This window comes from Vombatus ursinus, unplaced genomic scaffold, assembly GCF_900497805.2.
Source record: "Vombatus ursinus unplaced genomic scaffold, bare-nosed wombat genome assembly UNPS02014941.1, whole genome shotgun sequence".
Classification (NCBI taxonomy): Eukaryota; Metazoa; Chordata; class Mammalia; order Diprotodontia; family Vombatidae; genus Vombatus; species Vombatus ursinus.
This window is the reverse complement of record NW_020954719.1, coordinates 5923817-5995905: the sequence shown is the minus strand read 5'-3', so window position 1 is coordinate 5995905 and position 72089 is coordinate 5923817. Positions and strand designations below refer to the sequence as shown.

The following is a 72089-nucleotide window of genomic DNA, read 5'->3' as shown; positions in this document are numbered from 1 at the left end:
CACCCTGAGAAGGGCCTTTTAAGCATGCCCAGTTAGCCTAATGTGGGATCCTCCGGCATCACCTACTATATTGGTGGGAGTAACCTCCTCTGACTGACTGCCTGAATCTTTAAAAGCAATGGAGTTCTCCAAATGGGAATGAGGTAACTCAGGTCAACCAAGAAAGAGAGTCTCTGATCTCACCCAAGGGAAAGTTCCCCGAAGTCCCTAGTGTAGTGAATTGGAGTTAGGGACATGAAGAGAATGCCAGATCCTCTCATGTTGGCCTCTTTCCAGATTCTTTTCCTCCAGCAACCTGAAGTGGGGTTGGCCTTGTCCATCTTCTCTCTCAAAGCCGAAAACCAGAAGTGCCTGAAGCAACTTCAGAGTCCAAAGAGACTGAGGAAGACTGAAGAATGCTCAAAATATGTGAAGTGCCTTCATTCCACCTCGAGTCAACTCCCAACCTGCTGCACCCAGAAGGCACTGGGCATTGATCTCCAACAATAATGAGAGAGTCCTATACCATCCTTAAGTTCCTTTAAAACTAAAATTTAAGGATGCACATGAACAGGACATGCAATAGGCATGCAATATGTCACTATACAGATCACCATTTGGGAGGATATTACTGTGACAACATACCTATATGACCAACATACCTTGTATGTACTACATACAAGACATAACACGCATATTTCAAAAGTGCATGTATATCTGTAGTACACAGTAATCAATCAAAAGCAATAAGTATGGCTAAGAAAGGAAAGCTAGCTAAATAGCTTCCACAATAACACCATCAATAGGTCTATATAAAAATACAACTTAACTATAAGCAGTACCATATAGATATAGCTCTAACACAAAACATAGTCAAAAGAACATAACAGCAAAGTAAAAAAAAGTAGTAATTCACATGTAGAACAGCAAACATGCAGTTACATATAAAGCACATTTTACATGGGCAATCTTTAATATTATCCCATAGAGACATGTGTAACTTCATCATCATAACTTAGTTAGTGACTGGTCTAATAGGCCTAGTTCACCTGCCCCTTTTTGATCTCTCAACTCCTACACCAGAGACAGTAGCTGATATCAGGATCGTTATAGATGTTTGTCCACACCTGTGTTGGCAGCCACATCAGGTTGGCTATTAGTAAAAGAGAAGTTGAGGTCATCTGCTGGGAAAGAGAAGTGAGGATTGAGTTGGGGGGCTTGACAAGAGAGAATATTTGGAACAACTCCTGGGAGGAGTATGTTAGGGAATCAGAGATAAATAAAAGGATTGCTGTATAATGGTGAAGGCCCACTTGATGTTGGATGACAAACTTGTAGTAAACTCTGCTATAGAGGAATAAATGAATGAAAAAGCATTTATAAAGAATTTATTATTCACCAGGTAATATGCTAGGCAAGTACCAGTATAAGTAAGTATAGTATATAAGTAAAAGTATGCAAGACAGTCCTTGCCCTCAGAAAACATGTTCTAACAGGGGAAAACAATATATATAGGGAAATAGTGGCTAGGGAGCATTGTTTTGGACTAGAAAGTTAGAGCAAATGGTGACTAGAGTCAAAAGGCAATTGAGTTACATTCTTCCTTTGCCTCCTTCCTTCCTTCTTTTATTCCTGTCTCATGCAGGCTAGAAATGCATCAGTGTCACTAATGAGCTCAATCCCAATACTGATCAGCACAGAAGCTTTAACGTGTTCTATTTTTCTTACCTGGGCTGGTTCCTCCCTTAGGCAGCCTGGTGGCAGACTTAATTTGTGCCAGACTTAATTCAGACATCTAGTTGGCTTTAGCCCTCCTACAACTTAGAGTTCAAGCAATTCATTGGCCTAAGCTTCCTCCAGGAGTAGGGATTACAGGCATGCTTCACCATGAAAGTCATTGTGACTTCCTTAAGTAGTATCCACTGGATTGGCAGTAAAAGCAGAAAAAGCAGATCAATACAGTAGAGACATTGTCCTTCAATACTGAAGGGAGAGGCATGCAAACTGGGGAAAAACAGTTTGACACTTTAACAGCCCCAAAGGTAAAATTACATTTTTGGGGATCCTTAAATTTAGGGTAGCACTAAGTCTGAAGGACTACATAGGTCCCTAGGTGAGATGGGATGTCCTGGAGGGAATGGGGTTTACTCTCCCAACTGTTTTCCCCTATTAGAGGAACCTCAACCACAACCTGGAGGACTGGAGTTCTCTGTCAAACAACAAATATTTATCATACACCTACTATCTGGCAGGCATTGTGCTAGGGGTTGATGATACAAAGACAAAAGTAAAGTAGTTTCTGCCCTCAAAGGACTCACGGTCTAGCTAGGGGAGACAACATGTACATATGTAACAGTGGATAGAGGGCAGGGAGTTGAAGAGGGGTGTGTAGCTGAAGAGGAGAACTAGCTATCCCTTTATCTGACTTTGACCCATTTGTGGATGGAGTCACTCTTACCCAACTTTTGTTCTAGTTACCAGCCTCAGTCTGGGTGTGGGGAATGGTGAGAGAGAGAGCTAGGAAGAATTTCCTAGAGCTTGCTGTATAAATGAAACAATAGGAAAGGAAAGTTTCCCAAGTCTACTTCCTCAGAGGAGCTTTGGGAGAAAACTTCTTAGCAAACTCCCTCCTTCCTAACACAGTTAACTCATTTGTGCCAGGAGACTCTATAACAGACTAGATTCATGTGGCTTAATCTTTTCCCTGCTTTGAAGTTAGGATAATATTTATCAATTAAGTCTCTTTGGTTCATTTAGAGCCCGCAGCAGGACACTCCTGAGTAATTTGAAAAGATAATTTTCTTCTTTCTCACTGTAGAGTCAAATACATTCCTCCTCTTAATTGCTCTTGAGCAAATGAAATCCATACTGACCAATAATATATTGGACTAACTGCAATTTTATCTTCTAAAATTTTTTATTTATTTTTAACATTCATTTTTTAAAAATTTTGAGTTTCAAACTCTTTGTCTCTCCAACCCCTCCCCCACCTAATGAGAAGGCAAGCAATACGATATCAATTAATTATACATGTGAAGTCATGCAAAACATATTTCCATATTAGCCATGTTGGGAAAAAAAGGAAGAAAAATAAAGAAAGTAAAAAAAAAAAGCTTCAATTTGCACACAGAGTTCATCAGTTCTCTCTCCAGAGGTGGATAGCATTTTTCATCATGAGTTCTTTGGAATCATCTTGAATCCTTGTATTGATTAGAGTAGCTAAGTCTTTCACAATATTGCTATTACTTTGTACAATATTCTCCTGGTTCTGCTCATTTCATTTTGCATCAGTTTTTATAAGTCTTCCGAGACTTTCAGAACCCATCCTCCTTGTCATTTTTATATAGCACAATAAATACACTACAACTTGTTGATCCATTCCCCAAATGATGAGCATCCCCTCAATTTCCAATTCTTGGCCACCAGAAAAAGAGCTGCTATAAATGTTTTTGTACAAATAGGTCAGTTTTCTTTCTCTTTGATCTCCTTGGGATACAAACCTAGTAGCAGTACTTCTAGGTCAAAGAGTATGCACAGTATGATAATTCTATGGGCATAGTTCCAAATTGTTCTCTAGAATGGTTGGATCAGTTCACAACTCCACCAACAATGCATTAATGTCCCAATTTTCCCACATCCCCTTCAGCATTTGTTATTTTCCTTTTCTGTCATGTTAGCCAATCTGGATGGATTATGAGGTGGTACCTCAGAGTTTTAATTTGCATTTCTCTAATCAATAGTAATTTAGAATATTTTTTTCATGACTATTGACAGCCTTGATTTCTTCTGAAAGCTTGTTATCCTTTAACCACTTATCAAGTGGGAATGGTTCTTATTTTTATAAATTTGGCTCAGTTCCCTATATATTTGAGAAATTATGCCTTTATCAGAGAAACTTGCTGTCAAATTTATTCCCCAGTTTCCTATTTTGTTCTAATTTTAGCTGCATGGGTTCTGCTTTTGCAAAACCTTTTAAATTTAATATAACCAAAATTATTCATTTTATTTTCCATGATCCTCTCTATCTCTTGTTTGATAATAAACTTTTCCTTTATCCATAGATCTGACAGGTAATTTTTTTTAGACTTTCCCTGATTCGCTTATGATATCACCCTTTATGTCTAAATCATGTTCCCATTTTGACCTTATCTTGGTGTGCAGTGTGAAATGCTGGTCTATGCATAGTTTCTGTCAATCTGCTTTCCAGTTTTCGCAGCAACTTTTGTCAAATAGTGAGTTTTTGCTCCCGACATTTGGATCTTTGGGTTTATCAAGCACTAGATTACTATGGTCATTTATTATTTTACTATTTACATGGATATTGTGTACCTAATTTGTTCTTTCGATCTACCACTCTACTTTTTAGTCATACCAGATTAAACAATCTTAATTAAAAATTAAATCAAAACTGATGATTACCATTTTGTAATATAATTTGAAATCTGGTATTGCTAGCCTACCTTTTTTCACATTTTCTTCATTTGTTTCCCTTGTTTTTCCAGATGAATTTTGTTATTATCTTTCTAGTTCTATAAAATAATTCATTGGTAGTTTGATTGGTATGACACTGAATAAATTAATTTAGGTAGAACTGTCATTTTTATTATATTGGCTTGGCTTGCAATTTTATCTTAATACCAGCTTTTAGATACTAGGTGAACAGCCAAAAATATAAACTTTAAAAAAAGAGGTAAACTTTGAGATGGACACATACTCTCCCCAGAAGGGAGAAGGGAGAAGGGAGAAAGGAGAAAAAAGTTTCAACATTTGAAGCTCTAGGCAGATGAGATCAAAGTTTTTTGTATGTTAGTTCCAGGTGATCTCCCATCTCAACCTTTTGTTGGTTGTGGTAATGGCAGCAGCAGCAACAACAGCAGTAATAACGCTGCTTCCATGTCTTTCTAGGTTCCAGCTCATAGAAGTTGATGATCACTTAGTCATGGATTGCTCCCATGATTACTCAGTCAATAGGCATTTATTGTTTATTTACGATGTGCCAGTTACTGTACTAAGCACTGGAGAAAATAAGAAAGGCAAAATAAATCATATCTTCAAGAAGTTTACATCCTAACCACAGAGATAACAAGTAAATAACTAGGTATATAAGATATATAAAGAGCAGACAGAAGATAATCTGAGAGGAAAGGCATAGGTAGGTGGAGAGGATACTAAAAGGCTTATGAAGAAGGTAGTCTTCCAGGTGAACCTTGAAGGATATTAGTAAAACCAAATACCAGAGGTGTTCAGGGATAGGAAAAGGATTCCAGGCATGGGGAACAGTCAATGCAAAGGCACATAGAAGGGAGATGGAATGTTCTGTTCCAGGAACTGCAAGTAGAAAAGTGTTGCTGAATGTAGAATACATGGAAGGGAGCAAAGTGTAAGAAAATTGAAAAGGTAGGAAGGGGTCAGATTATGAAGAGATTCAAATGCTAAGCCTCTTGAGCTACATTAAGGAAGTGGTGGTAGTGGTATTGGTGGAGTAGTGGCAGCTGCTGTACCTTCATATAACATTCCAACTGAATAATTTCTCTCCTTTGTGGTAGTAGAATTTGTTCTTAGGACCTTGACTACCCCCTTAGGACCCATAAAGCACTTCTTGTCTTTCAAGAGATTTCAGCTTCCCCACCTTTCACCTTCCCTAAGCCACCCTAATATAGAAGAGTAAAAAAGGATAGTCTTTTTTAAAAAAAATTTTTTTTAGCAGACCTACAACCCACAGGCTTTTAGAGATAGGCAAAAGGGATTTTTATATCTGCCAGCTGTGATCTCTAAGGCTCAATTAGATTTCTCTCTAGGGTCGGAAATTTTTCAATCCTTTGCAAAATCACTTATAATATACTTGATATCTGGAATTCTACATCACAGCAAGAAAATGCATAGAACTATAGACTTAGAGCTGGAAACAAAGACACTAGAGCTTATCAAGTATAATTCTCTCATTTTATAGATGAAGAAACTGAGGTGTAGAGAGGTTAAGTGAGTGACCCAAGGTTTCACAACTATTAAGTATCTGAGGTGGGATTAGAAGCCTGACTCTAGGTCCAGTCCCTTATCTATTATATTACATTGCATCTACCCTTTTGGACATCTCAAAGGGAATGTCTTGCAGGCATCTCAAACTGAGCATGTCCAAAACAGAGCTCATTATCTTTCCCCAAGAAACTTCTCTTCTTCCAAACTTTTCTGTTATTGCTTCATGCACCATCATCTTCCTAATGACGCAAGCCAAAAGCTTCAGTATCATCCTTGACTCCTCACATTTATGCTATATATTTAATTTCTTATCAGATCTTGTCATTTCTACCTTCATAGCATCTCTTGTATATGCTGCCTTCTCTCCACTAATACAACCATTATCCTAACTGACTTCTAAGTGGTCTCTCCACCTGCTCTCTACCCAATCCGTTCCAATCTCTACTTAATTTCTGAGGGTATTTTTCAAAAGCTTAGTTATGACCTCTACCAATAAATGCTAGGGGTTCCCTATTACCTCCATTATTAAATATAAAATCCTCTGTTTGGTATTTAAAGCCCTTCACAATCTGGTCTCTTCCTACCTTTGTTTTTTATTTTAATTTTTTTTCCCTTTCCTACCTTTTTGTTCTTTCTTTTTTCCTTGTGATGCATCATTTCCTTTACTTGTAAAAAATAGAGATTGATGATTCCCTAGCTGAGAAAAACTATTGTTTAGGATTTGAACAAGTCCTTCTGTCCTAAGTCATCTATTTTAATGGTCTGGGACTAGCAGTAAGGGCCTTTGCACTGGCAACTTTGGGTTTGGTTTCCTTAGGGTCAGTAGTGTTGGCAGGCTTGGGGTCTTTGAGTATGGTAGATTTGGGGTCAGAAAACTTCGCAGATTTGGATTTAGTGATCTTGGTGACTTTTGCTTTTGATCTCAGAGTGTCGTTCACATAACCATAAATGGACATAAATAATACTGCAATAGATATAATATGGTGCAAAGCATCACTTGAATGGCTACTTCAGTGACTATGCATCTAAATTAGATGTAGAATATATTACATTCATACGTCATAGCAATACATGCATTTCCAAAGAACATAAATGTACAAAGCAGCAAAGCTAAAGTAAAGAAACAGGATCAGTAGGCCTACAGAACAGCAAACTATGCAAAAATGGCCATGCATATATGAATAACAACAAAACTATATACAGTTAACAGATTAACACAGCTACAATACTAACAGAGAGCAAATAAATATATCATCATCAGCCACCTCTGCCTGACACCAGTCATCTACAGACTGCTGAAGTGGGGGCTTGCTGGGTGTTACATATAAACTATATTCCTTCTTTAGGTCACCAATAGCTTCAGTGTTATGTGGCCTTCAGGACAGGGGATCTATAACCATATTAGCCTTCCTTGGTTGGTAAAAGTTGGCTAGCCTTGCTACTAGTCTCTGGTAAGCAGCATCTCATTGGGCATTGGTTATTTGGCATTGGCATGTATTAGTGGATTGTTGTCAGTCCACATTTGCAACTCTGCTCTATACATCTTATCTTTGAACTTCTCTGTGACAGTCTGCTTCCAATCCAAGAACTCAAGCTTATGTGTCAGATAGCAAGTTTTGCTGTTTCTCAAGGTGTGTTGACAAGTGTCACTGGTTTCTAGCCTATTGGTACAGAACTTCTTCCAAACCCCCTAAGTACAGGACAAAAGGTTTGTTTAGAACTATATAATTTATCTAACACTTTCATCAGTTTCTCCTCAGGTGCTTCTATGGTCTTCCCAAAGAAGGTCATTAGGCTGATGAAGGATTAAAAGAAATGATACACAACTTTGATAGACTTGGCTCTTTGAAACAATACAATGATCTAAGACAATTTCAAAAGACTCATGACAGAAAATGCTATCCACATCCAGAGAAAGAACTGTGTAGTCTGAATGAAGACCAAAGCATATTATTTTCACTTTGTTTTCCTTCCTCTTGGTTTTTCCCTTTTGTTCATGTGCAAATATGTTTAATATGATTGTACATGTATAGCCTATATCAGATTGCTTGCCGTCTTGGGGAGGGGAGGAAGAAGAGAGGTAGAAAAAAATTTGAAACTCTAATTTTATAAAAGTGAATGTTGAAAACTAAAATAAATAAATAAATAAAAATTTAAAATGATAAGAGGCTTAAAAATAGTACCCTTTACACATAACACTCATATTTTAAAAATATTCCTCCATAGTAACAATATTTGACAATACAAAAATGAACTGGCTGTACAGTTTTCTATCTCAAGTGATACTACAAAGCAGTGCTCTAGGGAATTCATAGGAGCATAGATTTACACCTCATAGAGACCTTAGAAGCCATTTCATCTAACTCCCTCATTTTACAAATGAGGAGCTGGGGTTAAATGCCTATAGTCACACAGCTAGTAAATGTCTGAGGCAGATCAGTATTCTATCCACTACACCAAGTTGCTTCTCAATTGAGATGTAGTATGTAATAGAAGAACAAATATGAAGATAATCAGGAATGACATTAATTGTGTTCCATTTGCAAGTTGACATGCAACTACATAACACTAAATGTTGCAGTTAGGGCCATTAAATAGCAGACTTACATTGTATATACAACATATAGAAGAATAGCACAGAGGGTACAAAGAGAATTAGAAAAACTAAACAAAAATAGTAGCAAAACAAAAGAAAACTAAACATAGAAATAGGGTTCAAAACAAAGATCAAACTAAAAACTTCAGTGGGACAGAAAATAAAATATCACAAAAAAGAAGAGTGTACAAGAGGAACAGAATTGCACGTCAAAATTATAAACTATAACGACTTCCCCCATACCAGCTAAACCAGTGAGTTAAATTAAACTCTATTTCAAAGCATCAAATGAAAAATGAAATGAGCATGTGAACAATAAAAATTATCAAAAATAAAATGTTCAGTAACAATAATGCCAGAGAATTCTGCTTAAAAGAAGCAAGTGGAAAGAACTAATAAAATATTTAAACACCCAAACAAAGAAAAAAAATTAAAAGTTAAAAATAGAGTTAAAATAATACTTTAAAAAAAATCTCTTTGGTTTTGTTCCAAGACCCCATCAAATAAACCTCTAACAACTTAGTTTCCTTTTCTTATTCTATGTAGTTAGCTGACATTACTTCACTCTTAACTGTCCTGAGCAAATGAAATTCATTCAGACCATTAATGTGTTGTGTTAACTTTGGTTTTATATTAATGTTAGGCTTTAGAGACTAGGTGAACAGAAATTTAAAATATAAACTTAAAGAAAAGAGATGAGTTTGGGGATTAATATACACTCTCCTCCCCAGGAGATAAAAGGGAGAGGAGGAATCCCACCATTTGGGTAGTTTCATATTTCACCCCTGCTTATAGCAGCAGCAGCAGCAATATCATCCCTAGCCCTAGGAGCAGCTCCCATCTCTCTTGCTCAATCTGTGGGAAAAAACAAAGATGAAAACAAAAACTAACTACAATAGTCTTGGGTTGCCCCAGTGGAGGGGGTGGAGTTGGAAAAGGGGGGTGCAATGGCAGCCCTCTTGCCTTCACATACTGTTATAGCTGAATCAGGCTACCCCCTGAAAAACTTCTTTCCTCTCTAGGGATTCTGGCTCCTTATTCTCTCTAGGATGGATGGAGGGAAAAAACTGTCTTTTCAGTTACAGTCACAGCCCCATGGCTCCCAGGGTTCATACAGATAGGTACTGGGGACTTCACATCTACCACTATCAACTGATTTCCAATGCTTCCTTATAGACATAGGTATATACATATTAGCTACAAGTTAATTGGGTTGGTGGGAGGGATACTGAACAGTTTTACGTTGTAATGCGCTGTTACAATGATAACCTCATTTAAAGCCCAGGAAGCAATATAATGGCCCTTCAGGTCTACTACATCTTTAGAGGAAAATCTATGAATTCAGTTATTATCCTTCTATTGATGTTTAGGGGAATCCCAAAATTCAAGGGCAGAAGACACAGGTCTTGCCTCGAATAAATTTGACTCAAGCCTTCTTTCAGTCAGAAACAAGATTTATTAGAACACTGACTGAGATGGGCAAGATTTTAAGAATCTGTGCTATTGGCCAGATTTTAAGAATCTGAGCCTTTGAAATGACAACACAAGTGGGCCAGACTCTAAAGGAATCTGAGTAATTCAGTAGATGAGACTGACCTTTTTAATAGCTTGGAGTGACTGGGAAGTAACAGAAGAGGACCAGGAAGGGCTGGGTGCCCCAGGCAAACTACAGGGACCTGGGCCATAAGGAAGGGATCTAGATGGAATCAAGGAGTGGTGGTCTGGGGTGGGGCCAGGTGCAGATCATGAGGCCTGGGATAGTTTAGAGGTTAACAGAGAATTGGAGATTGGGGCAGGGTCAAAGCCACAATGCAAGCACAGTTGAAAGAATTATACTGAGATGAGCCTCAGATGAATGCCAGGGACCTGGGCCACATGGGAAAGTCCAGGGCCTTTTGGGGGTCCATCATTAGTGCCCCATCACTTCTGAGGCCCCAGTTAGGAAAATTCCCAACATTTAGGCAGAGGTTGGGAGCTCTGGGTTATATTTATATCTATCTCTAGTTAACTCCTGACCTCTTTGTGGTTGAGGCAAAATGCAGCATACTGGAAACTTTTGGGTAATGAAACAGATTGTTACATGGATAGAAAAGCGTTGGGGAGGGATGTTGTGGAAAGAAGAGATTTTTTCTTGTGACCTCCCACAGCCTGAATATTCTGCTCTCCTCCTACCTTTGCTCATGAGAAGCCACATGATCCACTTTCTAGAATTTTTCTCTGTTCTCAACTCATTTGATAATTTATAGACAATCCCTGAGGCATCACCATTTCTCCCAGCCTATTGGAAGAGAGTTTCTTTTTGGCATTATTACACTTCATTCAATGGCTTTCAATAATTTTTCACATTTAGTTGAAGTGATTTGAATGATTGATATGTATTCTCACCTAGTTAAGGCATCAGAGCTAAAATGGGGTAAGGTAATTTCAACCCCACTCTTACAATGTAAAAGGTGAAGCTTGAGTTAAGCCTTGAAGGAAATTAGGGATTTTAAGACTTGGGGGTGATGAGGGAGTTCATTCCCAGTATGGGAGATAGCTCCACAGTGATGGAGTGCTGGACCAGTAAGGAACAATAAGAAGGGCAATTTAGCTTGCTTACAGTGTGCATGACGGGCAGCAATGGAAAGGTACATAGGGGCATGTTGTGGAAGACTTTCTACATGGCAAATGAAGAAGTCTAGTCTGTGGATCCATGTTGTTATCAATGGGAGCACTCCTCCCATCATGCAGATTGCAGCCTTTCCATGTTCTTTCATCCTGTGCTGATCTTGTCCATATTTTCCCATAAATCTTTCATGGGGATCTAATGTGCCCTCCTCTTGCCCTTTTTAATATACTATGGGTACCTTGGAAGCATTCGGACTGTCCAACTGTTAGAGTAGCCCACCTCCTTGTCTGTTCATTCATTTTCTTCATGGTGTCTTATTCCCATCATATGTCTCTCCATTGCCCTCTGCATGACCCACAACTTTTACTTTTTGGAGGTTGTGATGTTTCACGATTTTTAGCTGAATTTATACAGCACTTAAAGGTTTTTTTTGGGGGGGGGGGGATGCTTTAATTATATTTGTTTGATCTTCACAAATAGCCAGTGCAGGATTGTAGCCAGTTTAGAGGTTTAGAGAAAGAACTGAGGAGTGGAGAGATTAGAGGGATGGAGGTCATAGTGAGGATGAAGAACAGGGTTATGAGCTGAGGGCAGAGGGAAGTTAGAATGACAGACTGTAATCAGATAAGTGAATTTCAGAACTCATGAACACAGAAACTGAACACCTGATAGCAGGATCAAGGGTATGACCATTTCTGTGTGTATGTGAAGTGGGATGATTAGGTCATTGGAAATGAATAAATTGAGGAATTTCAAGGTTAGGGTGCTTTAAGGGAATATCAAATTGTTTGAAATTCATTAGTATGAGGCAGAAGCTGAGGAAGAAAAGGCTTGGCGCCTGCAAAGAAGAGGAATGTCATGGAGGTCAGAAGACAGCAGCCACCAGAATCTTGATTGGGTCATAATAGATTGAATAAACCTCAAAAGAGAGGTTACTGAGTGGCAGTGGTAGAAGGAGAGTCTGGAAGTGTGGAAAAGGAGAGTGAATATTTCAATTCTCCTGAAAAGGGTAGCCTCAGTCCATGAGGACATTGCTTCTTTCACTGATGCCTATAAAATGAAGGGAATAACGGCACCTCCTGTCACAGGATTATTGTGAGAACCAAATGAGATAACAAATTGTGGTGTAGAAATGCTAGCTATTATTATTGCTATTATTAATATAGTTTGCATTCTTTATCCACATGCTTTTTTTCCTGTGTGGCTTCCCTAGCCTATCTTTTTTGAGTGCCCATGGCCTTTACTGAGGGCCTGCAGCGTTTGCTCTGAGACCTACAGAGTAGTAAAATAGAATGCACCAAAAAAACCCAAAACAAAACAAAAAACAAACCAAACCTCCCAAACTGAGCATTAGAGTGGACAGGGATCATTCCTGTGTGGGGAAACCTCCTTTTGTGTGACTTATACAGTCTTAGTTGCCTGGAGGGCTGAGAGTTTGGGCAACTTGCCCTGGCTCCCATGCAAATATGTCAGGAGTGGGACTTGTGCCCTGGTCTTCCGGGTTTTAAGGCCAGCTCTCGATCCAGTACACGAGGCTGCCTGTCCTGGAGTCACGGTGGGTGGATGATCTTGCCAACAAACATCATTCAGTCAACTTTTATTAAGGCTCACGTGGCGCCAAGGGGAAGTTATAATCTACCACCTCCCTTTTGGGAAAATCCAAACGGAACTCACTGCTGCAGCCCGGAACCTAGTTAATAGCCGGCGCGGCCAAGACCATTAAAAGACCGCGAACCTTTGATCTTCTCTGCTCTCTCACCTCCCATCAGCTCTAACTGCAGAAAAATGATCCATTCCGGCCACCCCACCCCCACTCCGTTCCAGGGCAACACCCTCCCAGGTTTGATGGACGTGAGCATTCCGCCAATGGTGTGGGCGCATCCTCCAGCCAAGGATCCAATCGGTAGCTAGGGGGCGGGGTGAGCAGAGCTAGAGGTAGGTGGGAAGGCGCTTGAGAACTAGCTGCAAGGCCGTTGAGGTAAGATGGCGGCGCCAACCTGTTCGGTCCTCTGGTAGCCTGGCGGCTCCTTTGTCTTTCCACTTCGGCTCCACCGGGGGTCGGGGCTTGAGCCTAAGTGGCGGCGGCCTTTGACGGGGCTTTAAAATTTCTTTTCCTCCCATACTTGCCCCATCTCCCTTCGAAAAGGATTCTCTGGACGCCCTGATCCCTGGGCCAAAATGGCGCTCGCTGGAGTCTCCCAGGCCCGCTGGGCTCCGGGTTGGGGGAGGGTCGGACTTAGCTATTGGGGCGGGACAAAGCCACAGGGAGGGAGCCCGAGGGCGCGGTGCAGAGGAAGGCCTCGCGAGGCTGGGAGAGGGGGAAGCGGGGGCGGGGAGGTCCTTGAGAGCTTCCTTGGTTTTTTCCTATGAAAAGGACCTGGGGAGAGTGAGGGCAGGGGAGCCGAGCCGACGCGCATGCGTGGCCCTGGAGGCCCCTGGAGAAAGGGAAGCCGCGGGAGAAACCGAGCTCTCGGTTAGTTCATGTGAGACTCCGGGGGCAGGAGGAACCATTCCTAGGGCCCTTAGTAGGCCGACTTAGGGTAGGTGAGACTTTTTAAAATTTTTTTTCTTTTTCTTTTTTTTTTTTGTTCAAAAGAAACGGTTCTTCTTGGGGCGTCTGAATGTGGGGACTTGGCTGGGTTTGGCGGCGAATGGGGGAAGGGCTGTGGAGGAGCCTTGGGCACCCCGACCTCTCAGTGTGTAGTCTCTCCCCCTCCCCCGCAGGTGTTGGTATGAACAGAATTCGGATCCACGTCCTGCCATCGAATCGGGGGCGCGTCAACCCAGTGCCCAGGTCTCAGGAGCCCCTGTCTTGTTCCTTCACACACCGTCCATGCACCCAGCCCCGTCTCGAAGGGCAAGAGTTTTGCATTAAGCATATCCTTGAAGACAGGAATGCACCTTTCAAGCAATGTAGCTACATATCCACCAAGAATGGAAAGAGATGCCCAAACGCTGGCCCTAAGCCTGAGAAGAAAGATGGGTATGTGGGTTTTGGTCTTTTTTTTTGTTTGATTGGGTTTCCCTTTGGGTTAGGACGGTGCTTTGACGAGGGAACGGTGTGGTGGTATTTTCATTGTGGTGCATTGGAATATAGAGACTGGGAGCTGAAGGTGGTGCATGCTGGCTATTATTAACTACAGTGAATTTGTTTTTTTCTAAAAGCGACAATTGAGCTGTTGAATATTTTATTAGGTAATGCACAATGTTTTGTAAAGGCAGAATGGGCTGAGTGTTTGCTATGTCTCAAACTTTAGCACCGTTAATAACGAACCGATATGACTAACATTCATCTTTGTATATGTCTTAACACTAATGTAACATTCATTTCTTAGCCTCATAAAAAATGGTGTGAGGAAATGTTTTGAACTCTCCCCCCCTCTCCCCCACAAGGTGTTATGTAAATATTAGTGAGCCAGGAACAGCATATAGTGAAGAACTTGTAGTTAGTATAGTGTGCTGAATTTACCTTATTTTTCTGTCCAGGTTTTGTAGTCCACTTGTTACGTTTTTACTCAGTGTCTGTCATACTAAGAAGTAGCATATAAGGGTAGCAAACTGGTTAAAAGAAACAATGCCCGTAATCTTGAGACAATTTTAGTTTTTTTTCTTAAAGATTGAACCAAATAATCCTCAGGTTGGTACTGAGACAGTGTGTCTTTTTTATGAATGAGATAAGTGATTGCAGTAAAATTAAGTGTTATGCTCAAAATGTTTATATATACACATATATATATATAGAGAGAGAGAGAGATGGATAGTACCTTATTTGTATATGTTGCTAATGCTAATTATCTTTATCAAGATTATGTCTTTTTTCAGATAATTTTCTTCATCTATATCAAGACAAATATGTCTTTTTTCTAAGTCTTAATTGATTTGCATAGATTCAGCAACACAGTTCATCCAGTTTCCCTTTTGATTAGTTATTTGCATTGGCCATTGCATAGGTCTTCACTATCATTCTGGCTAAGTGATCTTTATGAAAATTGACCTTTTGATTTTGTTTTCGTTATTGCCATATATTTTTTGTTATTGTCCAGACTTGCACTTATATTAATCCTTGAAAATTACTTTACCAGCCACTCTCACCCATAGCATAATTTTATTGAGATAATACTGCTTTTCTAATTTCAAAGGCTTTACTTTGCTCCCCTCCCTTTCTCAGAAATGCTACTTTTTAATTCCTAATTAGCATGGGGGTGGGGTGTTGTCTGAGATTGTAATTAATAAGGGCAAGAAGCAAGTATTTTACAGGTATGATCAAAGCAGGAAATCATTAAGGTGATTTTTTTTTTTAATCACGGAATGGAGAAGAAGGGGGGGTGGAGAAAGTGGAAAAGTATTTGTGGCATAAAAATTACAAGAATGCATTAATGTAAACTAATGTAATGTTCTGTGTAAACACCAAGTTAGATGAAACAACACTGTGGGGCAGTTAGTTACATGGAAATGATGTTATAAATGGGACACTGGATGACTCAAAAAGTTTCAAAAATTTTAGTGGGGTTTATTTGTGACAAATCAACTAAAGTCACTTTGCAATGATGTTTTCAGGGCAATGTTGAACATAAGTCAATCAAGAAACATTATTAAGTGTTTTCTATGTGCCAAGGCCTGTGCTGAATATTGTGGATGGAAAGAAAGGCAAAATTAGTCTCTGCCCTTCAGAAGTGTACATTTTAGTGGAAAAGACAACATCTAAATGACTAGGCACTTAGGAGATGTTTACTGTACAAAGTAGATGGAAAGTTATCCCAAAGGGAAGGTACCCGTAGCTGAAGCATCTGAGAAAGGCCACCTAAAGAAAGTGGGACTTGAACTATGTCTTAAAGGAAGCCAAGGAAACTAAGAGGCTAAGGTGAGGGGACAGAGTATTCCCAGCATGGGGAACAGTGAGTGCAAAGGCACAGAGGTAGGAGATGGAGCATTACCATGGAAAAACAGTAAGTACATCAGACTATTGAAAGAAACCTGGAAAGATAGGAAGGAGTCTGGTTATGAATAGATGCTTTATATGCCAACAGAGAAGTTTATATCTGATTCCAGAGGTAAATAGGGATCCACCAGAGCCCATGGTGCAGGCAAGGGCGAAATGATATGGTCAGACCAGACTTAGTGCTTTAAAAGAAATCACCTGGGCAGCTTAATGAAGAATGGATTGGAATGGGAAGGGTCTTGAGATAGGGAGATTGCAAAAGGAACCTATTGTAGTAGTCCAGACAAAAGGTGATTGAAGGCCCCAGCTGGGGTCTCACATATCTGAGTGGATAGGAAGTGTAAGGGAATCCTGCAGGACTGAGGACCTTTATGGTATTTTTGTCTGTTTCATGGATCACTGGCCGTGGTCTGTTGTTTTGTAACTTGAAAGGCATGTTGGCCTATGAAAGGCATATTTTGGAAAAATCAGACCCATTTTGGTACCACAATGAAACATTATTATTAAGAGTTGTTATTATTAATATATATTCTTGGTTCTCATCTCGTTCTTTCATAGTGTAATTTAACATCATTTCCTCTCATCTTTTTAGTAAACTCAATTCTCCCCCTGTAATTAGTTAACAGTTAATTAGAATTTGAGTATCTACTGTGTGAAGAATGACACACAGTTTGGGCAGGATATGAAGGGATTAGAAGTGCTATTTTCTGCTCTCTAAGAGTTTATAATCGTATTGTGGCAAATCAAAAGTACATAATTTGAGAGTAATTACCAAGTAACATGTCAGCAAGTACAAAATGACAAGACAAATGCAGAAATACAAGTGGAGTAGAGCCAATCTAGGAAGGCTTCTTACAAGATTACGTTTTGAGTGGGCTTTTCTCATTCATTTAATGGATATAAGCCATTGTACTAACTGCTACAGGGGATGCAAAGATGAATTACACAGTTCTTGTCCCCAAAGAGCTAATAGTTTAGTTCAGAAGAGATTGTGCACATGCACACACGCAAGCACATGCTAGGGGCCTCTTTTCTCAGTCCTCATCCTTCATAGCTTTGCAGCACTGATACTGCAGAAGGACACTGCGACGCTGACATTACTCTCTAGGTCTCCATAGCATTGCCCTTGCTCTTGGATTTCCTCCTGCCTTCTCTAGCTGGTATCTCTGCCTTACTCCTAAACTGTGAGCGTGACCCAAGGCTCTGTCCTGCTTCCTCATTTCTTCTTTCTATACACTTTCAGTGATCTCATCAGCTCCTTAGGGATCAGTTATTTCTCTGCAGATGATTCTCATATCTGTTTCTCTCTTCTGAGGTTAGTAACTGGACATTTCTAAATGGCTGAGAGGCATATCAGATTCACGTCCAAAACAACTCATTTTCCTAAAACCTAGCTCTCTTCTTAACTTCTCTATTTCTGTCAAGGGCACTGCTATTCTTCTGCTTACCCAAGTTTGCCATCTCCTCTCATTACCATGCCTGAAACATTATCAGACCCTTGTTAAGTACTGTTGATTAATTGACTGGCTAGCAACTCTTCACTGCCCTTCAACATTCCCCCAGTCCTCAGTTGCCAAGTCTTGTTGATTCTACCATTACAACATTTCTTGCATCCATTCCCTTCTCCACTTAGATGGCCACTAACCTCATGCTAGGTGGAAAAGTGGACAGAGTGCCAGGCCTGGAGTCAGACACTTGCTATGTGATTCTGGGCAATTGTTTACCTTAGCCTTATCAGTAAAATGAGTTGGAGAAGGAAATGGCAAATCACTCCAGCGTCTTTGCCGAGAAAACTCTTTAAGATCTAGACATGACTGACTGAAAAACCCCAGGGGTAGGGATGAGGGCAGGGTTTCACAGTGTCCAGCTGGTTAGGCCATACTTAAAAACAAGAAAAAAGCTATTATTAATTATTCATTTCTAAAACTTGTCACTGCCAACCCACACAACCAGCTTTGTCCCATGTTCTCTACCCTCATTTGCTTTTTCTTGGTTAATAAGTAATATTCTTTTAGTTATATACTCTTAAAAATTATTTTTTCCTTCTGTCTTCATTTTGTCTATTCCTCTGAAGGCCTAATTGCATCACTCAGTGATGATAGAATATCATCATTATTTTTCTTAGCCTATGGTGATTACATTAGGATGGTGATTGAAATACTGTTCCAAGCTCAGCTTTCTATCCATTGAGCTATCTAGCTGTCTCCTTATTTTAATAGTACCTTAAAGAAGAAACAGGAGGGACCTCAGTATGCTTCCATTTAAGTATATACAAATAGGTATAAATTTGCAAATGAACACCAGGTATTTGGGGAGGGCCCTGTAGCAAATGGAGTGGGGATCAGATAAGGCTTCTTGTAGGAAGTAATGTTTGCACTGTGTCTTGAAGGAATTGGGAGAAAAGGGGAATGTGTTCCAAGAAAGGAGGATGGTCAGTGCAGAGGCACAAAGATGAGAGAAATGCTGTGTGTGAGCAACAGAGAAAGAACTAGTTTGACCGAATTGGAGAGTGAGTAAGGTACAATGAGTCTGGAAAGATAGATTGTGGCTAGATTTTGAAAGGCTTAAAAAACTAAATGGACAAGTTTGATTTCATCCTAGCGGGCTAGGGAGCCAGTGGAGTTTATTTAGTATAGGAGAGACATAGTTAGATGCGTGCTTAGGGAAAAGCACTTTGGCAGCAGGGGGAGGATAGACTAGAGTGGGGAAAAGGTAGAGGCAGAGAAATGTTAGGAAGGTTTTGCAATAGTCCAGGTGAGAGATAATGAGGGTTTGAAATAAAGTGGTTGTTGCTTGAGTAGGGAAAGGGATCAGATTTGAGAGCTGTTGTGGAGGTAAAAATGGCAAGATTGGACAACCAATTGGATATGTAAGGAAAAGTAAAGTTACGGATATCACTGAGGTTATGAACCTGAAAGATTGGAAGAATGGTGGTGCTGTAATGGGGATGTTTTGGAGGAGGGGTTGGTTTAGAGTTTCAGACAGGTAGGAGGAGAACCAGGAGAGAAGAGTATTATGGCCAAAATCCAGAGTAGAGAGAGTATTCAGGGGATACAGAATCTCCACTGTTGTTAGCAGTATCAAATGTTGCAGAGAAACATGAAGAAGAATGAAATTTGAGAAAAGACAGATTTGACATTTTTAGATTTTTTCTCCTTGACCTGTTTTCCAGGTCAATTTTTAATAGGAAATACCTTACATTTCCTGATATTTTTCCAGTCTTTGGATTTTCAAGGAATCTATTACTTGAGTAAGTAATAGTAATACTTGTAAGTATTACTTCTGTATTGTTATTTATTATAAATATTATTATTATTTATATTATATAATTATATTATTACTAATTACTAATAATTATTACTAATTACTAATAATTACTAAAAAGATGAGAGGAAATGATGTTAAATTACACTATGAAAGAATGAGATGAGAATCAAGAATAGATATTAATAATAACAACTCTTAATAATAATGTTTCATTGTGGTACCAAAATGGGTCTGATTTTTCCAAATTATTATTATTATATATAATTATTATTAGTATTAGTATTATTATTATCCTGAAATAAAACCTCTGAAGTAAAGAATTGGAAAGAGAAATAAATAGCTTAAATTAGAAAATGCTAAACCTTACCCAATTAATGAATTTCCTGAAAATCAGAATAGACTAAATAGAAATAATATAATAATAATATTATTATATTATATATAAATATTAATATTATAAATATTATTATAAATAAGTAATACTTCTGTATTGTTATTTATTCTCCTTTCCCTTTCTTTCCTTCATTTCATTATATGTTGTTTTATGAAACTCTTGCTTCATTCTTCTAGGAATTCCTGTAGAATGTATGGCAAAGCTGATTTTCTTTGAGGCTTTGCTTGTAGATGATAATGGAGTTAGTCTTTTCTTCTGGACTCATGCTCTTGAACAAATTTGGCTCTGTGGTATTTATCATTTGTCTAGGATTTTTCCTAATTATGGCCTTCCCAGTTCCATCTCTGTAGGTTCCTGAGTGGGGGTGTCAGAGTCATAGCTGCAGGCCGCCTTGGTTAGATCCTGGTTTGTTAGGGGCAGAAAGAGCAGAGGGTATACTCCAGTGCTCAGATTAGGAGGGTCCTAGTGCATGGGGGCTCTGAGGTTCCTAACACTCTGTTTTGGACCTCCAGCATGAGACTTTAAGATCTAATATCAAAGATCAGCACAAATATAAAAGGTTAGCACAGGAACCCAGGTGATACAGGTTAAGGGCCAACCCCCCCCCCCCCCCCAAAAAAAGAGTAATTCAGTAATTGCATACAGAGATTCAAAGGAAAAATGGATTCTCCACAAGGACTACATGTATACCTGGAAGAAGTGAAGCAGGAGAGGGAAAAAAAAATCCTGAAATAAAACCTCTGAAGTAAAGAATTGGAAAGAAAAATAAATAGCTTAAATTAGAAAATGCTAAACCTTACCCAATTAATGGATTTCCTGAAAATCAGAATAGACTAAATAGAAATCAGTGACTTTTATGAGTAAGATATATTAGAATCAAATCAGAAGACTAGAAAGAAATATCTTTTTCTATCAGAAACAGCTAACTTGGAAAAATAGGTTAAGTAGAGAATTATTGGACTCTTACAAAAATAAACAAACAGTAAAAGCTTAGACACTGTTTCAAGCAATAATAAGTGAAAATCATCTAAATCTAATAAAACCAGAGGGCACAGCGAAGATAGAAATAACACATTGTTCACCTCCTGAAAGAAACCCCAAAAGTAAAAGTCCCAGGAATGTCATAGCCAAAATGAAGAGAACTTCCCTGTCAAAGAAAATATAAGCAGCAAGAAGCAGTTCCGATACCAAGGAACTATAATAGTTAGGACCCTGCAGCACTTGGCAGCTTCTCCCATAAACAAAAGATCTTGGAATTCTATATTCCAAAAGACAAAAGGAACAGACTTATAACCAAGAATAACTACAGAGCCGAGTATAATCCTATGGGGGGGATTTAAAATTTAATAGAAGATTGTTATGAGTTGCTGATAAAAAGATTGGATCTCTGTGTGTGTGCATGTGCTCCTCCATTATGTGTATGTATATGTGCACGCATTCACGCGTACCTTTAGTGGTTTCATAATAAGAGTTCTGGAAGAGGTCAGGAATAGTTAGACCTGTTTAGTAAGGGAGAAATTGGTGAACGTCTTAGTTTTTTGGCAAATTTTCTTCTGAAATACATCTGTAGAGCTAAAATGGATATAGCCTACAGAGAATAGCGTTACATGTAGAAGGCCATTTATAATAATAATCAGAATTTAAAACTTTATATTAAAATAGTAACTAAGTAGTTTAGTGTTTTTTCAAGAACTATAATATTTTTTACTTTAATAATATTTTCTTTTTTCAATTACATATGAAAACAATTTTTAGCATTTGCTTTTTAAGAATGTTTAGTTCCAGATTCTCTCTCTCCTTCCTTCCTCCCTCGCCCCAAGGTAAGCAATTTAATATAGGTTATATATGCACAATTATGCAAAACATATTTACATATTAATCCTGTTGAGAAAGAAGACAAAAAAAACCCCCAGAAAAAAAGAAAGTGAAAAATAGTATGCTACAATCTGTATTCAGATTCCATCAGTTCTTTCTCTGGATGCGGATAGTATTTTTCATCATGAATCCTTTGGAAATGTCTTGGATTGTTGTATTGTTGAGAATAGCTAAGTCTATTCACAGCTGATTATCGTACAACATTGCTGTTACTGTGTACAATGTTTTTCTGGTTCTGTTCACTTCATTTTGCATCAGTTTGTATAAGTTTTTCAGAAATCATCCTGCTTGTTATTTCTTACAGCACAATACCACAACTTGTTCAGCCATTCTCCAATTGATGGACATCCCCTCAATTTCCAATTTTTGGCCATCACAAAAAGAGCTGCTATAAGTATTTTTGTACAAATAGGCCCTTTCCTTTTTTTTTTTAAAATCTCTTTGGGGGGTACAGACTTAGTAATGGCATTGCTTGATCAAAGGGTATGGACAGTTTTATAGCCCTTTGGGTATAGTTCCAAATTGCTCTACAGAACCATTGGATCGATTCTTAACTTCACCATCAATGCATTAGTGTCCCAATTTTCCCACATCCCACATTTATCCATTTCCTTTTCTCTCATATTAGCCAGTCTGATAGGTATGAGGTGGTGTCTCAGAATTGTTTTAATTTGCATTTCTGTAATCAGTAGTGATTTAGAACATTTTTTATATGACTGTAGATAGCTTTGATTTCTCCATCTGAAAACTTCTAGTCATATCCTTTGTCTACTTATTAATTGGGGAATGACATGTATAAATTTGATTCAGTTCTCTGTATATTTGAGAAATGAGACACTTACTTTCCTTCTAATTTTGTTACATTGGTTTTGTTTGTGCAAAGCCTTTTTAATTTAATATAATCAGAATTATCTATTTTATATCTCATAATGCTCTCTATTTTTTGGTCATAAATTCTTCATTTCTTCATAGATTTGATAGGTAAACTATTCCTTGCTCTCCTAATTTGTTTATGGTTTCACCCTTTATGTTTAAATCGTGTACCCATTTTGACTTTATCTTGGTATGTGGTGTGAGATGTTGGTCTCTACCTAGTTTCTGCCATACTTTTTCCTAGTTTTCCCAGCAGTTTTTTGTCAAATAGTGAGTTGTTGAAGGACAGTAATTTTCAAGGACTTATTCTAAAAGTTTTGGAAGCTACAGAGATAACTCTTTCTCCTTTTTTGTTTTATCTCTCCAGTGTGTCCTTCTGTGCAGAACATGCCCGTAGGAATGCCCTTGCACTTCATGCTCAGATGAAGAAAAACAACGCTGGACCCATGGGTGAAACACTTTTGTGCCAACTGAGTTCATATGCTAAGACAGAACTCGGTGCCCAGACCCCAGAAAGTAGTCGTAGTGAAGCCAGCCGAATCCTGGGTAAGGGTTTCCTTCTAAAGTCAAAGTGGAGTGGGTTGACTGAGTAAAAAAACAGAGCTCATACTACTGGTTTAGTACCTTGAACATAGGCTAGCAAATATTTGTTAATAATTCAAAGGTTGATTTATTAGTTACCAACTTTGATTTTGAAGAGTTATCATTGAATGTGATTAAACTGATTTTCTTTCATGTCAGTTTCATTAAACTGATAAAGGAGCAACTTTTTAATGCTTCCCTAGTTTTGTTAAAAAAAAAAAAGTTGGTCAGTTCAGGAGACAACATTACTTAAGAAGTTGGTTTTCCTGTCTTAAAGTGTGACTAACCCATTTATACGATTCAATGTTGAATAATCTTCCCCTGACTTTAACCTAGATGTATCTTTGGTGATTTTATTCACTCAGTTCCAAAATACCTACAGTATCAAAATTCTAAATAAGATCTTTATATTTTGTGAAGGTTGGGTTGTTGTTTAAATCATTTAGGCCTTTTGGTTTTACTGTTGTAACGGAATTATGGGGGGGGGAATTTTAATAACTACATTCCCTTTCTTGTCTCAGATGAAGACAGCTGGAGTGATGGGGATCAGGAGCCTATTACTGTGGATCAGACCTGGAGAGGTGATCCTGACAGTGAAGCTGATAGCATCGACAGTGATCAAGAAGACCCTTTAAAGTAAGTTGCAACTCTATAGTTTCTGAATGTTTTCTTTAGTCAGTGACAGTTTTCTAAACTATAAGGCAGGCCCTACCCTGGGGCCAGTGGTGTAAAGGGTTACTTTTGAGAACAACTTGGTGCCTGAAGAACAAACATTTCTCTGTGGTACCTTCCACTCAGATGCTTAACTATTGGCTATTGACACATTTTAAAAAATGTACGGAAGAGAACAGAAGAAAGGCCAGAAGGAAAAACAGAAAAGTAGAACAGCTTTGAAAGTTATATGTTGAATTTATTATGTGCTTTGGGGCATCTAGGTAGCAGAGTAGATAAGATAGGACTGAGAGGCAAAATGATCCTGCCTCAGAAACTTAATAGTTGTGTGACCCTGGGTACTTGGCTTGAGCCTTCCTTATCTGTAAAATGGGAATAATAATAGGATCTACTTCATAGGGTTGTTGTGAGGAACAAACAAGTTAGCATATGTAAAGCACCTTAAAGTGTTGTTTATTATTAGCTATGTTATACTTAAAAAGAAAACTAGCAATATGACAATAGAGAATTTAGGATCTGCTTTCTCTTCTTTGTATATGGAGGTGCTTATCAAAGTTTAAATTCAGAATTTATAAAATTTTCCAAAAGAAAAAGTGGGTCATTATATGTAATGTTCCATATTCATAATTCCTCAATTTCTCAAGGAAGGGGAGGGGATAGCAGTGTAATCGTCTTTGCCTTCTCATATGTCATCTTTGAGGGCATGCTTATTTATTATAATTTCACAGGATTCATTTTTGATGCTATCCTTTCTATTTACATTGTCATTACATATACACACACAAATATATATATGTATATATATATATCACTATCCTGGCTGCTTTTTAAAAACTTTTATTTTACCTTTTTTCAACTAACAACTATTAAATTTCTCTTCCCAGTCACCAAAATGGTAAAAAAAAAAAAAAAATCCCTTGTCACAAATATGTGTGATAGTCAAGCAAAACAAATCCTTCATGGACTATGTCCAAAAAGGTTTGTCTCATTCTTCATCTTGACTCCATCACCTCTGTCAGGAGGTGCATAGCATGTGGTTAGATGCTGTTAATTGTGTTGTGCTTACTTTGGCTTAGTTCATGTAAGTCTTCCCATGGTTCTCTATGTTCATCATGTATCACATCATATTTATCTTTTCTTTGATTGCATTCATGTAGCACAATTTGTTTTAACCATTCCCCAATCAAAATTCATCTACTTCGTTTCCACTTCTCTGCTACTGCAAAAAGTGCTACTGCACCACTTAGCTGTCCCATAATTAACCGTTCATTTTCATTATATTTTCACTCCAAAATTCTTCACCCCCCGATAAATGCAGAAACAATGTCAAAGGCTTATAAAGATCTTGAGGGTGTTAGTAGATATTTCATGGCGTGAAAAATTTTGGAGTGAAAATATAATGAAAATGAACGGGTAATTATGGGACAGCTAAGTGGTGCAGTGGATAGAGTGCCAGGCCTTAAGTCGGACTTATCTTCATGATTTCAAATCTGACCTCAGACACTAGCTGTGTGATCATGGGAAGTCACATGTTTGCCTCAGTTTCCTCATCTGTAAAATGAGCTGGAGAAGGAAATAGCAAACCACTCTAGTATCTTTGCCAAGAAAACCCCAAATGGGGTCACAAAGAGTTGGATATGACTGACACAACAACAACAACAACAAATGGTGTTAAAAGCTGTTTTATGAGGTTGTAATGTGTAGCATACACTTGCAAAGTGGGTTTTTTAGGAGGAGGTGTGTTTTAAAATTTTTTTTCAAAAGCTGGAAAAGATTATTATCCATTCATGGTAATCAGGACATATGTAAAGTACTTGACAATACAGTAGATTCCCAAAAGGTACCAAAAATTAATGGTTCTATCTCCAGAAATGTATCACAAAAACAATGTAAAATTAAAAAATGAAAAAAGGAGGTATTTTCATTTGTATAACTTGAAAATTGCAGAGGTTGTGCCTGAGCCACAGAAGCTGAGCTAGACTTTAAGCAGGCCCATAAAATCATTGCTATTTAATCTATTAAGTTATACATCATACACTGAGACAAATTTGCAGATATTCGACACGAAAGATAGTTTTCAAGGGGGAGTTTTAAATAAGATGCACATTGAATAAGTCTTATAAAGTTTGCAAAGTTAACTTTAATGTCCACCTAGAGCATTTCCTGATAAAGTATTTGTATTCCTTCTGTATACTGCTTCATACCACATAGAACTTGTCTCAGTGTGGTTTATTATTATTCTGATGACCACAGCCACATCTTAAAATCTTTCCATAATTTGTACTGCTTTGACTATAGTTGCTACCTAGTCAGTCCATAGCCATAAAACCATAAGAGGAGTATTTGAATTTGCTGTAAGCCCTTGCCCTGGCGATATCCCTTTGCCATTATCCTTGATTCAAGTAATTTTGAATCATAATTTTGATTCCAGTTTTGACTTGGAGCTCCCCTTCTACTGCCTCTGCTACCATCACTACTGCTGCCTCTGCCATTTCTCTGCTTCAGCCTCCTTGACTGTCCCCAGAGCTGTACTGCTGTCACTGGTGTACTTATTTTAATTGGACAGCCTTACATTCATTTTCACCAACGTTACAGAATTTCCTTTCTGTAATCTTCTTAACTGTATCTTCTTTAAAAGTGATGAATACAAACTGTCTTGTTTTGTTTTTCTTTGGATCCCTTGGAAGTTTGATGGATTTAGTATCTCCAGAGTCTCTGATATACTTCCTGGATTTTGTCTTCTGTAAGCTTCTGGATTCAGTTTTCCAACAAAGATCCTCTTTACAGAATCTTATTTTTTTCACGGTCACAAACTTTTTGGGTTCAATTACTTGTTCATCTAAGCTATATTCTTTCTGATCCAAACACTGTCACCATTGCGTATTCTTTAAAGAGGATAAACCCCAAATCGCTAGATGTTTGTGTGTTAGAGTCCATTTTTATTGTGCAAACACTTCACCAGATTTGGTGAAATAGTTTTTCAAGTCTTTTTTACTTGTTTCTCAACTCCACTTAATGACATTTTTCCTGCATCCTTCTCGTTCTTGCTGATGTTGATGTGATCTCCTTTGGGTCTCTGACTCCTGTCTGGGGCTCTCACCCTGAAATTTTTCTTGTCCTTGGCTCCTCATTAAGGGTAATTTCACTGCCATTCTCAGTAGTGACTGTTAACTGTTCCTCCATTGCTTTAGACATGGTGGCCTGACAGTGGTGATGGGGAGAAGTCTCGGGATGTTTTGCTTGTGTTCTAACTGAGTCACCTACAAACATTGGACAGGTGTGGTGCAGAGCTCCTGTTTCTCCTGCTCTTTTCTACCTGGCTTCTCTTTGGCTGCTTCCTTTTTCTTTTCTTTTTTTAAATTAGAGAAGACTACTTCATAAAGATGTCTGAGCTTATCTTGAGAAGTTGAGACTTTTCTACCATGCTCTAGAATGTGCAATGACCAAAAATTAATTAAAAACCAAATATATAATGAGTCCAAGGTGTTTCTGGCAGCGCTTGCCCATGTTGCATCATGCAGATTCACTGCAGACTTGGTTCTGAACACACTGCATGCACACTTTACATTGTGCATGCCTTCAGGCCATGCAACACCAAGGAATGCTGCAGAGAGTTGAAAAGGGGTCCCTCTTCATCCCAGAACCCCTTTAGCCCTGGAATTCACACCTTGGTGGAAGTACCTTTTCCACCCATGTGGGCCCTTCCTTCTCATTGGATAGTTCCTTTCAGAGAGTGCCCTGGCCAGCTATCTTTTTGTCTCTCACTGGACTTCTCCATCATGTTCCACCCTCTTCTTTTCAGGGCAGGGACTGTCGTTCTTTCTGCTTATATTTGTGTTCCCAGTACTTGGCACAGTGCCTGGCCTATAGCTTAGTCTATGTTTAATAAATGCTGTTGGCTGGTAGACTGACTGATTAAAATAACATAACAATTCAGATATAGAGGTATAACATTCTTCTAGTCTTGCCTCTCCATCTGTCCCCCCCCCCCCCCCCCCCCAAAAAAAAGATGATTGGGTCTTGCCGTTTTGCCATTCTGCCCATTCTGTGCTTGGTTACTGTTTTGTTCCAGACATGCTGGCGTCTACACAGCTGAAGAGGTGGCCCTGATCATGCGTGAGAAACTGATTCGTTTACAGTCTTTATACATTGACCAATTCAAACGACTTCAGCATCTATTGAAAGAGAAGAAACGTCATTATTTACATAACCGCAAGGCAGAACATGAAGCCTTAGGCAAGTAGCGTGCCAACCCCAACAAGTTGACCCTCTTTTCCTGAAATGTACCACAACTGTGATCATTCTCATTGCGTTTTGGGGCACATGTGCCGGGGAGAATAACATTTTTTTAAATACTCTAGTTCCTCTTTGCCAGAAGTTTTCTCTGTTTACTTCTGCTAGTTTAGGGTCATGTCTTCAAAGGTATACTAGGGTGGCACTGTCAAGGGGGATATGTCTTTTGACTATTGTATCTTTCCAGGTAGTAGCCTTTTGACAGGTCCAGAGGGACTTTTAACAAAAGAGCGGGAAAGCTTGAAGCAACTGAAATGTCTTCGGCGCTACCGCCAACGCTATGGTGTGGAGGCGCTGCTACACCGACAATTAAAAGAGCGCAGAATGCTGGCCACAGATGGGGCTGCCCAACAGGTACTTACTGCTTGTTTAGGAGTTATATTTATATGTGGTTACCGTGGTCAGCCTTGCCTTGTTCTTTAATTTTGGCTATCATATTTACTAATACTATGCTCTTTGAAACTCTATTTTTGGTAAAAGAGAATCTGTTGCACCGTGATAATCTTTGTTCCCAAATACGAGAATTTAGTAACTAAACTTTGCTATAAAGAGAAATTAGTTTGGAACTTGGTTGTGATGTAGTATTGATGGGCTCTGTCAGGCCATAAGAGGTAGGAAGATAAGGAAAAATTCTATTTTTTAACCGGATATCACTTAATAACATTATCACCCACTCTTTTTTTCTTGTTAATGAATGAATGGAAAAGCATTTATTAAGTGCTTACTAAGCAAATAGAAAAATGACAGTCCCTGTTCTCAAGGAGCTCACATTTTATATTACTTTATTTTTTAAAATAATTTATTTTTAGTTTTCAACATTCACTTCCCTAAGAGTTTGAGTTTTAAATTTTCTTCCCCTCCATCTCCTCCCACCTCCCCAAGACAGCGTGCAACCTGATATAGGCTCTACTTACACGTTCATATTAAGTATATTTTCCCATTAGTCATGATGTAAGGAAGAATGAGAACTAATAGGAGGAACCACAAGAATGAAACAATAAAACAAAACAACTGAAGAAAAGGAGAGCAAATAGTATGCTTCCATCTCCATTCAGACTCCATGGTTCTGTCTCTGGCTGTGGATAGCATTTTCCACCATGAGTCCTTTGGAGATGTCTTAGATCCTTGCATTGCTGAGAAGGGCTAAGTCTATCAATGTTAGTCATCGCACAATGTGGCTGTTACTGTGTACAAGATTCTCCTGGTTCTGTTGATTTCACTCAGCATCAGTTCATTTAAGTATTTCCAGGTTTTTCTGAAGTCTACCTGCTCATCATTTCTTATAGCATAATAGTATTCCATTACATTCATATACCACAACTTGTTCAGCCATTTCCCAGTTGATGGGCATTCCCTCAATGTCCAATTCTTGGCCACAACAAAAAGAGCTGCTATAAATATTTTTGTACATGTGGGTCCTTTTCCCATTTTTGTGATCTCTTTGGGATTTAGCCCTAGAAGTGCTATTGCTGGGTCAAAGGAAACGCACAATTTTATAGCCCTTTGGGCAGGAGCTCACATTTTAATTGGGGGAGACAATGCATAGAATTTCTTCTGTGCAAGAGGGTATCAAACTCATGTAACTGAACTTTTTCATTTTTGCCCCCATTTTTTTTTTTTCACATGTGGATTGTTTCCATCCAGGCTACTGTGGGCTGAGAAATGATATAGTAAAACAGATGGATTCCTTTAAACCCTTTCAATCTAAACCAGGTTTCAGTTTTGGTATATTAAGGTATTTGAGTAGCCTTCTGGTATGAATCGTTTGAACTGAGTATCTGCGCTTCCTTGCCGTGTTTAAATAATTTATGTGGAACTTGTAGCAGTAATGTGTTTTTGCTTTAGGAAGGTGGTACAGGTATTGAATTTCCATTTTATAATTACAGAAATGTATTAAAGGAAAATGACAGGCTACATCCCACTAGTGCTTTACAGAACTGGTTGAATCAGTATCATAAACTCTTAGAGAGTTGGAAATCATAAGAATAGCCCTATTTCAGGACCTTAAGACTCTTGTTTCATTTCTATAGCACCTTGTTTTAGCATTCATCTTCTCACTCTCATGTGCCTGCAGTTTTTCTTTCTTTCTGAATCCTTCCCATTGGTCTACAAACAGGCAAGTATACCCAGTCCTAAAAAACATTCCCTTAATCTTCTTACTTCAGCTGTTTCTTTTCTCTTTACTGCTAAACTTCTTGGGAAAAAAAGCAACATGTAACAGTGGATAGAGTACTAGACATGAAGTTGAGAGCAGATTTGAAACCTGCTTCAGATGTTTGCTGGTTGTATGACCAAATAACTTTTACAACCTCAGGTTTCTTATCTGCAAAATGGAGATAATACTTTAAAATATCTGCTTCACAGGATTGTTGAGATGAAAGCACTTTGTAAACTTAAAGAATTATGTAAATGTGAGGTGGTTTTAGTAATAAAACTTTTTTTTTTAACCTCGTCACTATCTTGTCAATTCCTTGAACTCTAATTTCTGCCCCTATCACTGTATTGAAACTGCCATTTCAAAGGTCATTAAGCACATAGTATGGTTCAGTGGAAATAGCTCTGCATTTGGAATTATTAGGTATGAGTTTGGATTCTGACTCTGCACCTTACCATAAGCAAGTCAGTTTCCTCATTTGTAAAATGATTAGATGACCTCTTAAGTTCTTTTATAGTTCTGTGACCATGTGATCACCAAACTCTGTGGTCTTTAGTAGCACCTTATGGTTCTGTTTCTCCTTTTACCATTCTAATCACTTCTTTGTCTTCATTGTTTCCTTAATGTCAGTGTTTTTCAAGAGTCTGTTCTTAGCCCTTTGTCTTTATTGTCTCTCTGAAGGTCTCATTCATTTCTGAATGAGAAACTACTTCCTCTTTGTTTTCAGAGATTCCCAAATCTGTATTTCTAGTTCTGACTTTTCTTCTGAGCTCTAGATTTGTATTTCTAACTATTTTCTGTTCATTTCTGCCTAGAGCTTCCAGCAGCACCTCAAACTCAGTATATCTAGAATTTAACTTCTTTTCCCTTAAATTTAATCTGCTCTATTCCTTATTTCTGCTTGTGGCACAACTATTTGCTATTCCCCCAAGTCTGTAATATTGGGGCTATTTATTGCTCATCCCCATCCTCCCTTTCACACCCTGCCGATTCTGCTTCTATAAACTTTTACATCATTTGTTCCCAGGTGCAGTTGATAGACTGCCAGGTTTGGAGTCAGGAGAACTCCTCTCCGAGTTCAAATCTGGCCTCAGACTCTTAATAGCTGGGTGACCCTGGGCAAATCACTTAACTTCGTTGGCCTTAGTTTTCCTCATCTGTAAAATGAGCTGGAGAAGAAAATGGCAAACCCCTTTCTTTGTCAGGAAAACCCCAAATGGTGTCACGCATTACAGGACATGACTGAAGCGACTGAACAACAACAAATCTTCTGTTCCCACTGCTACCACCCCTAGAACAGGCCCTCTTTGTGCCCTATTTAAACTACGGTGTGTAATAACATCGTAACAGTTATGCCTCCATGGTCTTACCCTTTCAATCCATCCTTCATAGGCTTCTCCAGATAATCTTTTTATTTTTTTTCATGTATAGATCTAATTGTGTCATTCCTGCTCAAAAATCAGGTGGCCCTTTCTTTATCTACTTAGTAGAAGTCAAACTCCTTTGTCTAGGTGCTCACAATTGAGCGCTCTCTAATTTTTCCAGTCTTTTCTCATATTTTCTCTATGCACTCTGGATTCCAGCCAAATTGGGCTGTTCTGGCTTCTTAGACTCTTCCCTGCCTCCTCCCACCTTTTAGACCTTTGCTCACGTTTCCTAGGCTTGGACTTCCACTTTTTGGACTGTTGAATTTTTGTCCATACTTTCAAAACTTAATCTGGTTATTACTTTCTTTATGAAATCTTTCCTTGGCCTCCCTTTGTCCATGTGATACTTTTTATTTAGGCCCACTAAGCAAATAAATGATAAGATTACTTCTGGAAAGTACATGCCAGTTAACTGCATATCTATTTACCATGTTATTATGTCTCCTTAGACTAAAACTTCGTTCCCTTGCCCACTGGTCTCCAATGTGTGTTGTATTCCTTAGTCAGAAGATAAGTTTTTTGTGTCTCATTCACCTTCAGGACTGTACGTTTCACGGGTTTGGGGATCTTGTTTTTATGAAATTTGTTTTGGTGTTCTAGGAATAGTGAGTTCTTAGTGTTTATTGAGTAAGTACCTTTATTGACCTTGGATTTACAATGAAATAGCAGAATTGTTAAGGACAGGCAGTTTTTTGTTGAGTCTGATAGGCAGCAGCCAAAAACTTGCATGTGAAGTTTTTTCACAGATCTAAGATAAGTAGTATTTAAATCATTTTAAGGCTTAAAAGGTAGCACCTTAATTACATTTGAAAATGATTGGGCATGTAGTAGAATTTGAGATACTGCTTTCTATACCAACTGAAGCTTCTAATTGATCTTTTAAAGGAAACTGTAAGGATAGAATATTGACTTCAGAAGCACAGGTATGAGTCTCTTAATGCCAGCTTAAGTGGTATAAAAATGTGTTTCCTGTTTTGGCCATCTAGATTCATGTGTTTGGGGGATAAATTTGAATCTCTTCGATTGCAGTTTTAAAATCTAGAAAAAATGTAAAACTACTATTGGGTGAAATTGACCAAGAGTAAGTGTTACTTCTTATAGGCATGTATGTATATGCTATATTATTCTTCTCAAATTTAAAAGATGAATGATTAAAGAAGTGTAAATGAATAGCTTATGAGTCATATCACATGCAACATTTTCTGGTTTTGAGAGATGATAATCTTCAAAGTATTGCTTTTTACCCTTGGTGCTGAAATTTTACTTCATGGACAAGCAATGAGGTGGAAAGCCTACTGGACTGAAAGCCTGGAGACCTATTTTTTTTTTCTGGCATTTTAAATTTAGGTTTGTTTTATTTTAAGTTTAGTGTTAATTCCATGCTATGTTTCAGTAAGAACAATACAGATTCTGTATCTGTGGCTCTACTCAGATATCCAGTAGTACAAATTAGCTTCAAGTTACACATACTGAATGGAAGAGATTGAGTGAGCAAAGTACCCCATAGTAGTTTAGGATAAGAATACATTGGATTTTGTGTGATGGGTAAGAATATGTTGGGTTTTGTGTGATCTTTGTTTGGTTCTAAGTTTCCTTAATCTTAACTGAATTTGGACAAGATCTTGAAGGTCCCTTTCAGCTCTAACAGGTTATGATTTTATGATTGGATTTCAGGGAGAGGCCAGACATCTTAAACAATCTATTTTTAAAGGTGACTTGGAAAGAATGTAGATTAAGAACTATAGAAGATTGGAACAACTTTGGACTTCAGTAACTTCACTACCTCTCTAAATAGTCATCTGTCTTCTTTGGCTCCTTAATGTGGGTATTCTCCTAGAGGTTGTCCTTAACTCTTTTCTTCTCTGTCTACATTATCTCCTTGGCAATGTCATTCATTCCTGTGGCTTCAACTACTGCTGCTTTGCTCCCAGAGAGATTCCCAAGTCTCTATTTTTAGTTTCTGATTTGTTGGTTGAGGTAAAATTTGCATTCTTTTCCTCAAAAGAAGATATTTCTATCAGAAGTGTACATAAATAGAATAACACAATTCTTAACCATATTCAGAATTTTTAAGTGTCTGGGAAGAACATTTCATTCAGTTCATAACTGAGAATTTCCATTTCATGTAATTTTATTTTATCTTTTATTATGACATTGTATTATTTTCTTGAATGACCCATTCTTTCTTCTTTGTTTCAGGCGCATACTACTCGTTCCAGTCAGAGGTGTTTGGCTTTTGTTGATGATATTCGTTGTTCCAACCAATCTCTTCCGATGACCAGGCATTGTCTGAATCGTATGTTTTCACCTTGTCTATTTGGGTTATGATTTTTCCAGATGGAGTGAGCTGTAATGGTTACCAGTTCTCTTATTTTCAAGATTTCACTTTTCCATTGGCCCTGAATCAAGACCAACAGTTTGTTGGAACTGTTGGTTTCAAACAGGAGCCTAAAGAAATGTCATCCTACAGTCTTCTGGCCATTTCAGAACATTATAGAGAATGGTCAGTTCATTAGGAAGAAACACTTGAATTATTGGAAATGAAATGGTCTGTGTATTAATAAAATAGTTATTCCTTTTTTAATGGAATGCTGAACCTATTATTGAATGGATAAATTACAGCATAAAATCATTGTGAATAGATAAAAATCTTAGTTGACATTGAATTTCTGCATGGATAACTTAGAGAAGCCATTTGTCTTTATGCAGCAGTGTGGTATAGAACTGTCTTTTCTTGTTATGTATCTAATACTCATCTTTTTGAGGACTTCCTGCTCCAAAAATTAGGAAATAGATTTTTTTTTTCTTTTGGAGTTTGGCCTTTCACTCCCCCCAAAAATAGGAAAAAATGGGCCAGTGAAACTGTATTTCCCAGTGTGCTTCCGTTTTAACTCTTCACCAAAAATTCTTAGCTAAGTTTTAATTTTTTTCTTTGAGAATGCACCTCCAGTTTTATTATGGAAATACTTTGGGAAGGAAAGTTTTGCTTTAGTTTTCTTTTATGTGTAAGAGTCAAAGTCTGCTATCACAATTTATTTAAAAAATGAAATGGGATGTAGAGCTTAACTAGTAATTTTCTTTCTGTAGTCAGTACTCTGCTGCATTTTAAGCTACTATGGTCCTCTTTAACAAGAAGTTATGTACTTAATTTTAACCTGTGTTCTTAATTTCTTATCTCCTAGAAGTATGTGACTGTCTTTGATTATGAGTTCACTTTTTTCTGTTAACTCACCTGATGGGTAGAGCACTAGATTGAAAGTAAAAGAAGTTGAAAGTTGTTCAGTACTTAAATATACACAAGCAAGGGGGGAGTGGGAAGGGTAGGTATTCTCAGGATGTTGTAATAACAGGTAGTGATGGCTTTTTTCAGTGCCACAAAAGAAAACCTTTCATGGTTATGATTGTTGTTAATGAAATTGGTTGGTTTTGCTAAATACATTCCCTAGAAACTAATCATGTTGTCCTTTGTACTATGCTTGCAAGTCTGATTGATAAGTCTAAAGCTGTAGCTTGTATTTTAAACTCAACCTTTGTTGATTAGCTATATCTTCAAGGCTTTGCCTGAGGTGAGATGAGTTACTGAGGTGAGATTTATAAAGCACATAATCTAGGCAGTTGATTTGAATTGTTCTATAGTAAGAATTTTTTTTAAAACAAGTAGTGTAAATAATTAAATGTGATAGCATGCATATATCAGTTTGAGGAAGACTCTCTGGAGTAAGACTTAAAATCAGCTAAGAATAATGTAGCATCCTGTTGATCTAACTTAAATTTTGCTTTTATTAACCAGTTAGATCAATTTGCTTTCAATTTTTGTTCTCCCAGAGTTTTGTTGCCAGCTTGGAAGTGTACCATCTTTCACCTTTGCCTGTAGCTTTTAAACGCTGATTTTTAAAAAAACTACTAAGCTTTTATTTTCTCTCCTTTCCACTTTCCTATCTCCAAATTGAAAGGAAAAAAGAAAAGAAAAACAAAAGTCTTGTAACAAACAGGCAAAACAAATCCACATAGAGGTCATGTCCAAAAAAGTGTCTCTCAAGTCCATCCCCTTTCTGTTAAGAGAGATGATATTAACATGCTTCAGTAAAGGTCTTGGGTCATAGTTAGTCACTGCATTGATAGAAGTTCTTAAAAGTCTTTGAAAGTTGGTTTTATTTAAATTATTATTTTTGTATAAATTGTTCTTCTAGTTCTGCTCATTTTCCTTTGCATCAATTCATATTACCCAGTATTCTCTGAAGTTGTTTCTTATCACATGTATCACAATAAAATAAATTTTTCTCCTGGCTTTGCTCACTTCACTCTGGATCATTTCAAAGAAGTGTTATCAGGTTTCTCTGAAATCATCTTTTTATTCTTTCTTATAGTATAATAATACCATTACATTTATATACCATAATTTGTTCAACTTTTTCCCAATTGATGGGCATCTCTGTAGTGTCTAGTTCATTGCCTTTACAAAAAGAACTGCTGTTAGTATTTTTGAACATATAGATCTTTTTCCTCTTTCTTTAATCTATTTATTAATCTATTTATTTACTCATTAATAATTGAGACAGCTAGGTGGTCAGTGGATCCCATAACAGGAAAACCTGAGTTCAGATATGGCCTCAGACACTTAGTAGTTACGTGATCTTGGGCAAGTCACTTAATCTCTGCCTCAGATTCCTCATCTGTAAAATGGGAATTATGATAGCATATACCTCCCAAGGTGGTTGTGAGGGTCAAATGAGATATTTATAAGGTGCTTTGCAAACCTTTAAGGACTATATAATTGATAATTACAACTACTACTAGTCTAGTGGTATTGTTGAGTTAAACAGTCTGCAGAGTTTAGTTATTTTTTTTGTCTCTCTGCAATGCAACTTCATAGAATGTGTTGAGGAACTTGGTGCTCTCAAGGTGATTCTTTGTAGTCAGACCTTTCCAAGTGGAACTTTGCTGTTTGTTTCCTTTCCTTTACTATCAGGTGCTGAAGAATATGGAGCCAAATGGGGTATGTTCCCTTTGAATCTTAGGATAGAGATACCTGATTGAATATTTCTCAGGAGGGCTTTTAGTTTTCCCTTGGTAATCTACTCTTTTCTGACTAATGGGTCCATTTACCTTAAATAGTTTCTTTGTTATGCTGGGTCTTGGGAGAGTGAGCCGGGGAGTGAGGTAGGTAGAAGGAAGTCATGCATCTGGCCTCCTGTCCCTAAGTCCTCCAGACGGATCTCTAAAATGCACCAGACTGACTCCTAGTGGAGAAATCCAGAAAAAATCATAGTGAATTCTTTGGCCCAGGTTGGTGTGGGGAGACAGATAGGTCTGCAGATATGGGGGACAGATTTGGGGCTGGAGCACAAAGCACATGGAGGATTTTAGTGCCCAAGGATAGGTTGCACACCAGTACAGAAGGAGATCTTAGACCTATCCCAGGGCACTGCCATGGGTATAGGTGCCAACTGGCAGATTTATCACTCACTACTGGTCCTGGGTCACAGATCCAGGGCAGATTGAGGAGACCTGCATACCACTTAGGGAGGCCCTGGGTAGTGTACCAAGAAAGGAGGAAAGTTCAGAAAACAGCAACAGCAGTGGTGTGTCTCAGACCTCAGGTGCAAGAGCAGGGTAGCACTTCCCAGCATCTAGCCCAGTTTGTAGAGCAGTAAGCAAGGCAGGAAACCCAAACCAAAGGGGAGCCTACAGTTCTGCCACTTTGAAACAACAGAGCTTTTCAGCCAGTTCATAGGGGCAGACTCTTGCAAGAGTATATTCCTTGCTCAAAACCAAATCTAGGTCAGGAACTCAGGGCAGCAGTCAAATTTGGCTCTTGATCAGACCTTAGACCCTTTTGAGATCACTGAAAGTTTATAAGTCTGTCCCAGAATAACACAACACTCCAGGAAAGCAGCAAAAGGATTAGCCCAGATCTTCCCTCCAGAAGTGTGGCAGAGCCCACCCCTAACATCAAGTCCAAAGTCAAGAAGTAGGCTAGAAGAATAGACAAATAAAAGAACCCTACCATGATGAGCTATTATAGTGGCAGGGATACCCAGGACACAAACCCAAAAGATAATGACTGCAAACATTTCATTGCCATAGCTTAGGCTTAATTACAATTTTTGGAAGAGATGAAGCAAGAGTTAGAAAAAAGTAAATTTTTTTTCTTGTTGAGGCAATTGGGGTTAAGTAACTTGCCCAGACTCACACAGCCAGTAAGTGTTATGTCTTTAAGGCTGGATTTGAACTCAGGTCCTCCTGACTCCAGGACGTTTTAAAATGTTTTTTATCGGTGGAATGAGAGCCCTAGAGGAAAAAAATTAGAAATGAGAGCTGTGTGAGAAAGAATTGGAATGGGATTTAACAACGTGGCACAAGAGGTCCAAAACTTTGCCCAAGCAACAACTTCTCTGAAAATTAGAATGGACCAAATAGAAGCCAATGACTTTATGAAGCAAAACAAGGAATATTAAGGCAAAGTCAAAAGACTGGAAAAAAAATGGAAAAATGTAAAGTATTATAGGAAAAAAAGCTGACTTGGGTAACAGAACAAGGAGAAAAAATTTAAGAATCGGTGAACTGTCTGAAAACTCTGATCAAAACCATAGCCTCAATAGTCATAGTCTGAGAAATCTTAGAAGAAAATTGCCCCAAATCTTTTAGAACTAGAGGGCAAAATGGAAATAGAATGAATTCACCGGTCACCTCCTGAAAGAAACCTCAAAATAAAAACTCCCAGGAATGTGTTGGCCAAAATCCAGAGCTTCCAGGTCAGATAAAAAATACTGCAAGCAGTCAGAAAGAATTCAAGTACCTAGGAGTTGCAGTCAGGTTTGCACATGATTTAGCAGCCATTATAATAAAGGAGTAGAACTTGGAATGTAATATTTCAGAAGGCAAAGTATATGGGCATACATTCAAGAATAACTTATCCAGCAAAACGGTATAATACTAGTGGGGAGGGGGAGAGTAGAAATAGGCCTTTATTGAAATTTTGGACTTCTGGGGCAGCTAGGTGGTAGAGTAAGTAGAGCACTTGCCCTGGAGTCAGGAGGACCAGAGTTCAAATCCAGCTTCAAACACTTATTAGCTGTGTGATCCTGGGCAAATCACTTAACCCCGATTGCATCACCAAAAAACCAACAACAAAACTGAAATCTAGGACTTCTAAGCATTCCTGATTAAAAAGAGCAGAGCTGGGGAGAAACTTTGAATTTGAAACATAGGAGTGAAGAGAAGCGTAAAAAGGCAAACACATGAGCAATAAAAAAGGACTAAACAAGGCTGATTTGCTTACATTCAGATATGATGAGATGATACCTGTCCTCTTTAAACCCTATCATCATCAAGATTTATAGAAGTCCAATTAGACAGGGATTGTAAATAGTCCTGTTATATCCTAATGATCTTAGGAGCATACAAACTGGAGGGTATGGGTGAAGGAAAAAGAAGGTTAGGGGAAATGATCTCACATAATTGGGTTGCACAAGTAGGTATCTATGAATAAGGGGGTGTGGGGAGTGGCTGTCACTTGAACCTTTCATCTGAACTGGAAACACCTCCCACCCCCCACACACATACACACAGCTAGATTAAAAAGGTCCATGTCACTCAACAGGAGAAAAAGAAGGAAGGGGAGCAAGAGAGATTAGGGAGTTGTTTAAGGGGAGGTATTATTTCTGAGCAAAACAAACTGAAGATGTACAAAATTTCTTAGGACTTTTTGAGGTGACTGTGAATCTGAGGCAGTGCCTATAAACTTAGATAATAATAATAATGATGATAATAGATAATCAAGTTGTGATATATAAATATGATGAAATACTGTTGTGCTGTGCTTTTATCAGTATAATGACCAATCAGAATTCTAGAAGATTTACGAGGAAATATGTTCCCCTCCTCCTTATGAGTGATGAAGAACTCAGAATGCAGAACGAGAAAGTATTTTTTGCACTTGGCCAGTGTAGACATTTGTTTTGATTTACTATGCATTCTTATGATGGATTTTGTTTCCCTTATGTTCCCAATTTGGGAGGGGTGAGGAAAAATGATGGGGGTGGGAAGGTGATAAGGCTGATCTTGTCTAGTTAAGGAGAAATAGAATATTCTTTTAAAATGCAGCATCTTTAAAAATTATGTATTTTTTATTGATATCTTGTTTTTTTAATCGTCTCATTTTTTGAGAATTCCCCTCCCCTTCTAACTACCTAGCAAAGCTGTCCCTTATAACAAAGAATAAAGATGAAAAGAGTTTAGCAAAACCAACTAACATTAGCTCTGCATTATGATGTATGCATAGTCCACGTGGCACACTGCAAAAAGTGGAGTGAGGAGCATTTTCTCAAATTTTCCCTAGGGCCATGCTTGGTCATTATAATTTCACAGCATTCTTTTTTCTTTTTTTTTCTTTCTACTTATTTTGTTGGAGTCATTTTACAAACACACACGCACGCACACGTGTGTGCATGAGCATATGTACATATATATTTATGTATTTTTTTCCTTTATTGCAAACTTTGCTTCAGTTCATCTATATCTTTAAATTCTTCATATTCTTTATTTCTTATTGTGGAGTAATATTCCATTACATTCATGCATTACAGTTTGTTTATTCCCCACAGCATCCACTTTTTTCCAGTTCTTTGCCTAGCAAATTTTATATGCTTCTTCAACCTCAAAGAAGCTGATTCTTAAATGAGCTTTGCCTTATTCTTTCTGATGTTGGTTTAAATATAACATAATAGAATAAATTTTAAACACAGTTGTTAGTTTTCTTACAGTAGTAATGAGAGTAAGTAATAGTAATATCCTTAAAGTTTCCCAGTTTTAAATAGGTATGAATTATTGCTTCTGAATCTTGTCCTGTTCTTTTGGATTTGCATTTTTTCTTCTCATCCATAGTTCCTCCAGGAGGAGAGTTAGAAGAAAGGAGGCAAGTTGAGGTGAAGGAAGAAATCCCTTTACTAAGGGATTTCTGTTAAGGGAGCTATGCTAAGAGTTAGTTATACCATCAGTTGTTGCCTGTCTGTTGCATGGATGGCAGGCAGGTGTGATAGGGATCTTGCCCTTGGGGTATTTATTTTTTATGTTGCTTGGAATGACTGATAAGATGAAGAAGTTGTGCATTGACAGCTATTTTTTTGTGATTATAATCATAAAATCACAGAAGCATTAAAAAATTTTTTAAACCATTTTTGTGTCTTCTGGTTATTTCACTCTTAATGGTGTAGTGCTATGAAATGAGCACCAGCTCTGGAGTCAGGACTTGGGTTTAAGAGCAAAGGGAGTGAACCTGGGCAAGCTGTGTACCCATCCTCATTCTCAATTTCTATAAAATACGAATTAGGCTCAGTGGCTTCTGAGGTCCCATCTCTTTCCAGATCTGTAATCTCATAATCATTCTTTTAAAAAATATTCTCCACTTAGTATTACATTTAGGAACTTAGTTTTAAAAGACAAGTAGTATTCTTATTCCTTGTATATTAGTAGGTATGTGAAGTGGATATTTTTGCCTTCATTTAGCATCAGTGAGACTTCTATACTTTTTAACTGGTTATTTTTTGATGGAGGAAGACAAAGTGGTTATTAGTAGACGAAGATTTCAGAATCTGTGTAAAACTGATGTGTCTGAGGCCGGATTTGAACTCGGGTCCTCCTGACTCCAGGGCCGGTACTCTATGCACTGCGCCGCCTAGCTGCCCCTGGAAAATGACTTCTTAACTGATTGTGTTGGAAGGCAATAGTAGACAACCATTTGTTGGAATTACAAACTCTACCTTAATAGGTTTTATTGGGCTAGAACCTTTATTGGGATAGTAGGGAAGATACAATTAATCTGTTGCTATTCTAGATTTTGATTATAAATCTTAGGTTTTCCATTTTTAAAGCAGGTTAGAAATGTAAGGTGATGTGTTATTTAAAATTATGATCTGTGAAATAGGGCGAATTTTAATGTGATGCAGAAATTATCTAACTCTTCTGCCTGAACCAGAAGTGGAGAATATCGTTGATGGATTTTTGAACTGGAGCTGTAAGGGGGTAGTCCTATGGTGACTCTGTTCTTCATGTAGGCAAAAGAAGGGAAAAAAGGTACCTATAACCTGCTAGCACTCATAGCATAAGCAAAGTTCTCCTATTTATATTTATGCTCATGTTTGTCGATTAAGGACTAGATGAATGTGGAATGTGATTTTTTTTTTTAAATCTTTCTGCCTTAACTTTTTTTCTTGAAATGAAATAAGTGAAACTCACTTCAAACCTTAAAATACTATAAAGTTAGCTATTATTAGCTATTAATATATACCACATATAATCAACTATTATTATTACTATTACTAGTAATAAGAATAGTAATAAGAATTGCTTATTTTTAGATAAATTTAAAATGAAGATTTTTGAGTTTGGCAGGAGAGCACATACTGGTGGGAAAGAGCTTTGGGCAAAAACACTGTGTAGGGGCAGCTAGGTGGCTCAGTGGATAGAGCACTGGCTCTGGAGTCAGGAGGACCCGAGTTCAAATTCCTCCTCAGACACTTGATCACTTGATACTTACTAGCTGTGTGACTCTGGGTAAGTCACTTAACACCAACTGCCTTGCCCCCCAAAAAAAGCACCATGTAAACATTAAATGGTGTTCTTAATAGAATTGCTGTCATTGTCATTTTAGATTTTGACTCTCAACCTGGAGAGAGAATAGTAATGTAGAATATTCCTTTGGAATTGTTCCCATTTCCAATAATGCCTAGAAGTGAATTGTATATGTGCTTTGAATAAGAATGAGTTTCTAGGAATATTATTAATATTTTTCTTTACTCAAAACTTTATTTTCTGAAATTGAATATTGATTAATTTTTGTGTCCTTTAAATGAATTTATCACCCGAATTATCATTCATGTATCTCTGAGGACACAGACATTGTTCCCATTTGACAAGATAGGATCCTAAGACAGAAATTTAAAATTAAGTTTTAGGATAATTTTATTACTTAATTTGAAAATCACTTTTCTTCTCCTTAATTATGCCATTTGGTATCTTGTATCAGATATAACTGTAGTTGTTCTGTGTAGCCCAGTTTTTATTGTTTCCTATGCTTGAACATCTTTCAACTCTTTAAGAGATATGTTTTAGTATTTTGAATATTCATTGCTTTCTACTTTATTTCCCTTTGCTGTTTCTTCACAGATATATGTCAGGATACCAATCAGGTTCTTTTCAAGTGGTGTCAGGGCTCTGAGGAGGTACCCTGCAACAAACCAGTTCCTGTCAGCCTCTCAGAGGATCCCAGTTGCCCACTACATTTCCAGCTGCCACCTCAAATGTATAAGCCTGAGCAGATACTCTCTGTGCCAGATGAACTGGAAGCTGTCCCCATGGATATGTACTTGAGTGCTGCTGAACTTCAGCCCACAGAGAGTTTACCTCTGGAGTTCAGTGATGTAAGTTGGAGAAACTGTTTGCTTTGTTTGGCCATTTTTCTATAAAGCCTTGCTATTGTAGAGAAGATTTTATCCTGGCCATTAACATATGGATTCAAATTCCTATGACTGGTTATTTGAATTATTACTCATAAATACCAAGGAAATAACGGGAAGATACTAAGGGAATCTTTGGGGGCTATAGGATATGAACATTTTCTCCACTTGCCTTTAAGCCATCCAAATTAGGCTTAGACTAGGAATCTGGACAAGATTTTTTTAAAGAAGTTTTTTTTTTTTTTAAAAAATAACATGATATTTGTAACCTGGAATCTACTCAGGCAACTGATCATGCCAAGGTCTGACTGTTGGAAGGACTTAGAAAACGTTGCCAATTACTTTAATGTATTGTTTGTATGCCTTTTTGGTTGGGAAGGAGGCACATTTTTAGGTTTGAGGGAATTTGGAAAAACAAGTCAATGATTTTTAAAAGATTAATGTAAAGAACAGTGGAAGTAGAAAGGTGAAAAAGGTCACTGGAATTTTACCAACACAAACTTTGCTTATAATGATAATAAAGATTATAGTAGCTGAATTCACATAGCATTTTAAGGCTTACAAAATGTTTTATATTAGGGGCAGCTAGGTGGCACAGTGGATAGAGCTTTGGCCTTGGAGTCAGGAGGACCTAAGGTCAAATGCGGCCTCAGACACATAACACTTACTAGCTGTGTGACCCTGGGCAAGTCGCTTAACCCTGATGGCCTCACCAAAAAGCCAAAAAAAAAAATGTTTTATGTAAACTAATTCTTTTAATGGTCAACTTTTGACAGTATACACGTATACATTCAAAGTAATGGGTTTTATTGTGTAGATTGATCACCTAGAAGTTGTTTCACTAAGATAGGACACAGTTCAGTTTCAGTTTGTTCTTTATCTTAAATTTTATAGAGCTCTGGTTCTGAACATGTGATATCTTTGTTATGAACTTGATCTGTATATGTTTGCTCATAAAACTTTCGAACTGACTCACATCCTTACTGTTGTCATTTACAGCTGCTTTTAGGATTACCTGTCCCAAGTAAGCAATCTTCCTACTATATAGTTGAGTCTAAGGATGAGTATTCCTGTTTAAACTATCTTCCTCTGCTTTTTTTTTTTTTGCGCTTTTTGGTGAGGCAGTTGGAGTTAAGTGACTGGTCCAGGTTCACACAGCTAGTGTCAAGTGTCTGAGGCCGGATTTGAACTCAGGTCCTCCTGACTCCAAGGCCGGAGCTCTATCCATACCGCCACCTAGCTACCCCTTAAACTATCTTCTTAACCCATCTCCTGTCCATCAGTAAGTTTAGTCCTAGGTTGATCAACCTAAATAAGCTTTCATGCACTTCCCTAATCATATTTTCCTTTATGTATATTGGTTATTTAGTTTTTTTAAAAGTTCATAATAAAGGGTTTTTGTTTATAACACAGGTTTCTGCTGTTCCCTGTGATGAAAGGCTTTTGTACATACTGGTGGTACATATTTGTACATATTGACTGTGGGGGTTGAGGTGGGGGTGGGAATTGTTTGTGTAGGTCAGTAGTTGTGCGGTGATTGGGAATGCTTAATTAAATAGAAACCTGGAGGGTGTGCTTGTCTACCAGACTATTTGATTGCCTTTTGAAATTCTCCTGAAGCTTCCTTAAACCTCATCTAATTGTTTTTACGGCTTTTATTCGAGCAATTTAAGTGGATGGTGATATATGATGAAATGAACTGTTCATTTAGTTTTACTTTTGGTTTCAGGATGGTCAAGAATGATTACTTTTGCTCTGGCATGTGGTCATACAATTTATATTTGGGATCTCAGTGGTTTTATTTGATTCTGAAAAATGATTCATGCAAACCAGTTTCATAAGGAAGCTGATTTGTAAACCAGAATGACAATATACTAGTCTGCCAGGAAATCAGTATTTGTTGAATCTATGTTTACTTTTCTGCTTATCCAGTTGAGAGTTCCCTCACCTTTTGGATAGGAAAATTCATTTAGTAGTTTTTCCAGTTTTTTTATCTTGTATAATGAACTATTACTCTGTCTTTCCAGGAGACAAATTTAAATTCAATCTGGTTTGGAAAAATTATTTTCTTTTAAAAAAAAGGTTATTGATATCTTTTGTTTTTGTATTACCTAAATTCCTCTGCATCTTCTCTTTCCTCTCCCATCCCAGAGAGCTATCCCATATAACAAAGAATATTTTTTAAGGAAAAAAAAAACAAAACAAAAAGAGGAAGAAGAGAAAAAGCAGTTAGCAGAACTGATCACATTGAAAATAGCCGAAGATATATGCAATGTTCCACACCCATGGACCTCAGTTAAATAGTTATTAAGGTCCTACTATGTGCCAGGCACTGCTAAGTGCTGGGGATAAAAAGGCAAAAGACAGTTCCTGCTTTCAAGGATCTCACAGTCCAGTGGGCAAACAAATACGTACAAAAATAAGGTATATGCAGGATAATTTGGAGATGATAACAGAGAAGGCACTAGAATTAAGGAGGATTATAAAAGACTTCTATGGCAGGTTAGATTTTAGCAGGGATCAAAGGAATGCAGGGAAGCCAAGAGGTGGAGGTGAGGCGGGAAAACCATTCTAGGATGGCAGACTTCCAGTGAAAATGCTTGGAGAAAAAACAGAAGAGTTGGGGAGAGCAGTGTCTTTTCTTATCTCTTTTTTGGGGCCACGTCTATGCTTTGTAATTTTTCAGCACTCACTTTCAATTCAGTTCTTTCCATTACAGTGTTCTAGTTATTATGTATATTGTTTTCTTGGCTCTGCTTACTTCACTCTACATTATTTAAGTCTTTCCATGCTTCTCTGTAGTTATCGTATTTGTCATTTCTTACAGCAAATTCTGTTACATTCATGTACCACAATTTGTTCAGTCATTTCCAGTTGATGAGCATTTACATTATTTTTAGTTCTTTGCTACCAGAAAAAGTGATGCTACAAATATTTTGGTGTATATGAGGACTTTATCAGTGATCATCATCTCCTCATTGGTGTATATTCCTAGTAATGGAATCTCTGGGCCAAAGAATACTTAATTTGCATAATTCCGTATTGAATGATTATACTAAATCACAACTCTACCAAAAATACATATGTACCTTTCTTTCAGCAATCCGTAAACATTGATTATTCCCTTCTTTTGATTCCTTTTCTTCTTATCCCAGATACATTAGTTTTGTTTGTACAAGATCTTTTCAATTTCATGTAATCAAAAATTTATCTTTTCTCTCTTTATTTTATCTTGTAATTGCTTTCCTTTGTCTGGTTAAGAAAACACCTCCTACTTATAGCTGTAAAACTTTTAAAGATACATGATCTACTTTAATTTTTTTATGGTTTTTTAAAAAAAATTAATATATTTGTAGTTCTCAACATTCATTTCCATAAGATTTTGAGTTCTAAATTTTCTCCCCTTCCCTCTCTTTCCCCTTCCTCAAGATGATGTCCAATCTGATATAGGCTATACATACACATTCATATTAAACATTTTCATGGTATAATATTTAAAATTAAGGTCATATATCCAGTTTTGTAGATACTGTAAGAGGTTGGTCTAAGACCAGTTTCTGCCAAACTACTTTTCAGTTTTCCCAGAAATTCTTAATCAGATAGGGAATTCTTTCCTAATAGACACTGGGTTATTGAGTTTTATTATTTTCGAATCTCCCTTTAGTAGGTTCCATTGATCTACTTCTCTTTTTTTTTTTTTTAAACCCTAATTGCGCACCAGAGTGTTAGAGAGGAGAAGGGGACGTTTCAGAGATGTTGCAAAGGTGAGATTGACAGGACTTGGCAGTAGCTTGGATGTGAGGGTATGAGAGAGTGAAGGATGACACCTAGAATGTGAGGCTGAGTTTGAGGTCTGGAAGGTGCTATTCTTTCTTTATTTCTGCCTTTTAAAATTATTTTCCATGGTTGAAAAATTACAATTTTATTATAGCTAGCTTAGCCCTTTACCTGACCCCTCCCAGAGAAGCATCCTATAATAAAGAATGAAAAAGAGGAAAGGAAAAAAACAGTTCAGCGAAACTAACTAGCACATTGAAAAAGTCTGTAGTGTTGGATACGCTCAGGAGCTCCTGTTGTTCTTATATCTCATCTTTGGGCCCAGACTTGGTCACTGTAATTCTACAACATTGGATTTTTAAAGCTTTGATAGCTTAGAACTGCACTGAGACTTTTGGAACGCTTTGTATGTTTGCAATCAGAATGTTTTGTTCAGATTGAACATGTATAAATTATCCTATTCCTGTTGATCCAGATTAAAATACAGATTAAGAATTGGACAATATCGGAAACACCTATATAATTGCTTCCTAATCATACTTTTTTCTAGGTTCAATATTACTGTCAATCAGGTTTACCACAATTTTCACTTTCATTATTCTACTTCGTTTCTGGCTATTGTTCTTGTTCAGTCATTTCTCAGGCACATAGTCTGGCATCTAGTACATAGTAGTTGCATAATAAATTCTTGATGATTGCTTAACTGGAACTAAATAGAACAAGTCTGTTCTAGACTGTCTAGAGACAGCTGTCTTGTTTCCCCTGAATTTCTCTTTATCAAGCTAACCTTCAGCTGATACTCATGGCCTGATCTCAAAGGCCTTTCACCATCCTGGTTTCCCTGTTCTAGATGCTCTGAAGCTTATTTGATGTTCTTTCTCAAAAATGCTCCTCTGAACTGCACATAAGCAGCCAGATGTGGTCTGACCTTATTCTGGCCATTACGTAGTTCAGTGTAATTTAAATCTCATAAATATTTTTTGGCTGCTGTACCACATTGAGCTAACAGTCCATTAAGACTCATAGATATTTTTCAGATGGACTACTGTTAAACCATACCTTCATTATCTTGTATATGTGAAGTTGACTCTTGGAACCTGAGAATAGCATTTTTCTAATTATCTCTCTTTAAGTTTCATGTTATAAAATTTGGCCTAGTGTTCTAGCCTCTCAAGAATGATTTGAATCTTGATAGTGTCACCTAATGTATTACTTATTTATCTTAGTTTTGTGTTATTTGAAAATTTGTTGAGGGTGCCATATATACCTTTTTATGTAATTAGTGTTAAAAATGTTAAATAGTACAAGGTCAGACACATCCCCATTCTTGACAAAGCCATGCTGGGCCTTCACTCCCTCCTTGTCCCTCAATTAATATTTATTGAGATCTTTTGCTTTTGCATTACTTTATATTTCCACATGCATCCCTCCCCTCCCCATTGAGCTATTGTAACAAAGGTTAAAAAAGAAAAACAATTAGCAGACCAACCAAACATTTTCTATATTTGAGAGTATACAGTATTCTACACCTGTAGTCTCCCATCCCTGCAACAAAGGAAGTGAAAGGGAATTTTTTTTTCCTAGGGCTGGTATTTGGTTTTTGTCTTTTCCATTATACTGTTGTCATTGTGCACGTGATTTTTCCTGTTTGTTTTTTTTTTTTAATTCTCTATCATTTTGTACAAATCTTCCCATGCATCTCTAAGTTCTTTATATTTGTTGTTTCCTGTGGTAAAATAATACTACATTTACATTCACATACCACAATTTGTCATTCTCTAATTTATGGACACCTGTTTTTTTCTCTAGCTTTTTGCTGTCAGAAAATTGCTGCTATGAATATTTTGGTGTATGTTATTTTTCCATAGGAAAAGAGGTTTTTGACCTCCTGTGGTGTGGGGGACCAGAATTTAGTAATCTGGATCAGTCTTTCATATAGTGGTTAATAGTTTACAGTTGTTAAAAGAACTGTTCATATTCTTTGAAATCATATCTATGGGAGAATGGCTCTTGGTCTTATATTTGTGTAAATTCCATATATATCTTGAATATCTAACTCTTATCAGAGATATTTGATGCAAAGATTTTTTTTTCCCAATCAGCAGTTTGCTTTCCTATCATACTTGCATTGAATTTGTTCCTGCAAAAACCATTTAATTTCATATAATTGAAATTATCTATTTTAGTGACTTAATCCACTCAGCTTTGGAACCACGGCCCTGGGGCAGTGCTGTCCTGATTGGTGAGTCAGTCATCGGCAACGTACATGGCCCGTATTATCTAGTGGCCCCAGACTCTAGACCATGCTTCACATCCCATCTGACCGTCCACCCTGGCCATCTCCTTGCCATCTGTCCTGCTGCTGCTCCCTCTGGACCACTGGACCTCCTGAGACCATGCCCTGGGTGACTTAATCCACACAGCTTTGGAACCACCGCCCTGGGGCCATGCTGTTCTGATTGGTGAGTCAACCAGAACCAATATACATGGCCCATTGTATCCTCTCTAGCCACGTCTTGACCCCAGATCCAGACCTTGCTTTAAATCCCATCTAACCTGTACCCTGGCCATCTTGCCATGAGAAATGTGTCTCCCTCCCCTCCTTTCCACCTCTTACTCTGGGAATAGTAATCAGAACAATCTTACCATTATTTCTATAAAAGGATGTCATTTGACTGTGGTATGGCTCCACTCATTAACTGTCCTTATTATTTCCCAAACCAAAACATCTTTCTGTGTCCACCACCTTCTTATATGCATTATTTTTCTCTCCCAGAATGTAGGCTTCTTGAGGGTAGAGACTGTTTTCCTTTTTATATATCCCCAGTAAGTGTTTTTGATTCATTCATTCCTTCATTCTGTTTTGTGATCTTTGTTCTTCCCTATCCATACCTTTGAAAACTACCCATTTAAAATACCTTTAAAAATCATTCATTCCTTTTTCAAGTGTTCACTAAGCATCCCATTAATAATATATTGTAGAATTTTGCCAGGCATTAAGGTCAAGCTTACTGGTCTGTAGTCTGCAGACTTTGTCCTCTTTATCTATTTTGAAAATTGGCAGTTTGCTCCCTTGCCAATCCAGTGGTACCTCTCCTGTTCTTCAGTTTTTCAAAGAACACTAATGGTGGCTTCCCAGCCATGTCTGTGTGTTTTGTAGGTACTTTAGGGTCAGTTCCTGTGGATATGTTGACTGGTGGCTAAAGGCTTTTACTCTGTTTACTTATCTTGGGTACTAGCTCTTAATAGCTGTTTTTATTATATCCTTTCCTGAACAAAGCTCATATTTCTTGGCAGAGAAAATAGAAGCAAAATTAAGAGTTGAGCAATTTTGCATTTTCTCTGTAGTCCTATTTTTATCATCCTCTTCACTCTGAATCCTGTACCTTCTTTGATACCAGTCTTTTCTCCAATATGGCTTTAAAAAACATTTTTACTTTGTGTTTTTTCACCTACCTTAATTTCATTGTGACTTTTAGGCACTATTCCTTCAAAACTGTGCCATTCTTTTATATTCAACCTGTTACTTATTCTTGCCTTTCATTTTTTATGTGTTTTTAAGAAAAAATTTCAAGTTGCTAAGTTCCTGTTCTGTCACATAGGTCTTTTTAGACAGCTCTCCCTTTTTCTCTTGGAATTATTTCTCTTTGTGTCTTAAAAATTTAAGTTTTGGGGATCCCACTCTATGTATCCTTTCTGAACCTTTTGAAGTATGTTGTTCAAGAATATAGGATACATTTTAGACTGTGCCCAATTTCCCTCTCATCTGTTACAAATTCTAGAGTGGAGAGCTTCCTTTCCAAGGTTCATTTCTGCCAGTTCATTTCCACCACAGCAACCAATTCCTTTTTGTTGGTGAGAATCGTATCTACTTGGGATCTGCTTCCTGAATACTTTTTTCTGTCTCAGTCCTTGTGGTGCTCTAAAGACAATACTATTTCTCTAAAGACAATACTGTCTTAATTGATTTTCCCTCAAATACTCTTCATCACAGTTCTAATGCTCCACTGATTTCTGGATTTCCTCATGTATTTGCCCACCATCTAACTTTTTTTTTTTAATAATATTATGCTTCGAAAGTTGTATTCTGGTTATGGTAATTCATTCCCCCAAATTTCATTGTTATCTGTGAGATCAAATATAACCTCTTGTGTTCGGCTCCTATTTTTTTTTTTTAAATTACTCATACTTTTTTTTTTCTTCATTTGTGTACAAGCATCTGAGGCTCTAGATTTAATTGATGGCTCCTTTCTTAAGTTTTTGGTGTGCAATTCTTACATGTTGGATACTTTTTATGGTATTTAATTAAAAGATACCATAGTGAGCCAGTTTTCTCTGTTGTCTTTTTAGTATAAAGCATTGTGCAAAATGACATAGATCTGTAAGACTCCAGGCAACTACATTTTTGCCAGCACAGTTTGACCTTTACCTTTTTAGGTATGTTCCATTCCTGGCTGTTTTAGTTCTTATTTCAGTGATATGCTTGGGCACATTGGAAAAAAGCAGTAGAAAACTTCTATAAATTTATCTAAATCATAAAGCTAACTTTTCATTGTATATCATTCACTAGCTGAAATGCTAGGAGTCCTTTTGATCCATTTAAAAAACATATCTTTAGCAAAGTGTCATTTGTGAGCTAAAAGACAATTATAGATCGAAAGAAAATGGTTCTTTTAAAATCATCTGGTACAGGAAATTAGAAAATGCATCTTCCTTCTTTGCAGAGGTGGATGACTATGGGTATAGATCATTGCATATATTGTCAATCTTGATGTATTAATTAGTTTTGCTGAACTGCTTTTTTCCCCTTCTTTGTTACTGGATTGACTCACTGGGTATTTAAACATAGAGGAGTATATTCAGAAATGAAGGTGATGTAAAATCAAGGACCAAAAGTAAAAATAAAGAAAAAGCAACCACAGTAACAAAATAAAGCGACCTGAGGTAGAGCATAGCGATTCATGACAAAACTAGAACATCATATTTTGAGGGACTGGGGATACAGACTCATTATAAAGGTATAAAACTCTTGATTTGTTTCTGGCTTCCACAATATGAAGGGAAAAAAAATTAATGTTGAAAGAGAAATCCTTGGAAAACAGTGGCAAATAAATTTTCTTCTTAATATCTGAGCTTCTGCAATGCCTGTGACAGGCCCTGAATCAAGACCAATGGTTTATTGTAACTATTGGTTTCAAACAGGAGCCCAGAAGAATGTCTCCCTGTGGTCTGTTGGTCATTCTAAATCTCTAGTGGGGAATGACCAGTTCAGTTGGAAGAAACAAAATCTGTGGAAAGTGTTGGTTGGATCAAGATTAAATATGGGACTTAACTCCTAGTTTGACATGGGAAAATGATATAATTTGATTAAGCGAACGTTTATTCTTATGAAAAGTGACATCTGTCAGGCATGTAGAGAAAATATTTTTCATTCTCTTACTGCTTTTGTTACCATCATTAATGCAATGTGGTATAACTACTTGAAAATTTCTTTTGCATATTTTCCCCTAAACCTGCTCCTCTCTCTCATTCCAAGGTTTTTATTTTAATATCATCATGCAGTCGCCTGTATTCAAAACCTTAGTTTTGAGTTAAGAATCTTTTGATTTCTTGTTCACATATCAATTACCTAGTCCCTTCATTTTGACCTAATAACTCTTGCATCTGCTACCTTTCTCTCTTTCTGTTGCCACCAATACCAGTATAGGACCTCATTACTCATCCACCTTGGCTTACTTCAGTAGCCTCTTAATTTGTCTTTTCACCTTTTATTCTTGCCTCAGATAACTTCTTTGGTCATTGTTCTTTCTGTTGCCCAGTAAGTAACCTTGTCATACCTCCACAACCTCCCTATCTTACCTTGCCATTTTTATTCTATACTTTTCTCTGTACCATCCCATTTACATACCTCTTCATGTCTACCTCCGTTTCTTTTGCTTATGATCTTTTCTGTGCCAGTAATTTTCTCTTTACTATGCTGCATGGCTGTTGATTTTCTACCCATAGAAACTGAAATTGCATTTCCTTTAGGAAGCCTTTCCTTCCCTCACTCTCCTTTCACCCAAAGTTAGTAATGACTTTGATCTCACGTCACACTTTATTTTTATCTCTTCGATACACTTAGACGTTCTTTTGTAGTATAATGTTTGTGTCATTTAATAGACTATAAGTCCTCTGGACAAGGATTATGATTAGACCTATAAATTTTGAATCTTGCCTAGCACCAAGGGAAGTATACATATGGGGCACTTAATATATGTTTGTTGAATTGAGTATTTGTAAAATGTATATAACTTGATCAAAATCATAGATTAGATAAGGCAACTAATTCATTATCTAATCTGCAGTACTTCCTGCTTTTCTTCCTTTTAGCTTTTTGGTCATTTTGTTGTTGATTGTGCCATCTTTGCTAGGTTGGGAAGAAGAGTCAATGTGGAGTCAGCTGGAGGTAGATTTTTAATAAATTGTATTTCTTTTTGAAAAATAGTCAGTGAGAGTAATTAGGAGTTGACTGCAGTTGGTTAAAATGAGGTTATGTAGCTGGTATCAGTTCCTCTGATTTTACTGATGAGACTTGTCTGTGGTATTGTTTTTCCCTCTTCTAGGACTTGGATGTAGTGGGTGATGGAATGCAGTGCCCTCCTTCTCCCTTGCTCTTTGACCCTTCACTAACTCTGGAGGATCATTCAATCAAAGACATTGCTGAAGCTCCTGTGGATATTCTGGCAAGTGAAGAACACCCTTAGCTAGGTGTCCCAAACGCAGTAACACAGCAGCCAGGCAAGGGGTTTTCTGCTGGCCAGCCTGTGCCTTGGGGAGTGGGAATATCATCACAGGTAGAGTACAAAGCTACCTAAAATGAATTTTACCTTCTTAATTGTACATGCCTTTCTAATTAGTCGTTTGGTCCAGAAGCCTTTATTAAGTTCCTAAGACATACCAAGTATTGTGTGCTAGACACTGGGAATTAAAAGACAAGAATGAAACAATTCCTGCACTCAGAGAGCTTACATTTTATCATTTTAATTTATTTTCTTTGAATCAGCCAACAAGGCGTTTAAGTGCACTTTACCTCGAATATATATATGAATTCATTTGTATTATGATAATCTTTTCAAAGATTTTATAATCCTAAAAATTTTCTTTTTTGTGTCTCTTTAGCTGGGTTACCTTTCTTTAGTCATCTAGAAAAAGATTGTGGAGAGGCTACTGGGTTTTTAGGCCCTGGATTTTTTCTACCTTTTACTTTTTTTTTTTTTTAAAGGCAGTTGGGGTTAAGTGACTTGCCCAGGGTCACACAGCTAGTAAGTGTTAAGTGTTTGGTCTGAGGTCGGATTTGAACTCGGGTCCTCCTGACTTCAGGGCCGGTGCTCTATCCACTGCCCCACCCAGCTGCCCTCCCCCCCCCTTTTTTTTATTAAAGGCAATTGGGGTTAAGTGACTTGCCCAGGGTCACACAGCTAGTAAGTGTCAAGTGTTTGGTCTGAGACCGGATTTGAATTCAGGGCCTCCTGACTTCAGGGCCAGTGCTCTGTCCACTGCGCCACCTAGCTGCCCTATCTTTTACTTTTTAAGGGCAGGTAACTAGATGATACGTTGTATTTGGAGTTAGGAAGATCTGAACTCATATCCTGCTTCCAACTCTTATTAGGTATGTGACCCTGGTCAAGTCTTAACTTATCTCACCTCAGTTTTCTCATCTGTAAAATGGGGCTCATAATTGATAATACCACCTACCTCACTGGGTCATTGTGAAGATCAAATGAGATTATGTGTGAGGCGTTTTTGCAAGCCTTAAACTTTAAAACCTTATAAATATTATCGTTGTTGTTTAATTTACTTAATACAGAAATAAAGAAAATGATTACAACAATGGGAAAAATCCAGTACTGATTCATTAATCAGCAAGCATTTATTAAGCATCAGACACTGAAGGTTAGCAGTAGTATGTAATGTGGTCTTTCTCCAGTTTTTAAGCATTTTGATAGAATGTATATAATAGTCAGAAATTTTGTTGTAGCCATTGTTTTCAGACAGGAGTCTAGAGGAAGGTCTTCTGTTTTAGAACTTTAAGAGGGTTAATTTGGAAGAAACTGCACAGTGGTGTGATTGGTATTATAGGACATTGAAAAAATCAGTTATCAATCAACAAGCATTATTAATACTTAAAAGTAGTGGAATTTAAGAATAACTTGAAATAAACTGCATTAATAGTGTTTTTTTAATACATAAGGTAAAGAAAATATAGATAGGATGAAGATTTTTATTTTAAAATAAAATTAGAACACAATTTTTGCCTGTATCTGCCTGCTATATATCCAGCACTGTGCTGAGTCCTGGGGATATAAAGACAATAAATAGTCTCTGCCCTCACGGAGCCTACAGTCTTATCAAAGGAGACAACATGTACATATATATGTATGGATATGTAAAATCTAAGTTATTATATATAGATACAAGATAAATTTTGGTGAGGACACACATTAACGACTGGGAGGATCAGAGGAAATCTTCTGTAGAAACTAGTATTTGAGCTGAGTTCTCAAAGAAGCTAGGGGGTCTGTGAAAAGGGCCTCTCTGCCTGTCTGATAGTGAAGCAAAAAATGAAGGAATGCAGAAGTCTTTATTAAGTGCCTGTCATGTGCCAGGCACTGTTTTAAATGCTGTGGGTATAAATATAAATGCAAGACAGTCCTTACCTTCAAAGGGAAGTGGTGACCTGAGAAGGGTAGAGTTATAGAAGGTATATGAGTAGTTAATGGGACAATTGAGAAGCTGATTGACTTTCCAGAAGCAAAGGTAAGATTTAATTTATTACTTTCCAGAGTAAGAAAGGTATAGAGTAAGGAGGAAGTAAAGGAATGTGTTTGATGGCATGGCAGGAAGATGACTGAGGTGAAGCATGGTTTAGATCAGGGATAGGGAACCTGCAGCCTCGAGGTCACATGTGGCCCTCCAGGTCCTTAAATGCTAAAATGCTGCCCTTTCATTGAATCCAAACTTCAAAGAACAAATCCCCTTAATAAAAAGATTTGTTGTGTAAAACTTGGACTCAGTTAAAAGGCCACACCCAAGGTTCCCCACCCCTGGTAGGTTCTGGAACTTGCAGGGCATAGTTTAAGTGGGCTTTTGCTGGCAGGACAACATGAAGTTCTATGATAGGAGTTCCAAAGTTCAGTGACTTAGTTCTCCTTTAGATCTTTGTCTCTGGAGATTAGATCTGAAGGGTGTAGCCTCAGTGGTATGATAGGAAAATGGCCAGGATCGTAGTCAGGAGGTATAAGGCCTGGGAGTACAGATTGGGTGGGGACGATACTCTGAGAATATTGGCACAAGACATTTTGCTATTCCATTTGTTATTAGCTTCAGTAAGTCAATTTTCTACCTCATGTAGGGACTGAATTCTTAGCCATGATGTCTGTTTCTTTTAACAGAACCAAGTACAGATTGCAGTAGGTGTGCCCAGGCCTCAGGGATCCCAAAAACCTGAAGAAACCAGAGTTTCTGCACCATTGCCTGGAAGTGGAGTGGTCGCCACCAATGGGAAGCCAGAGCATATTTCTGTCAGCTGATAGTTGCTACTGAGAAGTTGACTTGGGGAGAGGTCGAATTCTTCATTTCCCTAAGAAAAACTTGTTCCTCACCAGAAGAGACAACCCCAGGCTGATTTATTTTTTCCTCCTCTGGGCAGCTAAGGTGTATAGTGAATCATAAAGCCAAATTGTTCTGAGAATAGAGCAATAACTGTCTCAGCTGTGGGTTACTCTTTAAATTGAGCAAGATGTATGTAATGATACTTGTTGGGGATTAGTGAATGAGTTTGTGTCTAAGGGGAAGAAAATATCTTAATGGAATCCCAAAACCTTGACCAGGAAACCAGTTGGGTAGCCAGTATGACTTCTGACACTGGAAACTGGTTATCCAGTACCTTGTATTTTCCTAGCTCCTCTTGATCTTTCACCAAAGTGGAGTGCTAAACTGGGCATGTCCTACTCCCTCCACCCCAAAAGGAATTCAGGTGTGGACAGTCTGCAGGCTCGAACCCTTCTTAACCTTCTAGCTTCCTGCTTCTAACCTGTCTAGAGTTCTGTCGTGGTCACCTTATGTAAGATAAAATATAAATTTTCTGTACAAAATTTCTATCAAGTGATCTAAAAAAAAGAAAATATATTGAAAATAACAGTCTTATCACTTGGAATGAGAGCTGTGGGTTTAGTTGAATAATTTGGTATTTGAGAGGGCCCCCTCTGTGATCGAAAAAGGGATACTGGCATATGGCCTTTGTGAGAATCTTTTACTTTATAAAGAAGAACTCTAAATACCCATCTTCTAAACATGTTTACACGCACACAATCATGTCTTCGTGTAAATAAAATATCGAAACTGCTTTGGATTGGGGCAAGGCCATGGGGACATTGGTCTGGAGCATCTATTGAGAATGTCATAGTGTAAAAAAAAGTTACTAAAAGCTTATGTTGCCAGGGAAAGACACAACATATAGTTCAGAGTAAATGAGGTTTTTCCCCCTCCCCCGAATGAACGTAGCAGGGGTGGGGCACTTGCAGCCTCAAGGCCACATGTGGCCCTCTAGGTCCTCAGGTGCTTGACTGAATCCAAATGTCACAGAACAAATCCCTTTAATAAAAAGATTTGTTCTGTAAAACTTGGACTTACCTAAGGAGTTCAAAAGGCCACATCCAAGGACCTAGAGGTCCCATTCCCTCTCCCTCCTTGCCCCCACTCCCCCCACCCCCCCAAGTACATGATATTTCTTTGTTGTAATGCTATATATGCACATCAAGGAGTTTCCGACTAAATCTATTCTAGCCTTGCATCTAATTCTGAATTTATTTTAACCCCATCACTGATTGTTGCTGCCAAAATTCATAATCTAAATATTCTAAAACTTTCGTTCTCCTGTTAGGGTTCCAAGTTATTTCCCAGCCACCTTCTTTTAAAGCTTAGCCTATTTAAAAAATTGAAAATTGAGATAAAGACTAAGGCTTCCTTGGCATTTAAATATATTCTTTCTGTCATTATTTTCTTGTCTATTTGTCTATATGAAATGCTCTGGGTGGCCCTGCTCATCACTGTATCCATGCAGAAGTTCTCAAGTTGACATGAATTATCTTCTGAGAACCATCCCATTTCTTGCCAACATAAATAACTATGCTTTTGGCATCATCTACTTTTAAACCTGTCGTACTTTATAATCTTGAAAATCCTCATTGGATCTACTATCCTTTCCAAAATCTTATTTACTTCTTCTTGAAGGAATTGTTCACATCCTTTTTGTTTAACTCTTATCCATTTGCTATCTCAAGCCAGCAAGCAAAGTGTCTAGCATATAGTAAATGTTTAATAAATACTTGTTGACTTGACAAATGTGACTTTGATCCCAGTTATTTCAGTGAACTATGCTGAAGTGCAGTGTCCCCACCCAGTCTTCTGGCCAGTTTGACCAAATCTAAAATGTTTTTTCCTTGACTTTTTTGGTGACATGTCTGGAAACTATTATCCTCATCCTAAGGCAGCTTTGATGTAGACAAGCTGTATTTGGGAGTCAGGAGACCTGTGTTTGAAGCCTGGCAACTATGTAATCACCGGCAAATGACTTAACCCTTCTGAGCTTCAGGTTATACATCTATTTAATGAGGATAATGTTTTACCTTCTTCTTGATCTTCTTGTGAGGAAAGCATTTTGTAAATACTGTAATTTTGTAAGTTTTATAAATACATTGATATTTGTAATTACGCTAGGTTTTCTAACTTTGACCAATTATTCTGATTCTAGCTCTCATTCTCCATTCTCTTCATGACTTTTTTTTGTATTTTTTAGTATTTAATTTTTCCCCAGTTACATGTAAAAACAATTCTTAACATTTGTTTTTAAAAACTTTGAGTTCCAAATTAATTCCATATAGGTTATATATGTGTAGTCATGTGAAACATATCCATAATAGTCATGTTGTGAAAGAAAAAACTCAAGAAAAATGAAGTAAAAAAAAAAGTATGCTTCAGTCTGTATTCAGACACCATCAGTTCTTTCTCTGGGGATTTATAGCATTTTTCATCCTTCAGAGTTGTCTTGGTTTGTTGTATTTTGAGAATAGCCAAGTAATTCATGGCTGATCATCTTATAGTATTGCTGTTACTTTGTACAAAATACATGTCACTTTGCATCAGCTCCTGTGAGTCGTTGCAAGTTTTTCTGAGAGCATCCTGCTTGCTCATCATTTCTTACAGTACAGTAGTAGTCCATCATAATTACATGCAACAACTTGTTCAGCCATTCCACAATTGATGGGCATCCCCTCAATTTCTAATTCTTTACCCTCAGAAAACAACTACTATAAATAAATATACATTTTTTTATGTGAGGCAGTTGGGGTTAAGTGACTTGCCCAGAGTCACATAGCTAGTGAGTATTATGTGTCTTAGACTGGATTTGAACTCAGGTCCTCCTGACTCCCTGGCCAATGGTCTATCCACTGTGCCACCTAGCTGTCCCTGCTATAAATATTTTTGTACATATAGGTCCTTTTCTTTTTGTTTTTTGTCTCTTTTGGGATACAGACCTAGTAGTGGTATTGCTAGGTCAAAGGGTGTGCCCTTTGGGCATAATTCCAAATTGCTCTATAGAATGGTTGAATCAGTTCACAACTGCCACCAGTATTTTAATGTCTCATTTTCCCCACATTCCTTCCAACATGTCATTTACCTTTTCTGTCCTATTAGCCAAACATTAATAGGCATGAGGTAGTACCTCAGAATTGTTTTAATTTGCATTTCTCCAGTCAGTAGTGAGTTAGAATATTTTTTCATGTGGCTGTAGATAGCTTTAATTACTTCATCTGAAGACTGATTATATTTTTGATCATTTATCATTTATCAATTGAGGAATGGCTTTTATTTTTATAAATTTGACAGTTCTCCATATGTTAGAGAAATGAGACCTTTATCAGAGAAATGTGCTTCAGAATTTTTTTTTCATGGTTACTATTGCTAATTATTTCCCTCTCTCCTGTTTCCTCTACCCCTGTTTATTCTATTCTCTCTGCTTTTATCCTGTCCTCAAAAATGTTTTGCTTCTGACTACCCCTTCTGCCAACCTGCCCTCCCGCTATCACTGCCATTCCCTCCTCTTCTGTTAACCCCTTCCCCTTCTACTTTGCTCTAGGGTAAGATAGCTTTCTGTACCCCATTGCCTGTGTATCTTATTCCGTCTTTGAGCCAGTTCTGACGAGAGTAAGGTTCACTCACTCCCTCTCACTTCACCCCTCGAGTCTCCATAGTAAAAGCTTTTTCTTGCCTCTTTTATGTGAGATAATTTACCCCATTCTACCTCTCCCTTTCTCTTTCTCCCAGTATATTCCTTTCTCACACCTTAATTTTATTTTTTAGATATCATCCCTTCATATTTAACTCATACCTGTGCCTTCTGTCTATATATACTCCTAGCTACCCTAATAATGAGAAAAGCCTTATGAGTTACAAATATCTTCTCATGTAGGAATGTAAAGTTTAACCTATTAAGTTCCTTGTGATTTCCTTTTCCTGTTATGCTTCTCTTGAGTCTTGTATTTGAAAGTCAGATTTTCTGTTCAGCTCTGGTCTTTTCATCAAGAATGCTTGAAAGTCCTTTATTTCACTGAATGCCCATTTTCCCCCGAAGGAAATCACCCAGTTTTGCTGGGTGATTCTTGGTTGTAATCCTATCATATTCCAAGCCCTCCTATTTCTTTAATATAGAAGCTGCTAAATCTTCGGTTATGCTGACTGGCTCCACAATAATTTAATTGTTTCTTCCTGGCTTCTTGCAGTATTTCCACCTTGACCTGGGAACTCTGGAGTTTGACTATAATATTCCTTGCAGTTTTCATTTTGGCATCTTGTTCAGGAGGTGATCAGTGGATTCTTTCAGTTTGTATTTTTATCTTCTGGTTCTAGAATATCAGGGCAGTTTTCCCTGATAATTTTTTATTTTTTTTTTATTAATTTATTTTTAGTTTTCAACATTGACTTCCACAAGATTTTGAGTTCCAGATTTTCTCCCCATCTTGTCCCTTCCTCCACCCCAAGGTAGTGTACATTCTGAATACCCCTGCTCCTAATCTGCCTTCTCTTCTATCTCCTCTCCCCCTCCCCCCTTCTCTTATCCCCTTCCCTTTCTGTTTTCCTGTAGGTCAGGATAGATTTCTATACCCCTTTGCCTGTGTATCTTATTAGCAACTTCCTCAAGAATTGCTGTAGGATGGGGGCAGCTAGGTGGCACAGTGAATAGAGCACCGGCCCTGGAGTCAGGAGGACCTGAATTCAAATCTGGCCTGAAACACATAACAATCACTAGCTGTGTGACTGGGCAAGTCACTTAACCCCAATTGCCTCACCCAAAAAAAAAAAAAAAGAATTGCTACAAGAGACTGACTCTTAACTAGAGAAGCAAACAAAGGTGTATCCTGAATTGAAGAAAGAATTTTTGTAGCTGTCAAGACATTCTTACCAGTAACCTGTAGGCTTTCTGGTAAGCAGCTCATCTAAAAATAACAATAGCAAAAGGTTGCAGAGCATGAAAGACAGTCATTACAGAAGTGTAGTTACTAATTTTTGCATCTCCTGCCATGAAGAAATCTCCAAAGCAGACCATAATCATGTACGTTGCTAAAGGCACACTGAGAATCTGTAAGTATTTACAAGATTTACCAGAGGCTAGCGTGCAAGACAAGAAGTTCTGTAGCTGGCATAGACCGAAATCTTACACCATATACCAAAATAAAGTCAGAATGGGTATACAATTTAGATACAAAGGCAAACTATAAGCAAATTGGGAGAGCAAGGAATAGTTTACCTATCAGATTTATGGAGAACAGAAGAATTTATGACCAAATAAGAGAGAACATTATGAAATGCAAAATGGATAATTTTGATTACATTGATTTAAAAAGTTTTTGCACAAACAAAGCCAATGCAACCAAGATTGGGGGGAAGCAGAAAATTGAGAAAGAATTTTTACAACCTGTAAAAATAACCTGTCTCTGATAAAGGCCTCATTTCTAAATATATAGAGAACTGAGTCAAATTGATAAGAATACAAGTCATTGCCGAATTGATAAGTGGTCAAAGGATACGAACAGGCAGTTTTCAGATGAAGAAATTAAAGCTATCTATAGTCACATGAAAAAATGCTCTAAATCGCTACTGATTAGAGATATGCAAATTAAAACAACTTCAAGCTACTACATCACAGCTACAAGATTGACTAACTTGATAAGTGTCAGAGAAGATGTGGGAAAATTGGGACACTAATGCATTGTTGGTGGAGTTGTGAACTGATCCAACCATTTTGGAGAGCAATTTGGAACTATGCCCAAAGGGCTATAAAAATTGTACATATCCTTTGACCCAACAATAGCACGTCTAGGGCTATATCCCAAAGAGATCATAAAAATGGGAAAAGGACCTACATGTACAAAAATATAGCAGCTCTTTCTGAGGTGGCAAAGAATTGGAAATTGAGGGATGTCCAGCAATTGGGGAATGGCTGAAAGAGTTGCGGTACATGAACGTGAATACTATTGTGCTATAAGAAGTGATGAGCATGTGGACTTCAGAAAAACCTGGAAAGACTTGTATGGACTGATGCTGAGTGAAGTGAGCAAAACCAGGAGAATATTGTACACAGTAACAGCCATGTTGTGCAATGACTCACTTTGATAGACTCAGCTCTTCTCAGCAACACAAGGATCTAAGACATCTCCAAAAGTCTCATGATGGAAAATGCTATCCACATCCAGAGAAAGAACTGGAGTTTGAATGCAGATCAAAGCATACTATTTGCTCATTTTTTTCCCTTCTGTTTTGTTTTGTTTCTTTTTTCTTGTGGTTCCTCCTATTGGTTCTAATCCTTTACAACATGACTAATGTGAAAATAGATTTAATAGGAATGTATATGTAGAGCCTATATCAGATTGCATGCCATCTTGGGGGAGGGAGGCAGGAAGGGAAGGGGAGAACATTGAAACTCAAAAGCTTGAGGAAGTGAATGTTGAAAACTAAAAAATTAATAAAAAGTTCTGTAGTGTATACAGGTGTATGCAAAAGGTTGGAAATAACTTTTCAACAACCTCATTTTGAGATCATGCAACATCCTATAGTGGTGTGTTTAAGATCATAGCTCAAGGCATTGTGAGGTGAGATGTAAGTTAATACTGTGTTTCACCATAAGATTAAAAACTAGACGATGGATGAGGGTGATATGACTAGTGGAGAGCAGTAAAACTCCATACCTCAATGTAGCATTGAATAAATGTGTTTTTGTTTTAAAAAAATAAAGTTGTAACTGGAGCTCCCAAAACACTGGTGGCGGTGGCTTATACCAATGAAGAGGCAGCTGTTCTGCAGCAACTGAGTTGAGAAGTGAACTATAATGAAAATGAGAAATTTGAGTAAAAATGCCTTTGGCAATGTCTTATTTCTCATGGAAAAGGCCCATTATTTTTAGAAAGACTTAAGAGGGAGTTTGGGAGTTTAGTTAAAGGTCATTCTGTTGAGGAAAAAACAATTTTCTTGTTACCATGAGAGTGTTGGGGACGTTGGGAGCGTAAACTTGTATCCATTCATGATAGCATGCTATTGGCAACTCGTTTTGTGCAAGAAATGTCTCATTTGTAACCTTGTAGTGGGCCTGAGTATTTTGAGAAGAGTTTCAACACAGGAAGAAAGATTGGGTTTTTTTGAAGATACATCATATTCCAGGTAATGTTCTATCCCTGGAGGACTTTTTGAAGGTCTGGAAGAAGAGATTATGGCAAGATAAGAATACCCACATGAATGATCCTAAGAGAAGAAAGTGAGTGACCTAAATGTCAGAACTCCCCATTCAGTTCACTATTTGGTCAATTCAAGTCACCTGTACTCAACCCAACCCGTCTGATGCATGAGGAATTATAACGTCATTTTATCTTGGCTTTACTTTTACCTTTTAAATAGGAAAAAGGATGCTATTGATACTGAAGCTAGCTGCTCCTTTAGCTCTGTATTTTCTAAGGCTCTAAATGCTATTGGCATTTCTAACCAAGGTATCCTTCGTTTGGTCACCTTGATTATTTCAGGGATGCCATTTCATACAATTTTGAGTCCTTTGTCCATAAAATCTTCTAGGTTGAGATGTGTGAGATTGTATTATTTACTATATTCTACTCAGAGTACCTGATGTTCCTTGTGAAAATGAGTCATCTGATGGGACAGTTTTTGTAGAAACCCCCTCTCCACTCCTCAGTTTTCTCAGTTAAAAGAGGGAATTTTTTTTGGACAGGTTTTTTTTTTACTTTTTAAAATTAATTTATTTTGATTTATCAACAATCACTTCCATAAGCTTTTGAGTTTTTTCTCCTCCCCACTTCCCTTCCCAAGACAGCACACAATCTGATATAGGCTATAATATACATTCCTATTAAATGTATTTTCACATTAGTGATGTTGTAAGTAAGAATTAGAACCAATAGGAGGAACCACCAGAAAGAGGAAACAAAATGTAACTAGAAAAAAAATAGCAAGTAGTATGCTTCAATCTGCATTCAAACTCCATAGTTCTTTCTTTGGATGTGGATAGCATTTTCCATCATGAGGCCTTTGGAGATGTCTTAGATCCTGGTATTGCTGAGAAGGGTTAAGTCTATCAATATTAGTCATTGCACAATGTGGCTGTTAACTGTGTGCAATGTTCTCCTGGTTTTGCTCACTTCAATCAGTATCAGACCATGCAAAGTCTTCCCAGGTTTTTCTGAAGTCAGCCTGTTCATCATTTCTTATAGCACAATTGTATTCCATTACATTCATATACCACAACTTGTTCAGCTATTCCCCAATTGATGGGCATCTTCTCAATTTCCAATTCTTTGCCACCACAGAAAGAGCTGCTATAAATATTTTTGTACATGTAGGTCCTTTTCCCATTTTTATTATCTCTTTGGGATATAGCCCTAGAAGTGCTATTGCTGGGTCAAAGGGTTATGGACATTTTTATAGCCCTTTGGGCACAGTTCCAAATTGCTCTCCAAAATGGTTGGATCACTTCCCAACTCCACCAACAATGCATTAGTGTTCCAATTTTCCTACATCTTCTCCAAAATGTATCATTTTCCTGTTTTGTCATGTTGGCCAATCTGATAGGTGTGATGTGGTACCTCAAAGTTGTTTTGATTTGCATTTCTAAAAAAGGAAATTCTTTTTTTTCTTTTTCAGGAAATTGAGGTTAAGTGACTTGCCCAGGGTCACACAGCTAGTAAATGTCAGGTGTTTGGTCTGAGGTGGGTTTTGAACTCGGGTCCTCCTCACTCTATCCACTGCTCCACCTAGCTGCCCCGTAAAAGAGGAAATTCTTGAAGGTACTACTGTCTCCCTGGCCTTAACATGCCACTGAGGATGAGCAAATTTGACTTGCTCAACCTGTCAGGATTAGACTTAAATCCTCAGAAACCCTGACCCTGAGTTCCTAAGTATTCTTAAACTGGAAGCTGAAAAAGGTATCCATCACTAGTGAAACAAGATATTGTCATTCCTACTAAGAGCCCTTTTGTAGCCCTACCTGGTGAAAAACCTAGAAAAGAATACACTGGAAAATATAAATCAAGAATAAAGAATCAGAGACTTAGAAATTACACTGAAGTTTCATGCCTATCCTATGCATAAGGAGTACTTTCTTTAAAAAAATTATTGAGTGGGAACCAAGATGGCAGAGTAAGAAGTCGCTCTTACCTTCCCTTATTAGCCTCTGAAAGCCCAGAAAATATTACCCCAACCCTGCTGAACCAGCGGAAAAATGGGGTGCAGCAGTCTGGTAGTCCAGGAAGCTTGAGGGATTAACGGGAAAGGCCCCTCTTGTCCTGGGGGAGGGAGTATAGAACGAGAGATATCCCAGCAAGGTAGCAGAAAGCCCCACCTCAGCATACCGGGGGAGATCCTGAATCCTGGGTGGTGGAGCAGGCAAGCACCAGCACCAGGATCCCCGGGTGCCTCAGTACGAGCAGGGGAACCAGTGAAAACCAGAGTGGAAAACCACCATGGGTCACGGCATTCTCCAGCAAGTATCCCCATGCCTCAGCAAAACTCTGGAAAGCACAACTCCAAGAGGGAAAGCCATAGGCGGAGAAACATCCTGCTGCAGTGAAACATTCATCTGCAAGGAGCCAAAGAAAGGAGCAAAAGGCCTGGGTGAGCAGGCATCCTCCAGGGGCCAGACTCCCCACCCTTACCCCTAGAGTTCCAGTGTTGCTGATTCCAGCCCAATACCAGGTAAGCTGCCAGAAGCTACAGCCTCCAACTGCCAGCATCTGAGGCCCCAGCACACAAAGCTAGTAACCAGACCCCGGGCTCCCAGCACAAGAAGCTTGGGTCAGTGCCCCCTGCTCCCCAGCAGGAGAGCTCAATTTTTTTTAAAGGCCATGAAATAGGCAAACATGATGAGCAAAAAGAAACATACTATAGATTCTTATTATGGGGACAATAAAGATCAAGGCAGAAATTCTAAAGAGGACATCAATAAACCCACATCTGGAACCTCAAAAGGGAATATGAACTGGTCTGAAGCCCAAAAAGCCTTCTTAGAAGAGCTCAAGAAGGATTTTAAAAGTCAAATAAGAGAGGTAGAAGAAAAATTGGGAAAAGAAATGAGGTATGCAAGAGAGAGTCAATAGCTTGGAAAAGGAAGGACAAAAATTAACTGTGGAAAACAAGTCCTTATAAAATTCAATTGTCCAAATGGGAAAAAAAAGTACACTGAAGAAAACAAGTCCCTAAAAAATAGAATTGGCTAACTGGAAAAAAGTACACTGAAGATAACTCCTTAAAAAGCAGAATTGGCCAAACAGAAAAGGAGATACAAAAACTCACTGAGAACTCCTTAAAAAATAAAATGGGTCAAATGGAAAAGGAGGCACAAAATCTGATAGAAGAAAACATTTTGTTAAAAATTAGAATTGGGCAAGTGGAAGCTACTGACTGTATAAGAGAACGAGAATCAGTCAAACAGAAACAAAAGAATGAAAAAGTAGATGAAAATGTAAAATACCTCATTGGTAAAACAACTGACCTGGAAAACAGATCCAGGAGAGACAATTTTAAAATTATTGGTCTCGGGGCAGCTAGGTGGCACAGTGGATAGAACACCAGCCCTGGAGTCATGAGGACCTGAGTTCCAATTCGGCCTCAGACACATAACACTTACTAGCTGTGTGACCCTGGGCAAGTCACTTAAACCCCATTGCCTAACCAAAAAAAAAAAAGATTATTGGTCTATCTGAAAATCACGATGAAAAAAGAGCCTGGACAGCATCTTTCAGGAAATCATCAAGGAAAACTGCCCTGAGGTCCTAGAACCAGAGGGCAAAATAGCCACAGAAAGAATCCACCAATCACCTCCTGAAAGAGATCCGAAATTGAAAACACTGAGGAGTATAGTAGCCAAATTCCAAAATTACTAGGTCAAAGAGAAAATACTGCAAGCAGCCAGAAAGAAACAACTTAAAATATCATGAAACCATAGTCAGGATTACGCAGGACCTTGCAGCTTCTACATTAAGAGATCGTAGGGCGTGGAATATGATGTTCTGTAAGGCAAAGGAGCTTGGATTACAACCAAGGATCAACTACCCAGTGAAAATGAGCATAATCTTTCAGGGGAGGAGATGGACATTCAACAAAATAGGGGACTTCCAAACCTTCCTGATAAAAAGACCAGAGCTCAACAGAAAATTTGATCTTCAAATAGGAGACTCGAGAGACATAAAAAGGTAAACAGGACAGAAAAAACAACATGTTATTAATAAGGACAAACTGTTTACATCCCTACAAGGGAAGATGACACTTTTAGCTCTTGAGAATTGTATTATTATTACAGTATTTTAAAGGGATAGACAGAGGGGGTGGGTATAAGTTGACTTTGCTGTAATGATTAAAAAAATCTAAGTGTGTTAAATAGATCTAAGTAAGTGATTAATCTGATCTAATTAAGGGATTGTACTAGGAGAAAAGGAAAGGAGGAGGCAGACAAGGGTAAATTAGTTACAGGAAAAGGCACAAAAACCTATTACAGTAGAGGGAAAGAAAGGAGGGAGATGAGCATTGTTTGAACCTTACTCTCATCAGATTTGGCTCAAGGAGGGAATAACATAATCAGTTAGGTATAGAAATCTAACTTGTCCTATAGGCAGTAGGAGGGAAAAGGGGAAAGAAAAGGGAAGGGGGATAGAAAGGAGGGAAGAAGAAGTAAGGGTAAAGGGGAAGAAAAGGGAGAGGCCTAATAGAAGGGAGGTGGGACTGAGGGAGGCAGTGGTTAGAAGCAAAACACTAGTGAGGAGGGAAAGGGAGAAAGGAGAAAGAAAAGCATAAATAGTGGGGAAATAGGACGGAGAGAAAGACACAGATAGTAATCATAACTGTGAATGTGAATGGGATGAACTCTCCCGTAAAACAGAAGTGCATTGCACAGTGGATTAAAAACCGTAATCCTACAATATGTTGTTTACAGGAAACACATTTGAAATAGGGACACACACAAGGTAAAGGTAAAAGACTGGAGTAGAATATATTATGCTTTAGGTGAAGTAAAAAAAGCAGGGGAAGCAATCCTGATCTCAGACAAAGCAAAAGCAAAAATAGATCTTATTAAAAGAGATAAGGAAGGAAACTACATCCTGCTAAAAGGCACCATAGACAATGAAGTAATATCATCACTAAACATATATGCACCAAATGGTATAGCATCCAAATTCTTAGAGGAGAAGTTCAGGGAGTTAAAGGAAGAAATAGACAGCAAAACTATACTACTGGGGGACCTCAACCTCCCCCTCTCTGAGCTAGATAAATCTAACCACAAAATAAACAAGAAAGAGTTAAGGAGGTGAATAGAATTTTAGATATGGTAGACCTCTGGAGAAAATTGAATGGGAAAAGAAAGGAATATACTTTTTTCTTAATGCTACATGGCACATACACAAAAATTGACCATGTAGTAGGGCATAAAAACCTTACAATCCAATGCAGAAAGGCAGAAATATTAAATCCATCCTTTTCAGATCATGATGCAATAAAAATTATATGTAGTAAAGGGCCATGGAAAGATAGACTAAAAATTAATTGGAAACTAAATAATTCTAAAGAATGAGTGGGTCAAACAACAAATCATAGAAACAATAACTTCATTCAAGAGAATGACAATAATGAGACAACATACCAAAACTTATGGGATGCAGTGAAAGCAGTTCTTAGGGGAAGTTTTATATCACTAAATGCTTACATGAATAAAATAGATAAAGAGGAGATCAATGAATTGGGTATGCAACTAAAAAAGCTAGAAAAAGAACAAATTAAAAAATTATTAGAAGCCACAGGGCATGAGCATTGAATAACATCCTCTTCAAAATGAAATTGATTCTATTGTTAATGGATAAGAAACAAATCATTACTGTTATGGGAGCCATTCCTGATGTAGCAACCTATACACACTCATATCATAAACCTCCTTGAAGCAAAGACCCATCTTTTTAAGTGTTGTTTCTATATATCTTTCCTATCACCTTCATTTCTGAATATGTCCTTCCCTCTTTTTCTCCACAATAAGCCATCCTTTGGATCTTTATAAGAACAGTTTAGAGAAAAAGGGAAAAAAAAGTTCAGTAATACCAACCAATGTATCAACCATATTTGACAGTATAGATAATGTTTCATACTGCTAGTCCCTCACATAAATTACACAGCACTAAATTTCCTTTCTTCCTTTTTCTCTTTCTACATTTTTTTTTTTTTGGCTAAGCAATGGGGTTAAGTGACTTGCCCAGGGTCACATAGCTAGTAAGTGTCAAGTGTCTGAGATCGGATTTGAACTCAGGTCCTCCTGACTCCAGGGCCGGTGCTCTATCTGCTGCACAACCTCGCTGCCCCTTTTTACACTGTTGTAGTAATTGTGAATATTGTTTTCCTAATTCTGCCTCACTCTGCATCAGTTCATACACATCTTCCCATTCTTTGAATTTACCCATTTCCCCATGATGGGCATCTACCTTGTTTCTAGGTCTTTGCTACCACAAAAAGTGATCCTATAAGTATTTTAGCCTATTTAAGACCTTTCTGTGTCCTCCTTGGCACATATGCCTGACAGTAGGATTTTGGCCCATCTTTCAAATTTCAATATTCTATTTAACAATTTTATTTTTAAAATGTGAAATTGACAAACACAAACATTTCCACATACAAAGAACAGGAAACAGGAACAAAACAGAAAAGAGGACTATATTTGTAACTATGAATTTCTATTATATACAACTTACTTTTTAAAAGGATATGATAAATTTAATGTTGCACCAACACTACTCTATTTGATCGTGTTCCCTTATGAACTTCCTTCTATTTTCTGTGTATTTAAAAAAAAATTTAATTAAGCCTCTTTTCTCTTTTCCCCCAACATTATCATTTCACTCTTGTTCCTCTCACTTTATTCTGCAACAATTTGTAAGTATTCTCTGAATTCTTCACATTTGTTATTTTTCATGACTCAGTAATACTCTATTGCATTCCTGTACCATGGTTTATGTAGTAATTACCCTGTCAGACTCTGAGTATTAAACTTTAAAGTTAATTATAAGTATTAACTTATGTTATTGTGACCTGGCGGTGGGATGGTCTGTTATCCTGCTAATAGTAGCTCATTTTCACATAGTGCTTTAAAAATTTCAAAGCACTTTACTTATATTATCTCATTTGAGCCTAACCACAATCTGGCAATTATCTCCATTTAATAGTAATTTATTTATTAGTAATAACATTTATTAGTTATTTATTAGTAATTTATTTATTAATAATAACACTAAAGCTCAGAGAGAGGTTAAGAAAATTTGTCCTAGGTCTTCCAGAATGAAACCAGTCCTGAAACCTAGGTCTTCTGGCTCCAAGTTCAGGACTCTTTCCATTATAATATTGTAATGAATTATCGAAAGAATTATAAGAAAAAGTTTTGGTTGGTCTCTTGCCCCTGAGCAAATGGCTCCTCAGTTTGAGAACACAGGGAAGTGAGTGGAGTCAGTTCTGAGAGTTACCGTCACTGCTGAAGTCAGGATTCTATTATAACAGGAAAGGGTGGACTTCAACAATTATTTATTATTATGTACTGTCTGTGGTATAGGGGACAGATGGCTGGCTTTGGAATTAGGAAATCCTGGGTTCAAGTCCCAAATCTGATATATGTGATAGTTAAGTTATTTAAGCTCTCGGTGCCCAACTCTAAGACTTTGTAAAGCAGGGGTGCTCCGGTCCAGAGGAGCAGTGGCAATGCAGTCTCACTAAACATAAAAGCAGGTGAGCAAAAATAGACTCAACACCTGTCAATCGAAAGGTTGATGGGGCAGCTAGGTGGTGCAATGGATAGAGCACCAGGTTTGGAGTCAGGAGGACCTGAGTTCAAGTTCGGCCTCAGACCAGACACTTGACACTTACTAGCTGTGTGACAAGTCACTTAAAGCCAATTGCCTCACGAAAAAAAAAGAAAAGAAAATAAAGAAAAAGAAAAAGGTCTAGTGATTGTGGTAATAATAGCTACTCAGGATGCAATCTGTGTATATGTCACCAGATGGTGCTCTAAGGTAGGTATTGGCAGCATGTCACTAGTCTGGTACCTTGGGCCTTAATCTTTTAAAAAATTTTTGTTTTCTTATGCCTGTCCAAGTTTGATCCCATCTACTCTAAGGTGTGAAATATATAATTCTCTCTAACATGATTCACATAAGAATTCATAATATATTAAATTTGCCTGGCTTAGACTACTATTTACTTCCAAGGGATTCTTATCTCTTCAATTTCGTATGAGGATTGCTCATTCACACATAGATGATTAAATAAATGCACATCCAGTGAAGTAGGAACAAAGTCTTCTGATTGGTGGGCAGCCCACTGTTACTAGTGAGGTCTGCAATCCTGACTCTCCTACCCATTCTTTGGGTCCTCTAATCAAGTGAGCTCAAATGCTTTTTGTCAGGAAACATTTCTGTGCTATTTTCAAGGTCTCAGGGATGAAAAACAAAATTCATGTCATTGCAACATTATAAAAACAAACATCTCATTTTCATTCCATTCTGACTGATGTCAGGAAGAAAGCTCACCACTTGCCCAGTGTTTTAGATAGCCAGAGGAGGTATCCCTTGGTGTTGCGCATAGGTCCAAGAAGCTCCCCA

At 37.7% G+C, this 72089-nt stretch overlaps 1 protein-coding gene, 2 non-coding genes and 1 pseudogene across 6 annotated transcripts; 3 read left to right on the top strand and 1 right to left on the bottom strand.

Annotated features, from left to right (window-relative positions):
• The first annotated feature begins 12990 nt into the window (after positions 1-12990).
• On the top strand, positions 12991-57054 carry KANSL2 (KAT8 regulatory NSL complex subunit 2). Of its 4 annotated transcripts, none has more exons than XM_027844360.1 (10): positions 12991-13137; positions 13884-14142; positions 22875-23053; positions 23611-23725; positions 27834-27997; positions 28242-28408; positions 33836-33932; positions 42803-43056; positions 53475-53594; positions 56304-57054. In XM_027844360.1, the coding sequence occupies exons 2-10, from the start codon at positions 13892-13894 to the stop codon at positions 56439-56441; spliced, it is 1485 nt and encodes a 494-aa protein (XP_027700161.1). In that variant the 5' UTR covers positions 12991-13137; positions 13884-13891; the 3' UTR covers positions 56442-57054. The 4 variants fall into 4 exon arrangements, 3 of the variants coding, with proteins under 3 accessions (XP_027700161.1, XP_027700160.1, XP_027700162.1); XR_003567524.1 differs by lacking the exons at positions 12991-13137; positions 56304-57054 and adding exons at positions 13542-13699; positions 49056-49331 and having other exon boundaries at positions 53475-53563; XM_027844359.1 differs by lacking the exon at positions 12991-13137 and adding an exon at positions 13542-13699.
• LOC114029696 lies at positions 25603-27455 on the bottom strand (annotated as a pseudogene).
• LOC114029847 lies at positions 34030-34164 on the top strand. The gene has a single exon (XR_003567536.1). It is a non-coding gene; the product is annotated as a small nucleolar RNA SNORA2/SNORA34 family (small nucleolar RNA).
• On the top strand, positions 52021-52156 carry LOC114029842. The gene has a single exon (XR_003567531.1). It is a non-coding gene; the product is annotated as a small nucleolar RNA SNORA2/SNORA34 family (small nucleolar RNA).
• Positions 57055-72089: the final 15035 nt, after the last annotated feature.

Excerpts from the sequence above, each read along its gene's own strand:
- KANSL2 (XM_027844360.1), top strand. The coding sequence starts at position 13,892 with ATGAACAGAATTCGGATCCACGTCCTGCCATCGAATCGGGGGCGCGTC. Across the intron at positions 33,933-42,802 it reads GACCAGGCATTGTCTGAATC|ATATATGTCAGGATACCAAT; the intron begins GTATGTTTTCAC and ends GTTTCTTCACAG. Across the intron at positions 53,595-56,303 it reads AAGCTCCTGTGGATATTCTG|AACCAAGTACAGATTGCAGT; the intron begins GCAAGTGAAGAA and ends TTCTTTTAACAG.